At 40.1% G+C, this 72,089-nt stretch overlaps 2 protein-coding genes and 1 pseudogene across 2 annotated transcripts; 1 reads left to right on the top strand and 2 right to left on the bottom strand.

Moving 5' to 3' along the window:
- The first annotated feature begins 47,777 nt into the window (after positions 1–47,777).
- LOC108037699 lies at positions 47,778–49,200 on the top strand (annotated as a pseudogene).
- A 2,444-nt stretch (positions 49,201–51,644) lies between these two features.
- On the bottom strand, positions 51,645–53,973 carry LOC108037700 (palmitoyltransferase ZDHHC20-B-like). The gene has a single exon (XM_017114327.2). The coding sequence runs from the start codon at positions 53,589–53,591 to the stop codon at positions 52,233–52,235; it is 1,359 nt and encodes a 452-aa protein (XP_016969816.2). The 5' UTR covers positions 53,592–53,973; the 3' UTR covers positions 51,645–52,232.
- A 6,835-nt stretch (positions 53,974–60,808) lies between these two features.
- Positions 60,809–61,593, bottom strand: LOC123037276. The gene is made up of 2 exons (XM_044457340.1): positions 61,205–61,593; positions 60,809–61,143 (listed from the first exon to the last, which is right to left on the bottom strand). The coding sequence occupies exons 1-2, from the start codon at positions 61,263–61,265 to the stop codon at positions 60,809–60,811; spliced, it is 396 nt and encodes a 131-aa protein (XP_044313275.1). The 5' UTR covers positions 61,266–61,593.
- Between the last annotated feature and the right edge of the window lie 10,496 nt (positions 61,594–72,089).

Raw genomic sequence — 72,089 nt, 5'->3', positions numbered from 1 at the left:
CCGTCTGTCCGTCTGTCTGTCCGTCTGTCTGTCCGTCTGTCTGTCCGTCTGTCTGTCTGCCTGTCCGTATAAAAGCTAGAAGATTGGCATTTTGCACCTAGATTTTAGGAGTTCCTACACAGCGCAAGTTTGTTTCAAAATGGTGCCACGCCCCCTCTGACGCCCACAAGCCACAAGCTGTGGCCACAGTTTTAATGCTATTATGAAAATTTTAATTGATATGTATTTGTTTCGTCAATACCTATCGATTGGCGTAATAAAAGTTTGCCACGCCCACTCTAACGCCCAAAAACCCATTAAACGCTTAAGGGGGTCTTCTAGTCTAGAGGCTCGAATTTCGACCTTTTTTAACAATTAATAAAAAAAAAGCAATAGATATTTTTACCATCCGTTTTTTTATCACTTGTTTATTAAACTTAAAGGAGTACATAAAATAAATTTCAAAAAAAAAAAATTAGTTTTCATTGAGTTATTCCTTCTTGAAGAAGAGGGAAAAAAAAAGAGGACGTGCCCGCGTCGCCATGATATCTATGCTTGTAGTTATCTGAAAACTAAAACAATGATAGATTCTTAATGAGTACGAATGTCGCTATGGCATGAACCACCAAAAAAAAAAAATCTTTTTTTTTCATGAAATGGCGGCTACTCAAAGAAAATAGTCGATTTTTTTCACTAATCTTTCCACTTTGTCGAATTTTTAAAAATATTATAAATTTAAAATTTTTTTTTTTGTTGGTTCATGCGATAGCGATATATTTAAAGAATATTCATGCCAAATTTCAAGTAAATCGACTGATTAGAACTTGAGTTAGAGTGGCGACCGCATCAAAAAAAGTAGTTTCGAGAAAAACGCGTTTAAAGTTCCAGTCGTTCCCTCAACCGGTCTAGTTGCCACGTCACTAAAACGGCTTTAGCTATGAAAATAATTTGAGTTTTGAAAAATCCTTTTAGGAAGATATTTTTGAATATCCAAACTATCGAATTATGAAAAAAAAATTTTTTCGATTTTCTCAAATTTCTAGACTAGAAGACCCCCTTAAGCCTGGCTAGCGCAATACAATAGCGCCATCTAACGGATGACTTTGGAACAGCTGGCCAAGGTGCTCAACAGAGTCAACGTTAATTCTTGATAAGGATTTATATTAAAGGAAATTGCGATGGTTTTCATTTGTCAATAGCGAACTATATCCCAAGAACTATGCAAATCAAATCAAGTTAGCCAAATTGGAGGTCTGAGTCAAACAATGGCGTATGTGTGTATGTACGAGGCACGTCCAGAAAGTAAGTGTACTCAATTTATGCAGGGCTCAAAAAAAATTTATTAAAACAAAAACATACTTTGTTACACTTGTACATATGTAAGTTATTTTTCGACATAGTCACCATCCCTCTCGATGCAAGTGGTGAGCCGCGGGATCAATTTTTTGATGCCTGCCTCGAAGAAGTCTCCCGCCAGCTCTTTCGCCCACTTCTCCACCTCCCCCTTCACCTTCTCGTCCGTTGAAAACTTCTTTCCACCCATGTGCACCTTCAGGGAAGTGAAGAGATGGAAATCTGAAGGGGTCAGGTCAGGGGAATACGGGGGGTGGTTCAAAACGTCCCATCCAAAAGAGTCCAGGAGTTGCTTCGTGGCCTTCGAGCTTTTCCCTTCGCAACAAGGTAGCGAATTACGGCGCGAATTTCGCAGGCGGGAGATACGATCGACATTTTTCGCGCGAGATGCTACTGCGTCAAGACTTTTCAACACACTAACCTCGGATTGGTCTTATTTTGAAGGGGAGGGGTTAGGCTACGCGGCAGTGTTGCCAACATGTAGAAAAAGTATTTCCTACAGCTGTGAGAGTACCAGTACACTTACTTTCTGGACGTGCCTCGTATGTAAGCATATACATATGTATGAATTTACATTGTACACAGTTACAAACTGATCAATGAAGGCTACAAGAAGGCAAATTTATATTAAGTTGTTTAGCTGAGTAACGGGTATCTAATAGTCGAGGCACTCGACTATAGCGTTCTCTCTTGTTAATATAAAATCCGTATTGGTTTGGCTGACAATATTTCTCCATTATTTAAAGACATACATATGTTGCTTTTAGCGTTTGGGTCTGTATAAATTATTTATTTTTGAGTTTATCCGGCTCGAGGTCAACAATTGAAACATATTTTAAACAAAAGTTTTTTAATTTTATTTTTTCCAATATATGTATTTCGGTTGCACTTCAGCAACCGTATTCAGGGCAACTATAATCAACATAAAAACACATAAAATAACATAAATTTAGACAATGAAAAACAAAGTTTTAAAAATTATTACACCTACAAAATTTTAAACGTCTGCACCGTCGGACGTGGAGATTAATACTAGTTGTTATTAAGTAAGTGTCTGTAAATGTGAGCGCAATTTTCAACGTCTGTTTTTTAGTTCAGTCTTATGCTTGTGTGTGTATTTGTTATATGTAACATTTCTGTGGTAAAGCGTTTTTTGCAATGTTGTTCTTGTTCCAAAATAGTCGATGCTTCAAAATTTGGCGAGTGACCGAGTTTTACAGTGGGCCATAAATGCTATTTGTTGTATATTATCTTGGTGTCTTAATTTGAAGTCTGATCTGTGTTGTGATATCCGAGTTTTTAGTTTGGATTTAGTTGTTCCTACATATATACTGTCACATTTTTCATTTGTATCTCCCTTGCATGGTATTTTATATACAACATTGTTTTTGTCAGACTATTGTTGGGCTTATATGCTATTTCAATTTTTTGTTTATTGTAAATTTCTGTCTTTTTAAGACAGATAGTCTTGATATATAAGTTACGGACATGTTTGAGTAGGTTCAATTTTGATTTTTTGTTCCATGTTTTGGTGTCTTTTAATTAATGTTCTAATTAGACGGTTTGGGAAGTCGTTGTCTTTTAAAGCGTCAAGTGTGTTTTGTATTTCTTCTTCGTTTACTATTGCGAATAAATCATCCACATACTTCATCAAAAGTCTTGGTTTATGTCCTAGTTTTTTCAATGTGTTGTCTAATAGCTCTTCCATTACTATGTCTGCAATTATTAGTGAAGCAGGGGATCCCATCGGCATTCCTTTTAGTTGTGGGTATGTATATATCGTCATTAAATGTACAATATCTGTTGTCTTGTATGCCAAATTTTACTATGTCCATATTATTTTTGTCAATTTTTCTCTAATTGTCTCTAGTGCAAGGTCAATAGGTATGCTGGGAAATAGTGAGACTACATCAAATAATATTAATTTTTCATCATCACAGATGCACAGATTCTTTCTAGCTAGAGTCTATGGTGATGTTCTTTAATATGTTTGAAATATATTTACAAAGTCCGTGTGATAGTTATCCAATAGATTAACATATGGGTCTTAATGGAATCCCTTCTTTGTGGATTTTTGGTAGTCCGTATATGCGTGGTGGTAGTGCCGTTGTCGTGAGTAACTTATTCCTTTCGCTCCGTGAAATAAGTCCTTTTGTGAATAGATTTTCCACTTATTCATTGTTTTTTGTTTGAAGTTTCGATGTTATATCCTTTCGTAAAATCCGATATGTGTTCCTGTCCTCCAAAATGTTATTCATTTTTTGATTGTAAGAATCCTTGTCCATAGCAACTGTCTTGTTTCCTTTGTCAGAAGTTAAAATTGGTATTTCGTCATTTTCCTTTAAAAATTTTCGTGTCTGCCCCACTGTGTCTAGTACTGCGCGATCTATTGCCCTTTGCCGAACCGACGTCATATGATCTTTAATAAGTAAAGCGAATTTAGTGCGTGACTATTCTCGTTGCTCTTACCTGTAAAAGTTTGCACTAATTCCTCTCTGTCCGCTCGAAAAAATTCGAAAAAAAACACTATGGAAGATTTGGCCAATACACTTTTTATTTCATCGGATCCATTTATTACCATGCTATCAAAAGGCTCAGTTTCCCTTTCCAAAGGCAATGAAATAGTAGACAATGATGTTATCAGTCTTATTTAAAAAAAAGATGTATAGGAATAGATAAGTCATCTAATGATTCCTCATCAGATACCGATTATATATGATGGACGTTGATGCACTTCGAGCAGTACAAACAATTGGCCCAACGACACCAAGCACGTGCTTGTTACGCGCGGGACCCTATTCTCAAATTGGGCAAAAAATGCGAGTTCGCAAGGAAGATACATAAGACAAATAGAGACAAGAAGGAAATGAAAATAAAAGACACAACTAAGAGTGAAGCAAATGAGCTAAAATATTAGTTTTTAATACCGGGATAGAAGTTGAAATGCAAATTAAATGATAAAGGTTTTTATAGTTATTACATAGAACGCGAAAAGGGTCGTGCAGACAAAAATTTGATGTACATCGTAGCAAATTTAGATGATAATAATTTCTAACAGGAACATTGAAAGTTAGGCGGTTCACAAGTTCTGCAGAATCAATATCACCTCTTACAAGATTTTGCATAAGAATAGTACCAAGCATTGTTCTACGATTTTCAAGTGTAGGTAAATTAAGCAACAGTAATCTACTCTGGCTACCTTCCGCCTTACATTTTGATCCCAGTTCAAACTACGAAGGGAAAATAGAAGAAATTTGTTTGGTACCGACTCAATACGGTCAATGTGCACTTGATATTGTGGACTCCAAGCCGACGAGCAATATTCCAAAATATGACGGACAAGGGAGGTAAATAATAATTTGGTCGTATAAGGGTCATCAAATTCTTTTGACCAACGCTTTATAAACCCAAGAACACTCATGGCTTAGTTAACAGTGGACATTATGTGGCAGTCAAATTTAAGTTTAGGGTCCAGAAGAACACCTAAATCGTTAACTGAATATATACGGTCGAGTGGCGTATTTTTAAGAAAGTAACTTATAAACGTAGGAGTACCCACACCATCCATGAAAACAATCAATATCTGACTATAAGTTAAATCCCGACGCAATATCATTATATGATAAACACAGAATGTGTTATGATAGTCAATATCTGACTATAAGTTAAATCCCGACGCAATATCATTATATGATAAACACGAGAATGTGTTATGATAGGGGGAGATAGAGGGAAGATCGTTAACAAACAAAGTAAACAGCAAAAGGCCCAGATGACTTCCCTGACGCGCTCCAGATGTCACGTTGATCAATTTTGAAACAGCATTTTTTAATATAACCCTCTGAGTCCTACCATCCAAGTAACTTGAAATCCAAGTAAATAAATTAACAGGAAACCCAAGCTGATCTAATTTGAAAAAAAGAAGAGAGTAATTGACGGAGTCAAAGGCCTTACTAAAATCTGTTTATATAAAGTCAGTCTGCATTTTTTTCTGAAATCCATTTATTACAATAGATGACAATTCAAGAAGGTTGGTGGTGGTCGATCTTCGCCTAACAAAACCATGCTGACACGGTGATATAAGCGAGGAACATAAATGTTGCAAATGAGAAGTGATAATACGTTCAAATGCTTTAGGAATTGCCGACAATTTAGAAATACACCCTTTTTATTAAGTGGAATAATAAAAGAGAATAAATTTTCGTTGTTGTTGCTAAATCTATTAAGAGAGAATTTTCAGTAATTACAGGGGTAAAAATACAATTTGCCCTATTTAAGAGATTAGGGTAGTTAGAATTTGTCCAAGCTATCGAACTATAAGTAGTTTGGAAAAACTTAGCAAATAAATCAGCAATTTCAGAATCCGTCGATGCCTCCGTTTAGGTTAGACGTACTGTAACGAACTGATTTTTATGGTCTGCTCGCTACGAGTATCGTGCGGCTAGCTCAGAAGATGTGTGTTGTTCGTCCCAACAAATTTATATAAACGTGACCGCCCGATTGCCTAGTGAGAACGCACAGAATGTTTGGATGTGTTCGCTATTATCTTTATTCGCCGACTTGGCCCTCGGCCCGGGACTAATGGTGACAAGCTGGTATCTCAACGCCTTCTCCGATGAGTTGTGGCTCTCCGCTGCCTCGTTTCGTGCTGGTCCGGAACGTCTCCGTTGTTTTTGGCCTCGGGGCTGTGAGGGTCTAGGGATGCGTTACCGTTCCCAGACTAGGGTAATCAGGCACTGGGCTCTCAAAGCATACGCCTTTCGCAGCCACAGCCTCCTGTTTTTGGATCTGTCCCGGCCGGACACACCAGAGGCCTACACAGTTTCTACCTGACGGTTCAGGCATACGACGGAAGGCCGCCAATGCAGTTCCTGTGGCAGGTCGCTTGGTTCAAGACGAACGCTTCCGCCCTCGCCTCTTTGCCGTAGACTTGATATGTTTGAGTATGGCTCGGTTGCTGCTGGGCCTGCGATGACTGCTCGTCGCTTCTTGTGTCCTCGATGTCCTTGCTCTGCTCACGGCCCGATATCCTGGCTCTGTTGTCCGCGTGCTCTTGTGAGACTAGGTGAAGCGGATCTTTGGCTCTCGGGATTTGGTCAGCTGGCTATCTAGGACTCTGGCGGTGAACTACTGTGCTCTCGAGGCATACGCCTCTCGAGACACCCGTGGTACAGTCGCGCGTCCTTCTTGGCTAGTCGCACCAGAACCTGCACAATTTTCGCCTGACGGTTCAGGCGTACGCCGGAATTTGACAAGGCAATTGCTTTCGCACGGCAGCAGATTCTAGATATCTTTCCTTCCGAGCCCACGGTTCTTTGTCGAAGGACTCTTTTTATACAATTCTGCCGGACTCGCCGAGCAATACGCCAAGCTCAAGCGACGAGAATTGGAACAAAGCGCCTGACCTTAGCCGCGTGATGCCTTAAGCTACCTGTTTCTTGGACTTCTAAGAATTTCGATTTGTCCGTAGTGGTTTCACAATTAGTTAATCCACCTATCTCTCAGAATGTAGCATCACCACCACAAGGGACTACTGAGTCCGGACAACCGGCTCAAGTTGGATTTGCAGAAACAATGTCTGCTCCACCAAAATCCCTTTCAGTGGTTCCACTAAAGAAACAAATTTTCGTTTCTCGGCTTTCCCCTGATCAAACATCTTCTGATGTATTGTCTTATATACAAGACAAAACTAAAGCCGATTGTAATAGTGTAAAGGTGCTATAGACATTTTATCTTTCAAGATAACTGTCCCTAACGAGCTTTTTGAAGCCATATGCTCGGGCGACTTTGGCCGGATAATATGGTTGTAAAAGAGTTCGAGGCTAAGATAAAGAAGTAGGGGCCCGTGCGAGTAAAACTTCCTAGTCGTGGCCAAACCAGTGTACCAATTTCATAAAACTAACTTCTAACCTCCTTCTTTCCTATCAGAATGCAAGAGGTTTGCGTAGCAAGCTCACAAAATTGTATTCCGATATCCTTTTCTTTGCATCTCATATTATTATGTTTACAGAAACCTGGTTAAAGCCGGAGATCTTTAGCTCTGAAGTTTTTTCAGGTAAGTACGCAATATACAGGTATGACCGTCCCTCAAGACATTCAGACATTCGTGGACACCGTTCTGGACTTCGCCCAATTCGTGCTGGTGTCCCGCAGGGAAGCGTCCTTGGTCCGGTCCTGTATAAAATTTACACTTCGGATCTTCCAAACCCAGTTGCACGTGGTACACTCCTGGCAACATATGCAGATGACACTGCATTTCTTGCAGCTGGTAGCACCACTACGTCTGCGTCCCGACGTGTCCAGACATTCTTAGACGAATTTGAGTGCTGGGCCTCTCGATGGAACATTGCGCTTAATGTTGACAGAACGTAACATGCCACATTTGCTCTCCGCCCTGGCCGTTCGCGTAGCCTTTACATTGATGGGAATAGGCTCAAGCACGAAGATAAGGTGACGTACCTCGCAGTTATTTTAGACCGTCGCCTTTGTTGGAAGGGACAAATTGATCGAGTTTGTGGATCAGCAAGAACAAAACTTGACAAAATGGACTGGCTCCTTTGTCCAGGCAGCGGCCTATCCCTTGAAGCTAAGGTGCGGCTTTTTAAGGTCATTATGCTTCCAACTTTAAACTGGGGCTGCGCCTGTGATTCGTCACTAAAAAGGGTGCAAACATGCATTACAAAGGCTCTCAGGAGGATGCTGGGGGTGAAGTGGCACCATTATGTAGAAAACCGAGTTATGTTCCAGGACACGGGAGTGCCGACGGTAACAGAGACGATTTGCAAATCCTCAAGTCGATACCGGGAACGTTTGCTCACACATGCAAACTGTCTGGCAAGACATCTTGCAACACCACTGGGTCGACGGCGTCTCCGCAGACGACACCCGGCAGACTTATGGATTCTCGGCCGTGACAGACACGGTCGTCTTCTGTAATAACACATCTTGATTAACTTTTGACCGGCTATGACCACACCTGATTTGCTCAAGAATGAAGCACCCGTTACCCGCTTTTTTGGGATCTTTAGAAATAATTCGTCAATACACGAAAACAAGGTCCATCCTTGAGTGGCGTGTTCAATAAACTATAAAGGCAAAGAAGAGTATGTGTCTTAAGAAAGCCGAACCAAGCCCTGAAGAAAGACGCTGAAAATGCACAACTACGGTACATCGAAAAACTTTTACCAACCAGTACAAAACATTCTTACACAAATCTAAGCTTTCCAATCGAAACAATCACTGGTAGCTGGGCCCGCAGCGACGAAGATAGAGCCGAAACTTTCGATTCACATCATCGAAGCGCCTTCAAGCCGAACCCTGCCACTTGTCCATTTCTCTTACCACAAATCGAATCTGAAGCTATATCCTTACCAACATCGTTTCAGCCAAAGGAGATCGCGGAAGTCATCGGGGAACTGAAACCGAAAAAGGGTCCGGGCGGTAACCTAATATCCCCAAACATGATAATTGAACGTCCAAACACTGCTATTGAGGTAATTTGTAAACTCTTCAATGGGATCATACGTCTCGGCTTCTACCCGAGAATATGGAAAAATCTACTAGACCACACAATTCCGTCATCCTAAAGACCATTAAGTTTATTTTCGTGTCTGTCTAAATTGTTCGAAAAATTCCTTCTAACACGCATAATACCTTATTTGGGAGCACACAATGTTAACCCGATACATCAATTTGGCTTCCGTCAAAGCCATGGAACAATCGAACAAGTTAACAGAATAACATCAGAAACACGCACCGACTTCGAGCACCGGGAATATTCCAGCACAATAGCTCGAGGTGTCAGAATAACCCGGATAAAAAACACAATGCTTACAAATAAAACTTAATTTTTTTCCTTACGTAGTTTGCTATTATTTGCACAAAAGCTTTAGACAGGCAATGCTAGATTGCTATTGGTCTCTATTTTTTACAAAGTTTTTTCTTGGGAAAAATTTGGTTGAGTATTAAGGCGGAAAGGAAAATAAGAGTTACCATTAGTAGAGCTTGTGACAAACCCATTTTTATACCCGTTACTCATAGAGTAAAGGGGTATATTGTATTCGTGCAAAAGTATGTAACAGGTAGAAGGAAGCGTTTCCGACCCTATAAAGTATATATATTCTTGTTTAGGATCACTAGCCGAGTCGATCTAGCCATGTCCGTCTGTCCGTCCGTATGAACGCTGAGATCTCGGAAACTATAAAAGCTAGAAGATTGGCATTGCAGATTCTAGGAGTTCCTACGCAGCGCAAGTTTGTTTCAAAAAGGTGTCACGCTCCCTTTAACGCCCACAATCGCTTAAATACGATTTTAAAAATTTAAATATTTCGGAAAAGTAAAAATGCAGTTTTATTGTGTTTATCAATACCTATCGAAATGTAGAAGAAATTTTTCAAATCGGAACATTCGTTAAAAAGTTATGCGTGATCAAAGTTTCTATTTTCATCTCCCTCGCACTCCCTTTACCTGAGTAACGGGTATCTGATAGTCGGGGCACCCAACTATAGCGTTCACTCTTGTTACGAATAAAATTTAGTTATTTGTGAGGAATTTCGTAATTTTTCTTCCATATAATTTGTTCAGTAGCTTTTTTACTTTTTGTAGGCCAAGCTTCTCATATTTATGACAAATTTAATGCTGTAATTTCACCATGGCTGTTGACCTGGTATAATTTATTTGAAAGGGGACTTTTTTAATTGAACGTTTGGACAACACTGTCAAACGACGTTAAAAGACAATTGGTACATTGGTTTGGCCTCGACTAGGAAGTTTGACTCCCACGGGCCCCTTCTTCTTTTTTTAGCCTCGAACTCTTTTACAACCATATTATCCGGCCAAAAGTCGCCCGTGCATATGGCCTCAAAGAGCTCGTTAGGGACAGTTAGCATAAGAAAACTTAAACTTTTTAACCTTTACACTAATACAGTCGGCTTTAGTTTTGTCTTGTATATAAGACAATACAGAAGATGTTTGATCAGGGGAAAGCCGAGTAACGAAAATTTGTTTCTTTAGTGGAACCACCGAAAGGGATTTTGGTGGAGCAGACATTGTTTCTGCAAAACCAACTTGATCCGGTTGTCCGGACTCTGTAGTCCCTTGTGGTGGTGATGCTACATTCTGTCGGAATTCTTTGAAGTCCCTGGTTGCATGCATTCTGTTACGGATTGTTCGGATACCGAATCTTTTTTAGCTGCTGATCTTAGCAACATTTGAGGGTTTGCTGCAGTCAGCTGCTGATCCGCCGGAATGCTCTGTTGATCTTTTGATTTCGGTTGCGGGGTGTTCTCCTTTTGCTGCTTACCACCAGCGGCCTTCTAATAGCTTATGACTATTAAACTGCGAATCCAGGTAGCGGCCAATCCTTCCAACTTTAAACTGGAGAATCACTTGCTGGATGTGATTCGTCACTAAAAAGGGTGGTAACGTGCATTACAAAGGCTCTCAGGAGGATGCTTGGGATGAAGTGGCACCATTATGTGGAAAACCGAATTATGTTCCAGGACACGGGAGTGCCGACGTTAACGGAGACATCTTGCAACACCACTGGTTCGACGGCGTCTGCGCAGGCGACACCCGGCAGACTTATGGATTCTCGGCCGTGACAGACATGGTCGTCTTCTGTAATAACACATTTTGATTAACTTTTGACCGGATATGACCACACCTGATTTGCTCAAGAATGGAGCACCCGTTACCCGCTTTTTTTTGGGATCTTTAGAAATAATTCGTCAATACACGAAAACAAGGTCCATCCTTGTGTGCCGTATTCAACAAACTAAAAAAAAGCAAAAAACCCTCATCCCCGACGGGCCCAACCTCACTCGGAAGCGGCGTCCGCCCTGCTGCACCAAGACGCACTGTTTCCCGTCTCTCTGTCGTGCGGCTGAAATCGATGGCGCCGTCTGGATTCCTTTCTGCCAGTCTTGTCGATGGACCTCTGCCCATCGCCGCTCGTCTGGCCCGGAGGCCTGGCGGTTTCCACCGGCGCGGACTCCTGTCTGGCGACCCTGGGCCTCCCTTTTGGTACGGGGATCCTCCTCCTGCACCGGCCTGTCGTCCACAGTCGATGGGGTCTTGGCCGTGGTCGGGGGTGGCGGAGGTGTCCCGTGGGTGTGCCTCCCATGTAGGCGGGGGTTTCGGGTGTTATACCCTGGGGTCGGCACTTCTCCCTGGGCCTTGCCCGGTGTTCCGGATCGTCCTTCAGGCCAGGACCACGTCACGGCGTGCTACCTCCAAAGGACCCCTTGCACCGTGAAGGAGTGCAGGGCATGGCTCACGTGGGCCATGGGTATCTCCGTCCCGAAATACCGCCCTTGGTGCGTGTCCTCCTGCCGCTCCTGCTGGCCTCTTCTTTCTTATCCTGGGTGCTTCCGGGTGCTGGACTCACCCGCATGTCCTCCTCCTCCTCCCAGTGTTGAGGAACGTGGCGGGGCGTGGGCGGCCGGACTGGTGTCCACTTGGGTGGCATGGACACCTCCTCCTCCTCTCCCTCGGGTACGTAGCGCGGAGTGGGAGGGACCCCGAGCATTCTCGGCGGGGCCGGCGCGACCTCGTCCATCAGGACGGGTTCTGCCCACAGACCCTTCTCCTCCTGCTGTTCGGCACGGAGGACAGCATCCCAATGTGCCTCGGCGTACTTCCGGCGCTGCCTTGCTGCCTCTTGCCTTTCCTCCTCCGCATGCTGGCGGGCCTCCTGCATGGCCGAGTGGATGATCTCCACGTCTGCTCGGGTGAGCTCTCGCTCCCCGTACAGTCCAACGGTGTTGGGGTCCCCGGGCAGGATGCTGCCCATCATGGGGTCCACGGCCCTCCGGAGCCGACACTGCCTCCGCTCCACTGCCGGGTCGTCCACCATCGCCACGTCGCTATCTGTGCTGACCGTGCGCCTGTCCTCCGACCATCCTTGCCCCGGTTTGGGCCCTGCCGCGGTTTGGGCAGCCATCCTCCTCCTTGCCTCGGACCTGGTCAAGCGTGTGCTCATTGTGGTTACTGATTTTCGAATGATCATCCCTTGCTATGACCATCCCGATGACACCTCGGTTTTCCCCGTCTCCCTTTCCACGATCCCGCTATTTCCCTCGGGCTTTCCACCTTGTTCCTCCCTTGAGCTCCATGTCGTTACATTTGTCGGCAGTTGCTAAGCTTACTTTGGGTCCTACGGTAAAGCTCCGCTGTGCCGTCTCTCCCCTTTCTTCGTGTATAGGCGGATGACTTGGGCGTATGCCCGACGCTGAATCCGTCTGCCTCGTTGTATGGGTTTTCTTTTTTTTTTGTATACACCTTATCTACGCGGCGTTTTAATGGATGAGTTGGGCTTATGCCCGGCGCCGAATCTGTCTGCCTCGTAGTCGGGGTCCCTATGCTTCCTTTTTCATTTATGTCCTTGTGCCTTATTCTTGTGATTGTCCTTTCTGCGTGACGTATGAGTGACTTTTGCTTCGGCCTGACGCCTAGTCCCTTTGGCTCGCAGTCCGGATCAATGTGAAATCCTTGTCCCAGTCCTCCGATGTGTCCGCCGTCTACTCGTTTGCCGTTATTGTTTGTTCCGCTCTTTCTCGAATGTGTGCGCCGTATTTTGCAGATCAATGGAGAGACGAAATCCACAACCTGGTAAGGGCCATCGTACCTCGGGGCTAGTTTGGATAGGTGGTGTTCTTTGGCCCACACTATGCCGCCCACCGCTGGTGTCTACAGCCTCCTTCTCAGATTGTAGTGTCTGGCTTGGTCCTGGGATGCCTTTTCCATGTTCCGACGTACGATTTCGAAGATTTCTTTTAACTTAGCTGCCTTCTCGTCTGGAGTCTCTGTGTTTCTTCCCGAGCCTAACGTTTCCCTGTCGAATAATGCGTTTGGCAGACCGGGTTCCCGGCCTTGTGTGAGAAATGCTGGGGAGTACCCAGTTGACTCAAATATGCTTGAGTTCACTGCTAGCATAATCTCTGGCCAGTTCTCGTCCCAAGTTCTTTGGTCCTTTCCTGCGAAATGAACGGTTAGCCCGTTCTGTTGGGGTTTCCTGTGGTGTGTAGAATGCCGTGAATTGCTGTTTTATTCCCATTTTTTTTTTTTTTTTTTTTAATATATGCTTTATTTATTGAATCTTCTCTATATGAGACTAACAATAAGTATATCAAATCTTAAGAATATAACTTAACTTACAGTCACGTAGACTGAATTTAGACTAACGGGCCCTAATATTTATTGCTGGGCTGGTAGATCGTTACGATGCAGACGAGTTCTGTTCGAAACCCGTCTTAGGTTCCTTGCGAGATTATTTGGGTGCAGTGTAAGCTTGTTATGGTAGGCCGCTTTCTGCTTCGCTATTTCATCTTTGACCGGTGGTATGCCCAGATCCCTGTGGATGTTTTCGTTCCGAACATACCATGGTGCCCCAGTGATTGTTCGCAATTTTTTTTTGATTATGAGCGCTGTATGATGTCAACGTTGCTGTTGCTCGCGTTCCCCCAGAGCTGGGAGCCGTAGGTCCAAATGGGCTTAAGGGTGGAGTTGTAGAGAAGAACTTTAAAGTCCAGACACAGGGGTGATCGAGAATTTATAATCCAGCTGCTAGCTTTAAGTCTGAGATGTACTTTCTTGCATTCAATGTGCCTCCGCCAGGTTAGGCGTCTGTCGAGGTGGACGCCGAGATATGTATCATCGCTGGCTTGGGGAATCTGCGTACTATTCAAAGTTAGCGGGGGGCACGATTGTCTGTTAAGGGTAAACGTTATATGTTTACACTTTTGTTCATTAATTTAGATTCGCCAGTCTGATAGCCACTTTTCAACTACTACCAAATGATCATCCAGTTGAGCTGTTGCTCTAGTTGGGCATCTCGAGCGGCTCAAGATTGCGGTGTCGTCAGCAAATGTGGACGTAGTCAGCCTCTCGTTCGTAGGGATGTCTGCTGTGTATAGGACAAACAGGGTAGGGCCCAGGGCGCTACCTTGTGGGACTCCGGCTTCAATGCTATACTCGTTGGATGTCGTTGTATTGCATCTAACCTCAAAGACTCTGTGGTAGAGGTACGACTTAAGGAACTTATGAGTGTTTTCTGGCAGTAATGTTATGATTTTATGCATAAGGCCTTCAAGCCACACTCGGTCGAATGCCTGAGAGACGTCGAGGAATATCGCACTACAATATTCCCGATGTTCGAAGGCTGTACGAATTTCTGAAGTTATCCGGTTGACTTGCTCGATGGTTCCGTGGCTTTCACGAAACCCGAATTGATGTGCCGGGATAAAGTTTTGTTCTCTTAAATATGGTGTAATGCGCGTGAGCAGGCATTTTTCCGATAATTTGGACAGGCACGATAGTAAGCTTATTGGCCTGTACGATGAGGGAATTGTGTGGTCTTTCCCAGGCTTCGGTATCATTATATCATTATATTTTAGTAGCCAAGTTTTGTGATCCCGTTAAATAGCTTGCATATAACATCCACTGCGCAGTTTGGAAGTTCAATTATCATTTTTGGGGTTATTAGGTCGCCCCCTGGAGCCTTTTTGGGTTTTATTTGCTTCCTAATGACGTTAGCAATTTCAGGTGCTTGAAACAAAATCGGGTTAATTGCAATTTCAGAGCTAAGCGGCGGTAGTTGAAGAGAGTTTGTGGAGGCGTTCGGCTGAAATACATTTCGTAGGTGAAAAGCAAAGGTTTCGGCTCTGTCTTCGTCACTGCGGGCCCAAGTACCCGAGGAGTTTCTAATCGGAGTGACTTATTCTATCGGAGAGCTTAAATTTGGGTGAGCTCTCCACAAAGGATGCTTTGTACTGGTCGGCGACAGTTCCTCGATGTACCGGCGCATTATAGAGTTGCTTCGAATGGAGCGATCTGCAGGATTGCCAAACGCGTCGTAGACGTCGTTTTTCCCGAACCAGTTGTTCGATTTGCAGATTAGTTTTGTATTGGTTGCTACGCACGATTGTCTCTTCTGGTGTTGAGATTTTGGCTGCTGCCACGAGTACTGACTCCAGGGCATCAGCACAGAAGTCGATGTCGTTCTCTATGTTTAACTGTGGTGTTAGTTCAATGTGGGAACTTACGTACTTTTTGTACTTTAGCCAGTTAGTTCTAGTCGAGGTCAGCCTGAAGGGGTGCTCGATTACTTTCGGGCTTTGAGGAGAGTTATTAAAACAGGCGAGTGGTCCGATGATAAGTCCGATAGCGATTTGGGGCTTACTAAATTTCTTGGGATGTTCTTGGTCACAGCGAAGTCAATTAAGTCCGAGAGTTTTCTGGGGTCAGCTGGCCAATATGTGGGGCTGCCAGGGGAGACATAGTCGAGTTTGTTGCTCAAATTTATGATTGCTTTATACAGTTGTCTTTCTTTGGGCGTCACGAGTCTTGATCCCCAGTGCGTGTGCTTGGCGTTGTAGTCTCCTGCTATAAAGCGATCTCCGAGTAAATTGTAAAAGTCCAAGAATTGCTCTTCAGTTATTGTAAAACGCGGTGGGCAATAGACAGCGGCTATAGTGATACTGCCGTTGCCTGCTTGTAGTTTTATAGATGTAGCCTGCAAATAATTTGTTGCAAACCTCTGGTGAAAGTGGTGCTTCCCTGATTAGGATTCCAGTTCCTCCGTGAGCCTTACCGTCCGGATGATCTGTGCAGTATGAGGTATAGCCTCTTATTTGGAAGTTGTATTTACTTGTGAGATGCGTTTCTGCCAGCTGCATTACATCTATTTGCTTTTCATTGAGGAATTGAGTTATTTCAAGTTTGTGCCGTGAAACGCCATTGGCATTCCACATGGATATTCGAAGACAAGACATCGATTATTTAAATTGTTGGGATGTGAGCAAATTTATTAAATTGTTTTGATTTTGCATAAGGTTTGCCATCATACCATGTTGTAAAGTCAGCAACATGGTTTCCATGCTGTTTGGTTTTTGTCCTATTGCTTGCTGAGGTGTTATTATATTTTGCTCAGAGCATTGAGCTTGTGGGAACCCCGTTTGATTGGCAAGTCCTGATTTTAGGGCACTGCCGTATGAAACTCCCCCATTTGTGTTGAGGAGCCCAAATGAAGATCTGGCTGCTTTCGCAAAGAAAACATTAGGTGTGGTTTGGGATTGCACGTACGCATTTCGTGCATTCTGGGAGCGTGCTTGTTTTGCTTGTTGAAACTGACTTTTCAGCTCTTTATAGACCGGGCAGCCTCTGTAGTTTGCGGTATAATTATCTCCACAGTTAGCGCATTTCTTTGTCTTTGGGTCTTCTTTGCTTGCAGGGCATGGTTCGGATTTGTGGAAGCCACCACAAGCTACGCAGACTGAACGAAGCCGCAGTTGTTTCTGGTGTGTCCATACTCTTGGCAGTTTTGCATTGCAGGGGGCCATTCCGCTAATGCGGTTCTTCAACAGTAATCCTTATGTGCAACAGGAATTGCAGTTTATAGATCGGTTGCACTTCATTTTTCTTCAAGGCTCTGCTTTCTGGCTCCAGTTCGACCTTAAAGAGTGGTTGCGGCTTTTTATTTTTGTTGATAATATTAATAATTTTTTTGGAGAAGAATCCTTTTTCTTTCAGTGCTTCTTTTACCTCATTGGTGGATACGTCGGGCTCTATGCCCTTTAGCACTACTTGCAAGCCCTTGCTACTCTTGAGCTGGTACGTATAGTAGGGTTTCTTAGCCTCGTCTAGGTAATTAGTTACAGCTCTGAATTGATCTTCAGTTTTAGCTTGAAGCTTTGTTTCATGAATATTTCCTTTAACAAGAGGAGTAACATAAAAGTTGTCATTCCCGACCAGCGCAACACTTTTCTTTACTAGGGCATTTGAGTTCTGTTCCCTTATGTAAATTGGTGGGGGCTTTGGTTCCTTTTTAACAGCCTGTCCAGATTCGGATTGATTATTATCAATTTCCGACAATAGGGCGAATCTGTTGTTACTAGATGCCCCTGGTTGTTCGCTGCCTTTATTAGGGCAATTTCCAACCATTTTATTTTGCGGGCTTAGCTTCCGTTTGATTTGGATGTAACGGTCCATGCCAGTCTGTATAGCCGGAACCACTTGTTGTTGTTTGATAATGCCGACATTGGCACTCGTACTTACAATTGGCTTTGTAGTTTTATTCGGCGCTGCAGAAGTTGCAAACGCATTGGAAATCGCGTTGTTGTTAATGGCGACCGTTGATGTTGTTGTTGCAGTGGCTGCGGTTGCAGAAATTAACGAGGTCGCAGTGCTTGTGGCTGGTGAGCTGTGAGTCGAAGCTGGGGTGGGGTTCTACACTGCAAGCTCCATGAGGTGGGAGTTGGTGTGAGTAGGGCGGGAGAACAAGACCGTGCTCTTGCACTGTCAATGGTCAGTAGGGCTGAGTTGCTCTTGCCATTTGGCTGAGAAATCTTGTAAAGGATCGACTGGTGAACTGTACTCCGTTGTCGGTTATCACTATCTTCGGAGCCCCTAACCTTGATATTATGCGTTCTCTAATCGGTTTCTGTAGGGTCTCCGCTGTTGCTGTTCGGAGTGGCACAATTTCCGTCCATCTGGAAAACCGATCGATTAACACAAGTATCATCTGATTTCCGTGCTTCGATCTCGGTAATGGCCCGACGAAATCCGCACATATCGTTGCCCATGGTTCCTCTGGGGCCTGAGTAAGCATTTTTCCTGCAGCCTGAAGCTGATTGGGCTTGTTTTTTAGGCACACTTAACACTTCCGTAAATGGGTCCTGGCGTCTCTGTGCATTCCTGGCCAGTAGTATCGTGCTGCCAGACGTGCTACTGTTTTTCTACTCCCAACATGCCCAGCGGATGGGGAGTCATGGTTTTCTTGAAGTACGGTTTGTCTTAGACCTTGTGGAACGCACAGTTTCCAAGCCACGACATCTTCATTGCCCTTCATTATAGAGTGACTCGCCTTCCATTACATAGTCTGGATATTTTTGTGGTTGGACTTTTATTTTCTCACACATTCCCCTGATCCATCTGCAGCCATTGGTTGATTCTGTCTGTCTTGTGTCTTTCATGCCTCTAAGAGTGTCTGGTAATGGTTGTCGTGATAGGGCGTCTGCCACCACATTTAGCTGTCCCTTCCTGTATGCTATTTCGAAGTCGTACTGCTGCAACTCCAGGGCCCATCTTGCTACCCTTCCAAAAGGGCTTTCTATGCTGTTTAACCATTTTAAAACCATGTGGTCTGTTATCACTTCTAAGTAAGGTCTCAGCTTTCTGATTGCCCACACGATTGCCAAGCATTCTTTTTCTGTTGTAGAGTAATTTTTCCCCGCGCCGTTTAGGGTCCGGCTTGAGTATGATATTACGTTTTCACCGTCCTCTGTTTCTTGTGTCGGGATCGCACCCAATCCATAATCACTGGCGTTTGTCTCCAAGACGAATCTTCTCTCGAAATCCGGGCATTCGATTAGATTAAGCTGCCAGTTGGGTAGCAGTGTGCTAATCCTAAGAATAAAATTTCCACATTTATAAAAGTAAAAGAAATCCGGGCATGTCAGCACAGGATCGGCCACTAATCGTGCCTTTACTTCTTCGATAGCCTGATGGTGTGCCGGCGTCCATATCCACTTTGTGTCCTTGCGTAGAAGATGACTGGTTTCACTATACGCGCAAAATCTGGCACAAATAGTCGGTACCATAAAGCTACGTCTAGGTATTGTCGTAGTTCGCGTACCGTCGATGGTGGCTCAAGTTCGGCTATGGCCGCTACCTATCACTTCGCTAGTAACGCGGTGTCCGAGGTAAAGCAGCTCTTGCTTAAAGAATTTGCATTTATCGGCGTTTATTCTTAAGTTGGCTTCATTGAGGCGTCAAACACATCCTTTAGGTTCTCCACAATAATGTCATCTTGGTATGCAAACGCGTATAGTGTCATCTCCGGGCCGATTACCTGATCGAGAGCCCTTTGGAACGTGGCCGATGCTGAGTGTATTCCGAAAGGCATTACTTTCCATTGGAACAAATCTTTGCCGGGTACTGTAAACGCCGTAAATTGCCTACTATTTATCTCCAAAGGGATTTGCCAATATCCGTCTTTCAAGTCTAGACTGCTTATTTATTTTGCCTCTCTGTGTTGGTCCAGGATAAAAATGATCCGCGGCATCGGGTAGGCATCTTTTATGAACTTCGCGTTTATCTGTCTGAAATTAACGCATAGGCTCCACTTGCCCGTCTTCTTTTTCACCATTACGAGCTGTATGGACTTCTTAAATGTTCTATTAAGCCTATTTGTAAGAGCTCGTCCACTTTTGCGTTGATCTCTTCTTGGACTCTTGGGTTCTTAGGATAATATCTCTGTTTGATTGGCTTGTCGTCTTTCATTGTGATTTGGTGCTCGGCCACTGTAGATGTTCCTGACATGGTGCTGAAATCTGCTAGCTGTTTGTCGAGGAATTTTTTTAATGTCCTCTTCATCACTTAAGTGTGAATCTACAGCCACCGACAGCCTTGTTTCTAGACATCCATTGTGCCGTTTTCTTGCAGGTTTTCGCAATTCATGCCCGGCACATTTTATTTCCGCCCCGACTCCCGTGAGGAAATTCCATTCCAGCACTAGTTCATCCACTACTCCTGGAAGTATTAGAAGATTCATCTTCAATTGTTTGTTTCCAAACTCCACCGTGATCTCGAGCTGTGAGCTTATTCTGCTGAATCTGCCGACTGCCAACCTAACTTGCCGTCTTGTCCTTGTGATTCTTCCTTTGTCAGCCAGTGTATCCTCAAGCTCCTCGTTAATGAAGCTTGACGTGGCTCCCGTGTCAATTGTGGCCTTGTATGCGACACCTCCGATTTCAACGGACGCGGACAACTGCTGCTCTTCCTCGATCAGCGTGCCAGTTAGTTTGGAGAGGAGGCACTTTGCGACCTTTGTGCGCCTCTCTGCGACTGGGATCGCTGCCCATTTCCCGCTTTGTGGCAGCACTCTACGCTCCTGACGCCAACTTTGCCGCACACCCAGCAGAACAGTAATCTTTGGTTTCTGCATCCTCGTGCCCAGTGTTCGTGCCCTCCACAACGGCGACATGCCTCCTGTGGGTTCATTATCTGGATCTGTGCATTGGTGGCTCTTGGCATTGGGTTGCGTGTCATCTGAGTGGTGTTTGGTGGCCTCCATAAGGTGTTCATTGACTGTCTTTGTTGTGTTACATATGACGGTGGTTGGTTTACCGTGCTGTCTTCACATCTCCTGCATGAAGTTTGTGGTGGTGCTGCCGTTTTGTCTCGTGAAAACTTGTGCTCGTGAACGAACTCTTCTCGCTCTTTGTCCAGTTCTTCGTACTCGTCAACCAGGATCATTAATGTGTCCAGATCATCCACCTTGTTTGTTCTCAATGAAATTCTCAGGTCTGGTGTGCAGTTGTCCTTTAGAGAGCTGCACGGCCGCACTCAAATTTTAGTACTCTCTCAGTACTCTTGAGTTGTGTACTCTAATTTGAGCACAACGCATTCAGCTGATCGAGTTCGCATGACACTGTATTCTCATTTGAGCGCAATTTTGAGTATTCATATGAATTGGCATTGAATGAATGTGTGTGCAAAACGGAATGAATGAATGAATGAAGCATAGAATTGACTGAATACTCAGAATAGAATTTGTGCGCCGCTTATTGCGCAGTGCGTTTTACTTTTCTGCAAGCGTTCGCCAAGATGAGTTCGGAAGATTTTGGCGGAAATAATGTAAGTATTTATGTGTTCGGGTACTAACAATTATTTAGTTTTAAGCTACCACCACAATAGATCAAATAGACAAGGAAATAAACGGTTATTGTAACACAAGTGTAATTTTTTCAGATATTTTTGATTGCCTTAGTTGGTGGACCGACCATACAAAAATGTTCCCCCTTTTATTTAAGACTAGTTGTAAGATTTTTTGTATACCAGCAACTAGCGTGGCTTCTGAGAGAGCGTTTTCTGATGCCAGAAACTTAATTACTGAAAAACGCTGCTGTGTATCAAAAAATCCAGAAAGCATAAATAAAATTATGTTTCTACATTCTAATATAAATAATATTTAATAAGGAAAAATTAATAATTTGTTTTTAAGCGAAATATACATACATGAAATGAAAATAAACATTGTATTATTGTCTCTTATTTAATTCACGTAAAAGGAAACAATGCCTAATTCATCGCACTCACTATTTTTACCCGGTTCTTTAGGCATTCAATTCGCTCTCTCTATGTGTGAGTTCGATGAGTTGAGTACAGCGGCGGCGCACACATTCATTCACATTCATTGCAATTCGCAGCCGAATTCATTCAACTCATTGGCAGATGAATGTGTCATAAGCCGTTTTGAATGCGGCCGTGCAGCTCTTTATTGTCCTTGATTATCTTTTTTACGTTAGCTGCCAACTTCGAGAAGAACCCTCTCGACAGAAAGTATGTTTGGAAACTTTCGCTGAACTCTCACCATGTTCTTCAGTGTTTATCGTTGAAATATTGCCTTGCAATAGCTCTGGCATTGCACGTGGGATCATATTTAGGTTCAGACCGTACCTGTTTGTGGACCACTCTACCTGTTCTAGGAATTCCAGTGGCTTCTCTGTGCCATCGAATTTGAACGACCATTCTCTCACTTGCTTTGCGATTTTGGCGTAATCTGGTGTGCTAGGTCTTTGCTGCCCTGATTTTCTCTCTTGCCTTGTGTTTCGTCTCCAGCAATCTTCCTGCATGCTGTCCACTCCAAGACTTGCTATGAGCTCCTCGGCGTCAGGACTCAGCAATTTGACGGTAGGGCCTGGCTTATTGTCGTACTTCTCTTCCAGCTCAGCCCAGATCTCTGCTACTCCTGGGTCATTCTGTTTCCTTGTGAGGTACTCTGGACCAGGGACCTGCTCAATTTTTTTTTTGGTATTCTAGATCTTCGCTTTTATTTGTGCGGAGTTATTTAACTCCTCACAGTACCGATGAAGGCAATGCCAATGACTTATGCTTGGCATTAACAAATTTGTAAAACTGTTTCGGATCATTTGAAAATTCAAATTTACATCGATTTAGATACATAGAATAGCAATGACTGTGGAGAACATTAAAATCCGAAATCTGATGGCCCACCCGATTTTTTATACTTTTTGAAGCGCATTGGTAAACCAAGGAGGCCTGATTTTTTTTTTCATTTTTTTTTTCGCGCGGAGTCTCACGGCCCACTTACCCGCCCAACCGACCGAGGGGCGCAGCCGTGTATCGTACGGCACGATTCGCGAGAAGATAGACGCGAGATAAGAAAATATAGGTAAAAGTCCGGGGAAAAAAGTAATAGTAAGATAAATTTTGTGCCAATGAAGCTAGTATTAATTGTTTTAAGAGCGGCAGAGAGTCAAGATTTGAAATTATAGGAAACAAGAAAGGAAAGCTAACTTCGGGCGGAGCCGAAGTTGAAATACCCTTGCAGAATATTCTGCAAATTATATTCTCCAAAATCATTCATATAATGCCTTCTTAATTCTCATAAAAAATCCCAACTTCCTAACTTTAAAAACACCAAAGTTATGGCATTTCCAATCGTTCAGTTATATGGCAGCTATAGAATATAGTCGGCCGATCCTTATGAAATTTGATATGTCGGATTGATTAGGCAAAAATAAAACCCATAGAAAATCCCAACTTCCTAACTTAACAAACACCAAAGTTATGGCATTTCCGATCAATCAGTTATATGGCAGCTATAAGATATAGTCGGCCGATCCTTATGAAATTTGGTAGGTCGGATTAATTGGCCAAATGTAAAACCCATAGAAAATCCCAACTTCCTAACTTTACAAACACCAAAGTTATGGCATTTCCGATCAATCAGTTATATGGCAGCTATAAGATATAGTCGGCCGATCCTTATGAAATTTGGTACGTCGGATTGATTGGCCAAATATAAAACCCATAGAAAGTCCCAACTTCCTAACTTAACAAACAGCAGAGTTATGGCATTTCCGATCAATCAGTTATATGGCAGCTATAGGATATAGTCGGCCGATCCCGGCCGTTCCGACTTATATACTGCGTGCAAAGGAAAGAAGGGTGTGTTCAAAGTTTCAACTCGATATCTTTAAAACTGAGAGACTAGTTCGCGTAGAAACAGACAGACGGACAGACAGACGGACAGACGGACATGGCTATATCAACTCAGGAGGTGATCCTGATCAAGAATATATATACTTTATAGGGTCGGAGATGTCTCCTTCACTGCGTTGCACACTTCTGACCAAAATTATAATACCCTCTGCAAGGGTATAAAAATCTATTATAGTCAGAACACAATACTCTGAAAGGCTCAAGCAAGGCATAGTTAGATCTACAATGATTTAATATTAGGTGAATATAATTTCTAGTTAATCTACTTGGCACAGAAAAGTTTAGCCGACTTACCAAGTCGGGGGAGTCAATATCACCATGTATAAGGTTATAAATGAAGATTGTACCAAAGCATCGTTCTACGGTTGGCTAGGGAGGGTAAATTTATCAACAGAAGTCTACTAAAATAAGAAGGTAAGTTAAGATTTGCATCCCAGTTTAGGCACCGTAAAGCAAAAAAAAAATTTTTTTTGTACTGATTCAATACGACCAATATGTATTCCGTATTGCGGACTCCAGACGGGAGACCCATACTCCAGAATCGGACGGACTAGCCAAATAATTAAAGTTTTAGTCAAATAAGGAACATCGAATTCTTTTGACCACCTTTTAAAAAATCCAAGCACTCCTCTGGCTTTTTAACCATGGACGAAATGTGGTTTGAAAATTTTAGTTTACGGTCCAAGAGAACGCCAAGATCGTTTACAAGAGTTATTCTATCCAAAGAGCTGCCACTTAATGTGTAAGTGGCGTATATCGGATTGACCCGATAAAAAGTCATCAGCATGCACTTGGATGCGTTTAAATTTAGTAAATTATCTCGGCACCAGTTTTGAAAATTATCTAGATCGGATTGCAAGTCTAAATGGCAGGAAATGTCCTTATACTGCAGGCACAACTTAACATCATCTGCGTACATAAGTACGCGAGAATGACTTATAATTGAGGGAAGATCGTTAATAAATAATGAAAAAAGTAACGGACCCAGATGGCTCCCTTGTGGGTTAGGTTTGAAGGTTGGATGATATCGGTCTTCAGGTACAACAAGAGCGTCAATTCTACATACCGTGACCTCAGACGGGTCTGAAACAAACACAAGATCTAATTGTCTATTTAATGAAATTCGTATAAAGCTTACTTGCTGTAACGATAATTCTAAAAGGCCATCTACAAAATCATGGGCGGATAAAGGTATTGCGACAAGTGAGTAAGTGGGAGGAGACCAAGAAATATCAGGTAGATTAAAGTCATCCAAAACAATCAAAAGGTCTCTGTTAGAAAGAAGGGATAGTACGGATTATATTGCGGACAGATGGTGCTCATAAATTACTAGATTAGAGCCAGGTGGAATATAAGAACATGTAACAAAAATAGATAAAGATTGCGAGGAAACTTTCACACTTACAAATTTAATTTCGTTTGGGGTATGAGTGAGAATTCTTTCAGATGTTAGGCTAGAGGTAACGGCAATCGGCACGCCGCCCCTTCCTACGTGAGGGGCGATCGGTCCTATAAGTATTAAAGTTATTTGACAGAACTTCAGTGGCAGATATCTCTGGTTTCAGCCAATTTTCTGTAAAAGCCAAAATATCTTCAGTGAATGCAGAGGAGTCAGCATAAAGCTTCTGTAGCTTCATATTTAGTCCCCTAACATTTTGAGACGCCAAAAATAAACTTTTTAGTTTTTTGGCACAGTAGTTCTCGGTTTATTGGGAACAAATTCTTTAATTACTAAATCATCTTTAAACCAAAAGCTTTCAGAAAGTAATACATTAAACACATCAGGCGGAGAAAATATTTTAAAAGACGATAACCTACGAGCGTATGAAAATCGAAATTGTTCAACTGCAATATCCACGGATTTTTCACGTATAAATTCCAAAACATCCTCAGATGTGGTATCTGGGGTGAATCTAGAAACAAATAATTGGTTCCTTTGTGGAACAACTGAAAGTTTCTTACACTCCCCAGCGTTTTTTTGCGTTTAGGCGACTCGGTTAATAATTTTGTATTATTTAACTGGGCACAGACGGAATTGAACTCCGCATTGAGATGTTTAAAAGCTCCTGAGATATTCAATAGCCTGTCTCGAGTCTGCTTCATAAAGCCGCTCATCTCAACTACCATTTCCTTGCAGGACATGACCACATGAGACCAGAATTAAGATCAATGAAATCTTTAACTCTGCCAGTAAATCCTGCACATTTAACGTGTATTGCAGAGCCAGCAAAAAAGAAAAGGGTCTTTAGCTGAAGACGCAAGAGTAAAATTTTTCTTAGAACAGACAAGAGCCATTGTAAGTTTAAAGCAAATAAAAAGTAAATTTGGCATTGGGATCAAATCCAAAAACCACAAGGGCACAAAACACGAAAATAAATTAGAGCGCGAGATCACGAATTAAATCGAATGAAGAGAGCACGAGAGAATAAATCTTCTATCGACTGAGCGTGGCTTGTGCGACATTAACAACTTTAAGCACAAACAAATGCAATGTAAAGCAAGCAAGAGAGAGAGAGAGTTAGAGAAATAGCACCGAAAAAGTCAGCAGGTTCATAGAGAGTAAATTACAGTTATAAAATAGAGCGGGAGAGATTGAGAGGGAGTAAATGAGTTCTAGCAAGTTTGTTTTTAACAGAGCTACGAGATTAAACAAATCTAATATAAATGTTAATATAACTATAAACACATACCCGTTTACAGGGAGATCTATTTAAAATTACTAACTTTTTACTTTGTAAATAAATAAACACAAAACCCTCGCACCAAATCACTGAAAAAAGACAAAAACTCAGAGCACAAAAGTAAACACAACTGTTCACAAGCGACGCTAAATCGATTTCTGCGAGCAGTTAAATATTAAAAACAAAAAAATAAAAATAAAAAAAAAAAATTCCAGCAAAAATGTTTTGTGTATTAATTTTGATTTATGGTTCTCTACCAAAAAAAAATTATCCGTAAAAAACTATCATCATTATTGCAAAAGATATTAATAAGTCGCCTTTAAATCAGCTGTTTCTCCCACTCAAAACACGCCCTGCATTTGCGTGGAACCAAACATTAGCTTTACCTTTAATCTGGCTAACCATCAACATTTTGACGTAGTGTCCGGTTATACCAAAAATGCTTGCGATGTTGTACATCTGAGTGATCCATTTGCGGGCACACGATTCACCAGCAAAGTCACTCAATACTTGCATTGCCATTCCCAACGAAATATCAACACTCTGATTAAAAGTGCTCTCCATCTTTTCTTAGCGACGTTGGCCTTTTTCTCCACACGCACGCTGCTTATTGCATCGTTAAATCTCTCTCCAGCTTGGTTTTGCATGTTGTCTTCTGTATACTTTTGATTTCTGCCTCCGCTTTCCTTCTGTTCGCCGCCTTTTTCGTTCTCATCACCAACTTCGCCAATGCTGCCCATAGCTTCTTCGTTCTCTTCAGCCACTTCGCTATCGTTTTCTCCATCTTCGCCGTTACTTTCATCTCCTTCTTCATCGTAATCCTCGATGACACCATCTTTGTCGTTACCCTTGTCGCCGTCCTCTTCTTGGAAACTTTCGATGCCGCAATCTTCTTGGAAATTTCCGATGCCGCCGTCTTCTCCGTTACTTTTGTTTTCTCTTTTTGTATAACCATTTCGTCAATTTTATTGCGTATTTCGGTCGGTAATTTATTTAGACGTAAAATTAATTCTCGTTTTGTACCAGTCGTTGATAAATTCAACCACTTTTTTAATTGTTCAATCGATGCTTTATTTAAATCCATTTTGGTTGGTTGGGTTTTAACTTTCTTAGTTTTTTCAAAATTTATTTGGCTTGTGATCGGCTCACTTCTGATTTTGTAGGGGTATGATATAGATATCCCCAAAGATATAATTTAACACTGTTAAATTTATGATTTAATAGTTTATAGCACAATCACTGCTGGCTATCAACTGATCTCTAGAAAAAACTAATTGTATTTGATATTAAAATACATTTTTTAATTTTGTCTCTAATCCTTAAGACTGAGGTAATCCTCATTTAAAATCCCGGTAGGCTTGTACAAACTTTCTGTTGACATATGTATGTACACAAAAAATAAATTATAACGATGACTGCAGAAACACAAGCTGGAAGTTTTTTTTTGGTTGCAGAGTTCAATAATATTAGGTTGTCAAATAACTCCCTTCCGCTTATTTGCTCCTTATTCAATGCTTTATAAAAATTGATACAGTGAACGGATTTAGCTAAAATATTTTTTTGTATCCAGCCTTCTGCAGATGGTTTAAAACGGTTTGGTGACTAGCTCCTATCTCCTCGGCGATGTCACGAGATGTCACATGCCGGTCTAGCTCGATGTTTTCCATGATTTGATCGGTATTCGTCGTTACAGGTCTTCCGCCGGCTAGCCTAACCATGGGTCGTTTTCACCGGCTCTGAATCGTCGAAACCATTCCTCCGCGGTTCGAAGTGTTAGAGTACCATCCTCTAAAACACCATTAATCTCACGGAATGTTTCTTTATCGGATTTAGCTTTTACGAAGAAAAACTTTAAAACAGCTCGGATGTCGGCGTTAGCGAACTCCATGTTTACACATGTATAACTTTTCAACGCAATTACCAAACTGCGGAAGGGAGATATTTTAAAACCTGATATTTTAGGATCGTATTCCGGTAGTTGACCAACTAATTGTTCTAAAATTAATTTAATCAATTTAATGCATATTAAGACCACAGTGTTCCAATTGACACAGTTTGTTCGAAATTCAACAGTAAGTTTTGCATATCATTTTATAAGCGTTCATGAATCATCAAAAAACGTGCTGACTATGTTTACAAAATTAAAACGAAAAAAAAACTCAAGACACTTTTTTCATGCCACATAGCACCCTTTAAAATGTATGCAACAAGTTTGCATTTTATGGTTCTTCCCAAGTAACAAAAAAAATAAAAACCGATCATTTCCCTAACCCTCAGGATCCACGATAGGATCTCACTTCCTTTGCGTTATAAAAAATAATACTTGACTTAAGGGGGGTTGGTTAATTGTAAAATCGGTAATTTTACGGATCGTCTCAATTCAATTTCTGTTTTCCCATGTGATAATGCAACATTTGAACAATATGTGTGAAAATTTGCATCCAAAAATATTGAAAAGTAAAAGAGATCATGAAGGCAATCTCCCGCTCGAAAAAAGGTGGTTTACGGTGTATGTCGTAACTGGTCACCGAATCATCTGAATTAAAAAAATCCAATTGCATTATTTAAAAGACAAATTTTCACAGTTAAAAACCTTAAAGGGTTATCATAAGAATTATTGGTTGGAATACTAATAACAATAAATGAGAAAGCTTTTTTTCAATTTCGTTTCAATGGTTATCATAAGAATTATGGGTTGGAATATAATAGAAATAAATGAGCAAGTCCCTTTTTATTATATCCAATACTAGCAACAGGATCCATCTCCAAATTCTTAAAAATTATGGTAATTTAAAGTACATCAAGGCAACCGCTTAAATAACGAAAGCAACAAAAAGTTACTTTTACAGGAGAGACATATTTTCATTTACTGAGGAGAAAATTAAAAAAGACATTGTTTAACCTATAAAGTATAAATATTCTTAATCAGCACCACTACCAGTTGATCTACCCATGTCCACGAGCCCGCCTGTTCTTCGCAAACTGCCATAAACTGAAGTCTTTTTTTTGCCACTAGACTGGTAGTTTTTGATATAGTGATTTTTATACAATTCAATTTTAATTTTGCTGAAGTGAAGGAAGCATCACAATTTTTATAAAAGATATAATTTAGTAATAATTTTTAATTTTTTTATTTTTTAAGTTTTTAAGGTCGTAATCTGAAGATTTATAACTGAACGAAAATGTCATAACTTTGGTGTTTTTAAAGTTAGGGAGTTGGGATTTTCTCTGGGTTTTATTTTTCATTTTGATGAGTTTATCGATGTGTGTAAGTTAAAATAAAGTGAATTGATTAAATGAAATGATTTGTCAATTGATTAAATGAGGTGTTAGATGTTATGATACATGAAATGAGCAGTAACGATGTGTGTGGGTTAAATATTTTTTATTTGATTTTGTTAATTGTTGTGGAATGTGTTAAATTAAATATTAATATTAGCAGCATGAATAAAATTGGTAATCGACGTCCAATTTTCAATTGGTTCATTTCCAAGTAAACGATAGATATCGCTATTTTTAAGTAGTGTTGGATAATGTTGTCTTGTTTGTGTGTATTTTGAGCAATTTAGCAAAATATGTGAAATGTCTTCGTTAATGTTGCAGGAATCACAGACAGCGTTATTGTATACTTTCATTTTGGAAAGCGTGTATCTATCAAAAGCGTGCCCGCCTAAGACTCTGTTCAGCATCTTAATTTCTATTCGATTGAAGAGGATTTCCTTATTATTAAACCAAGGCTTGGAAGTCGTATACGGTGTGAGGATAGAAAAACCCTTGTTAAACTCTAATGAAAACAAGCTATATTCTCGTCCCCAGTCTTGTTTTATTTGTGCGAACATATGGTTGATAGCGTCGTTGAGAGTCCATCTGATAGATATGAAAGGTCCGTTAAATCTCTCATTTTTTGCTGCTGTATCTGCTAGATCGTTTTCCCAAATATTATATTAGTATGGCTTGGAATGTGATGAAACTCTATGGAAAGCAGAGCTGGATTGTTTTCTTTTATTTTAAGAATACATTGCGAAATGCAGTTTTTAGAATTTGGGTTTTTTATTGTTTGTATAGCACCAAGACTATCTGTTAAAATGGCAATTCTGGCGAAATTCTGTGATATACCAAAGTCAATGGCTTTTTCTAGGGCTCAACAGTCAGCGAGGACAGTTTTTTGTCAGTGTAAAAACTGTTTATTGAATTGGAATTCAAGTGCACAAAAGCACTTCCTGTAAAATGCACTTATGATTCTACATACATGATTACCACTATCTACGTTTTTTAGAATAATATTATTGCACAATATACTTAAAGGTCTTCGACTTGATAAGTCAGCTAAACTTTTCTGTGCCAAGAAGATTAACTAGAAATTATATTCCCCTAATTTTAAATCATTGTAGATCTAACTATGCCTTGCATGAGCCTTTCAGAGTATTATGTTCTGACTATAATAGACTTTTTCCTGTAATCCTAAATCTTGACTCTGTGCCGCTCCTAAAACGATTAATACTTGCTTCATTGGCACAAGATTGATCTAACTATTACTTTTTTCCCCGGACCTTTACCTTTATTTTCTTATCTCGCGTCTATCATCTCGCGAAACGTGCCGTACGATACACGGCTGCGCCCCTCGGTCGCTTGGACGGGTAAGTGGGCCGTGGGAATCCGAGCGAAAAACAAAAAATTAAAATTAATAGTGGGGATTTATTTTGATTAAAAGTAAGATTGTTTATATTCCCCATTTCCAAAAACCTGTTAACTTTTTGCTCTAATTTCTCTTTAGCCAACGAGAAGTCTTTGTCATAGCAGACTAAAAAAAATCGTCAGCGTACTGGAAAAGAATACTATCCTGGTCATTTAAGCTGTGAAGTTCAGTTGTATACAGATTAAAAAGGATTGGACTTGGACAGCTACTCTGACTAACTCCTTTGTCTACCATTACATCTGCTTTACCCATAGTAAGAACTCTTTTACTGAGGAAATTTATAATAAAATATATATGAGTGTGGTCAAAACCCAGACTCACTAGTTTTCTACCCAAAATGGGAATGTTAACAGCGTCAAAAGCTTTACTTAAGTCTAAAACAGCTGCGGTGACGAGGAAACTACTAGCTTTTAATTGGCTATATTATTAATCACGTCGTTGATGCATTGGGAAGTTGAATGATTTTTTCTAAACGCATAGGATCTTGTTGGCAGGATTTCATTTTTATTGATGTGCTCTTTCATACGCAATTTAATCAAACCTTCTAAGCATTTAAAAACCACACTTAGAAGGCAGATGGGTCTGTTGTTAGTAATAATTGAGAAGTCGAGATTTTTTTTAGGAACAGGTATAACCTTTATTTGCCGCCACATATCTGGAATATTACCATTGTCTAAAGTTACGTTTAGCAGGGATACCAGTTTTTCTACTTGTTCTAAGGGTAGAGCTAAGAGCATCTTGTATGAGATATTGTCAAGACCCTTAGCTGAGTCTGGGTTACGAGAGTTAAGAAAGTCAAGAAGTTCACGTGCTGAGAAGTTTGAGTTACTATATCTATAAAGCAGGTCGTCAGAGAAAGAAATCTCAAAACACATCGGAGTGTTGGGTGTTGTGTCTATTTGATTAAGAAAATCTCTATGTTCTGATTCAGAAATGGCACTATTGGACGGTTTAATTTGTTTCTTAAGTTTTGTTTCACATGTCCTTCAGTGATGAGGGGTTGGAAATATCCTCTGCAAGCTTGTTAAACTTTTCTTTTATCATTTTATAAAAGTAGATGTTAAGTTTTTTATTACTGTTAATATAGGCAATAGCATCAGGCTGCACGCATTTCTTATTGTTTTTCACAGACCTTGTCCCAGTTCTTTTTTGGAACATATCAATTATTTGTATCTATTTTAATCGAGTTATTAGAGTGTATGGCTTGGGATGAGATGTAAATACTGTCTAAAGTTGAAATTTGAATTTAGGAAAAGTATTGAATTATTCCTTCATGGTTAAATTTATTAATATTAGTTGAGCCATTGTTAATACAAAAGAATGCTGATTGTAAGAGGGAATTTTCTAAGATGCTGGATTTGGCATTAAAGTCACCACCTATGATTGAAAGGCCACTTGATTGAGCCGCAATTGTGAAAAGGTCATTACAACCTTGTTCGAAAATATTGATATGAGGGTTGGGTAATATTGTTTCTTAGGTTTGTTGTACGGATGCCAATGGCTTCTAAACTAATATTACAGTTAATTTGTTTAAAACGTAAATGTTTTTTTAGACAGATTCTAACGCCTCTATAACCATCGTTGCGTGGCTTACATACAAAATTATAATTTGCCACACATGGAATTATTAGAAACCCATATTTATGATTGTTATATTAACTAAGAATATGTTATTAACTAAGAATAATTCTAATAATTGTTTATTATTGTTAGCAGTTAAGCTCCCAATATTATACTGAAGGATTTTTAAAGACATTAAATTATTATAGTTTTAACTTTTATCAGTTTTCAAAACAGATATCAACTGTCAATGACAACCGACGTGTTTTTATATCGCTCCGCCGCGAAACTAAAAATACACCACAAATAGCCGAATTCTATTTCGCGAAAAGACGCTCAGAGTGTACGTATGAATACTTGTGCTCATGTGCTTTGGAAATTATTAATTACTAAGTGTTCTAATTACTAAGATAAGTGATAACACAGTTTGTTACTAATAAAGGCAACGTGTAAGAGCGTAAGCTTTTTAACGAAAAGCCATAATGAGCAAGACTCGGCAGCAGCAACAAGACGAACGTCAGCACTCGTCAATCAGAAATTTTTGTTTTTTTTTTTTTTCGCTCGGAGTTTCACGGCTTAGTTACACGCCCAACCGACCGAGGGGCGCAGCCGTGTATCGTACGGGACGATTCGCGAGATGATAGACGCGAGATAGGCAAATAAAGGTAAAGGTCCGGGGAAAAAACTAATAGTTCGATCAATCTTGTGCCAATAAAGCAAGTATTAATCGTTTTAGGAGCGGCAGAGAGTCAAGTTTTGATTTTACAGGAAAAAGTCTATTATAGTCAGAACATAATACTCTGAAAGGCTCATGCAAGGCATAGTTAGATCTACAATGATTTAAAATTAGGGGAATATAATTTCTATAATCTACTTGGCACAGAAAAGTTTAGCCGACTTAACAAGTCGGGGCAGTCAATATCAAAGAAAAGGCTATCGGAATACAATTTAGAGAGTTTGCTACGCAAACCTCTTGCATTCTGATAGGAAAGAAGGAGGTTAGAAGTTAGTTTTTTGAAATTGGTACACTGGTTTGGCCTCGACTAGGAAGTTTTACTCCCACGGGCCCCTTCTTCTTTATCTTAGCCTCGAACTCTTTTACAACCATATTATCCGGCCAAAAGTCGTTCGAGCATATGGCTTCAAAAAGCTCGTTAGGGACAGTTATCTTGAAAGATGAAATGTCCCTAGCATAAGAAAACTTAAACTTTTCCACCATTACACTATTACAATCGGCTTTAGTTATACCCGTTACTCGTAGAGCAAAAAGATGTATTGTATTCGTGCAAAAGTAAGTAACAGGTAGAAGGAAGCGTTTCCGACCCTATAAAGAATATACATTCTTGATCAGGATCACTAGCCGAGTCGATCTAGCCATGTCCGTCTGTCTGTTTGTCTGTCCGTATGAACGCTGAGATCTCGGGCGTGGCATTTTGCATGTAGATTTTAGGAGTTCCTACGCAGCGCAAGTTTGTTTCAAAATGGTGCCACGCCCCCTCTGACGCCCACAAGCCACAAGCTGTGGCCACAGTTTTGATGATATTATGAAAATTTTAACTGATAGGTATTTGTTTCGTCAATAAATATCGGTTGGCCAAATAAAAGTTTGCCACGCCCACTCTAACGCCCAAAAACTCATTAAACGCTTAAGCCTGGCTAGCGCCTACATTTCCGCCTTTCATGGCGCCAGCTAACGGATGACTTTGGAACAGCTGGCCAAAGTGCTCAACAGAGTCAACGTTAATTCTCGATAAGGATTTCTATTAAAGGAAATTGCGATGGTTATACCCGTTACTCGTAGAGTAAAAGGGTATATTGTATTCGTGCAAAAGTATGTAACAGGTAGAAGGAAGCGTTTCCGACCCTATATGTATATATATTCTTGTTCAGGATCACTAGCCGAGTCGATCTAGCCATGTCCGTTTGTCCGTCTGTCTGTCCGTATGAACGCTGAGATCTCATAAACTATAAAAGCTAGAAGGCATTTTGCATGTAGATTTTAGGAGTTCCTACGCAGCGCAAGTTTGTTTCAAAATGGTGCCACGCCTCCTCTGACGCCCACAAGCCACAAGCTGTGGTCACAGTTTTTATGCTATTATGAAAATTTTAATTGATATGTATTTGTTTCGTCAATACCTATCGATTCATGGGCCGTGGTACCAATGTCTTGGGGTATATTGCGCAATACAATAGCGCCATCTCAACATTTGATGGTTTGCTGCAATCAGCTGCTGATCCGCCGGAATGCTCTGTTGTTCTTTTGATTTCGGTTGCGGGGTGTTCCTTTTGCTCCTTACCACCACCGGCCTTTTTGCGCTTAGGGGACTTTTCTAATAGCTTACGACTATTAAACTGCGAGTCCAGCGCAGAGAGGAGATATTCAGCTCGGCGAAAACTATCTCCGAACTCCTAAAAAACAGCTAATCAGCCCCATCAGGCCGCCTTTAGTTTGGCGCATGAACGATTTCATCTCGTTCGCAACCTCGACACAAGCGTCACAACAAAACTGCAAATTGGGCCCCTTTGAAAGGTCATCACTTGACCGGCCAGTAAAACCGTCGCACTTGGTGTGCACCATATTTTCACACAGCCAGCAAGTCATATTAGACTGGTCAGCCCTGATTACGAGGCTGCATTTTTTGCAGAAGCAGACTAAATTTTTATTATTCATTTTATTTATTGGGACCACTGTACCAAGAAAGCGAATTGAAATTTATAAGCGAGCAGTTATAAGTACCGCAAGAGCGCAGAAACTGCACGCTTAGAACTTTCAAAGCAAAGAGAGCAAAGTACACTCCCGAAGCGAACGGAGTTTAAATTTATGTTTAAATAACCGGAAGAGAATTAAAATTGTTTTGATAAAACCCACCGATGGGAATAAATGAAAACAAAATACAAAATTCGAAGCGCAGAAAAAAAACACGACCGTTCACTTTGAAAGTCAAAGACGAGGAAATAACGCTTACTTCTCCATAAGAGCGGAAGAGTTAACAGAACCGGCAACAACAGCAACACTGCACGCGAATACGGAGAGAGCAACTGCAGTTTAGTTATAAAAGGTATTGAAGCAACAGTCCCTATCTATGAGATTATAGCTGGACTTAAAGAAAAGCGCTTTAACGTCAAACAGGCTTGGAATATATTAAATAAAAACAAAGTTCCACAGCCAATGTTCAAGATAGAGTTGGAGCCGGAAAGTATGCACTTGAAAAACAATGAAGTTCATCCAATCTATAAGCTTCAATATCTATTGCACCGTAGGATCACTGTTGAGGAACCCCATAAGCGGAATGGGCCTGTGCAATGCATGAATTGTCAGGAATACGGCCACACGAAAACTTACTGCCCCATAAACAAGGAGAGCCGCTCTGCCAAATAATGAAGTAATTGTGGGGGAAACCACACTGCAAATTACATAGGTTGTCCTATCTACAAAAGAGTTGAAAAGTCGACTGGGCCAACATATAATTGCAGCTCGAAATCCTGTAACCCGAAACAATTATCCATATATACCATCGACCACGACCCCGGGAGTTTCTTTTGCACAGGCGTTAAGTTATAACAACAGGACGTATGCCTTAGCCGCTAAGCTGACAGGTCATCAAACCACTGCTGATACAGTGCGGGAACCAATATTGAACCAGAATCCAGAAACTACTGGCCAACATACAACTGCAAACAATTGTCTAACGGCATAGAAGCAATGCTGGTAACTATAACCAACACAATGGTAGCAAACACAATCACAGCAAACGCTGCAGGAACTTATGCGCTCTCAAAATCTCCTTTTGGAGCTATTAATCAAACGGAAACCTGCTTAGATGGTTTCCTTAAAAACTCATGGCGGTACTGGCATACTGATCAAGAAACGGATCAGGCACTATGATCACCATCATTTGCAACAGCCTACATACAAGCTACATCAATACACATCGATACCAGAAACGGTCTCTTAATCTTATATACTGCCCTCCACGCTTTTCCATTTCCGAAGATGTTTTGAACAGTTCTTTGACCTATTAGGTGATCGTTTTTTAACGGTTGGTGATTACAATGCAAAACACACCCACTGGGGTTCTCGACTCACCAACACCAAAGGAAGACATCTGTACAACGCTATAATAACACCAAGAAACAAGCTTGGTCTTATCTCTCCTGGTAAGCCTACATATTGGCCAACAGATCCTAATAAGAAGGCTGACTTGATTGATTTTGCCGTCACAAGATGAGTGGCTAGAGATCATGTCCACGGGGAACACTTAGCAGAGTTGTCATCGGATCACTCGCCAATTTTACTTCATCTCTACGATCATCCTCAACTTTCAGAACGCATATATGTTCTAACCTCCCGTAAAACAGATTGGCTTAAATACAGAAACTACGTAAGCACCCATATTGATGGCTTCCCAAACATGTACCAAAAAGAAGAGATTGACAGCTCAGTTGAAAAACTAGTGTCTGTTATGTCTCTAGCTGCACAACACTCCACCCCGATTATACCGGCTTGTAATCCTGATAGCAAGTTTCGGGCTTCTGGGCATATTAACGAACTGCTACGCAATAAGCGAAGGCTTCAATCTCAATTATCCTATTTGCAGCATCTCTCCCCAAACAGCAAACGATATCCACTGTGGAAAGCTAAATCAGGTATATGTCCACCAATCGAAAGTGAGTCGCCATTACACACAAACAGGAGAATGAGGTCACAGCAATGAAGAGAGGGCAAATGTTTTCAAACCACTCCCACCAACAAATAGCTATGTGCTCCCAACAAACATCTTTCCAGGGGCTATCCTGCCTAACATATTCAAATCAAAAGAAGTGATAAAAATGATAAGGGCTCAAGAAAAAAAAAACGCGCGAGGACACGATTTAATCTCCCCTAAAATGATTATAGAATTGCCGACCTGTGCCACCTCAACATTTGCTGATGATAATGTCATTCTAAGTCGATCTAAGTGCCCCATAAGAGCAACGCAACAGTTATCAGCTCATATCGGGCTTCTAGAGAAATGGCTAGCAGATTGGCACATAAAGGTTAACGAGCAAAACAGTATACACCTCATCTTTACCCTAAACAGACAAACTTGCGCCCCACTATCTCTGAACAACATTCATATTCCACAAACAACTGAAGTAACATATCTTGGAGTCCACCTTGATAGACGCCTTACTTGGCGAAAGCACATCGAATCTAAAAGAACACAACTTAAATTAAGAGCCAGAAGCCTATATTGGTTAATAAATGCCATATCTCCGTTAAAATTGGAGTACAAGGAGTTTCAAGCCAAGTTGTCAAGCCAATTTGGAAATGTGGCTCCGAGCTATGGGGAAACGCATGCGTTAGCAACCTAGAAGTAATACAGCAAGCTCAATCAAAGATACTGAGAACTATAACTGGTGTACCGTGGTACATATGGAATGAAAACATTCACATTCGACCCCAGCATTGCCTGCAATTTCAAATGTTTAACGGCTAACGGTAATCGTTTATTATATTATTGTCTGCTCATTCTTCGACATAACGGTGCTCGTATGTGTGTACTCATAATGTGATCAAAAAACGAATTTGCACATCAATTGACGAATTTTTTTTCAACAATGAAATTCTGAAGAATATTTAAAGTGACTGATTTAATCATAAAATATATATAAGAAGGCTAAAAGTATATGTTCGCGCCGCTTATTTAAATTAATTCTGTTAAATTTATTGAATTTAGTATATTTGTATATTCCTTGAATTGAAATGTTAGCATGAGAATACGCTATCGATATTACGAACTTGTTAAGGTTAAAACTATCGCTGTTATGAAAACACTATCGACAAACGCCAAGTCGGCTTTGTCATCACTACTGTTCGAGTAAAGACTTTAAGCTGAGCGACTGTGCACTTTTTCTGCTGGAGAAAACCAAAATTTGGATTCTTAAAATTAACGCTAGCTGGAAGGACTTTGGACTCGATCATTTTGGCGCCCTAACAGGGACTTATTGGAGCTCAATTTAATTAAAAACAACTACAAGCCGGCGACTGCGTCATAACTGAGACGGCGACTGTGGCAGCATCGACTATATTGGAAAGTGAGTCCTAACTGTGTTGATGAATTTAATATTTCTTGCGGGCATGTTTTTTGATTTGATGTGTGAATAATTACCCTGCTTAAACAATTACATAAACGTGGTAAATCAGTCCTTAATGTGTGTGGTTAGAATTGATCGCTACCAGTTTTTCTAGACAGCGATCACATGTAGTTCTGCCCGTTAGTATAGGACACCATTACAATTACTCCCACATACGCAAAGTGGGACCGCAAATCCACACATACATATACGCATAGCGGAGTAGATTATATATTTTCACGTACACGTGCTTGACGTTGGCTTTTGAGAAACTTTTGAGTAACTTTTGAGTGAAATTTTTAAGAATATTGCCAAGCTAACCATCAAAGGGAATTTTGAGGAAGTTTCTAATGAGGATAAATTGAATTAATTTAAGCCTGAAAAAAAAAAAACATTGTGAATTCGTTCCTTAAAATATGGCTCCTAAACAACCAAAGGAGAATGAAACTCTTACAGCTAGAACTGTGAACAAGTGAACTCCTTTATACACAATAAAGATTACATTACAGCAAACAATGCCACCATGACGCCTGCAGAACTAGAAGCAGGAAACAGACGATGCATGCGAAGTTGATTATCGATGTAGAGGAACTTTATTGTGAAATTAAGCAGTTTAAAGAATTTTAGCTGTGCTGATGTCTTGAATAGTACACAGGTAGCGCGACCGCCGCGATCCGTCTTTAATCCATATCAGGGGCTAACTAAATTCGTGCTCTTCCCCTGCTGCAAGATCGCTATAAAAACAAGGCAATCATTGTTCAGTCCCATGTTCTAGAGCTTTTTAACTTAAAGCGTGTCAAGCATACCAACTCAGAAGCTTTAAGAATTTTAGTATACAGTGTAAATTCGCATTTAGTTTCCTTACGGTCGCTATCTAAAGAGCAAGAGATTTTAGACGCGGTTATATTTCATTTGATTTGCAGCAAGCTAGACGAGGAAACTGTAGATAAGTGGGAAAGTGAATGGGATTGTACTGAACTCCCTTCCTGGCCAACGCTTTCAAAGTTTTTAATATCTAGAGGTATGAATTTGGCAAATCGGGAGGCTCGGCAGACAAACAGCTCCAAACCCAATACTAAAAGTGATTCCAAGAAGTCAAGCTTAACTACAGCGGTATACAGCAATGGAAAAGCCAGCTGTTTTATTTGCGGAGGTGGACATTCCATTAAATCCTGTCCAAAATTTAAAGAGCTCTCCCCGATTCAACGGTATCAGGAGGTCAAGAAGCGATCTCTCCGAGGCCATTGGGAGAAGTTTTTATATGGATGATATGCTGTGCGGGGCGGATACTCCATCCGAGTTGTCCAAATTAAAACAATAAATTTCTAATCTCCTAAATATCGGTAGATTCGTCCTACATAAATGGCGTAGCAGTTATCCGACTGAGCACAGTGAAGCAGCTCCAGAAGAACCCCTTGTGCTTAAGACTGAAGACTGAAGACTTGGCATTTATTGGTTAAGCCAGGGCGACCAGTTTCAATTCTCTTTTGAGGTGAAGAGTAATCCCAGAATTACCAAAAGAATAGTGCTGTCGGAATTATCGCAAGTGTTTGATCCTATGGGTTTCTTAAGCCCAATTAAAATGTTGGAAAAAATCTTTGTACAAGAGCTGTGGCTGCTAAAGCTTGATTGGGACGAAGAATTGCCACCTACTTATGCCAGTCAGTGGCAAAAATATCAAAAGGAGCTGAAGTAAATCGACCTGTAGTCCCACTCCAGGCTGATCTGAACACTCTAGAGCTTTATGGGTTCTCCGATGCCTCAAGCCGCGCTTATGGCGGAGTCATCTATGCTCGCGTCCAGGACCATGAAGGATCAGTCTACGTACATTTAGTAACTTTAAAATCCAAGGTGGCGCCAGTAAGGGTGACATCTCTGCCCCGACTAGAACTGCAAGAGGCATTGCTCATAACATCATTAATAGCCAAGGTTAGATCAAGTATTCACTTAAAGGAACAATAAAACAACAGCCGGAGAGTGCAGACGTGTTTTGCGCGAGCTCCGGAAAAAAACCGCTCAAAAGTGAAAAAACAATAACTAAAAATACTGGAGTGGTGTAATAAAGGCAATCTTATTGCTAAAAACAGTAAATAATATTTAGTGCTATGTATAAAACTAGTGCAAAATGTATAAAAACTAAGAAGTGCCACGAGTGATAGCTCAATGAGCGGCGATTCAAAAAATGAGCGACCAGAGAAACAGTTATATCATTTATTTCTCAACCCGTGATACAGAAGTAGAAAGAACTTATTTAAGAGCAACTCAGCCCTACTGACCATTGACAGTGCAAGAGCACGGTCTTGTTCTCCCGCCCTACTCACACCAACTCCCACCTCATGGAGCTTGCAGTGTAGAACCCCAACCCCAGCTTCGACTCACAGCTCACCAGCCACAAGCACTGCGACCTCGTTAATTTCTGCAACCGCAGCCACTGCAACAACAACATCAACGGTCGCCATTAACAACAACGCGATTTCCAATGCGTTTGCAACTTCTGCAGCGCCGAATAAAACTACCAAGCCAATTGTAAGTACGAGTGCCAATATCGGCAATATCAAACAACAACAAGACTGGCATGGACCGTTACATCCAAATCAAACGGAAGCAAAGCCCGCAAAATAAAATAATTGGAAATAAACCAAAACAAAATTGCCCTAATAAAAGCAGCGAACAACCAGGGGCATCTAGTAACAACAGATTCGGCCTATTGTCGGAAATTGATAATAATCAATCCGAATCTGGACAGGCTGTTCAAAAGGAACCAAAGCCCCCACCAATTTACATAAGGGAACAGAACTCAAATGTCCTAGTAAAGAAAATTGTTGCGCTGGTCGGGAATGACAACTTTTATATTACTCCTCTTGTTAAAGGGAATATTCATGAAACAAAGCTTCAAGCTAAAACTGAATATCAATTCAGAGCTGTAACTAATTACCTAGACGAGGCTAGGAAACCCTACTACACGTACCAGCTCAAGAGTAGCAAGGGCTTGCAAGTAGTGCTAAAGGGCATAGAGCCTGACGTATCCACCAATGAGATAAAAGAGGCACTGAAAGAAAAAGGATTCTTTTCCAAAAATATTATTAATATTGTCAACAAAATTAAAAAGCCGCAACCACTCTTTAAGGTCGAACTGGATCTACAACCCCGATCGAACCCGATCTACAAACTGCAATTCCTGTTGCATAGCAGGATTACTGTTGAAGAACCGCATAAGCGGAATGGCCCGCTGCAATGCACAAACTGCCAAGAGTATTGACACACCAGAAACAACTGCGGGGTTCGTGCAGTCTGCGTAGCTTGTGGTGGCTTCCACAAATCCGGACCTTGCCCTGCAAGCAAAGAAGACCCACAGACAAAGAAATGCGTTAACTGTGGAGATAACCATACCGCAAACTACAGAGGCTGCCTGGTCTATAAAGAGCTGAAGAGTCAGTTTCAACAAGTAAAACAAGCACGCTCTCAGAATGCACGAAATGCGTACGTGCAATCCCAAACCACACCTAATGTTTTCTTTGCGAAAGCAGCCAGATCTTCATTTGGGCCCCTCAACACAAATGGGGAAGTTTCATACGCCAGTGCCCTAAAATCAGGACTTGCCAATTAGACAGGGTTCCCACAAGCTCAATGCTCTGAGCAAAATATAATAACACCTCAGCAAGCAATAGGACAAATACCAAACAGCATGGAAACCATATTGCTGACTTTACAACAGGGTATGATGGAATTTATGTCCTTCATAAAAACAACAATGACAAACCTTATGCAAAATCAAAACATTTTAATAAATTTGCTCACATCCCAACAATCTAAATAATCGATGTCTTGTCTTCGAATATCCATGTGGAATGCCAATGGCGTTTCACTGCACAAACTTGAAATAACTCAATTCCTCAATTAAAACCAAATAGATGTAATGCTGCTGGCAGAAACGCATCTGACAAGTAAATACAACTTCCAAATAAGAGGCTATACTTCATACTGCACAGATCATCCGGACGGTAAGGCTCACGGAGGAACTGGAATCCTAATCAGGGAACAGAGCAACAGCTCAACTGGCTGATCATTTGTTGGTAGTTGAAAAGTGGCTATCAGACTGACGAATCAAAATTAATGAACAATAGTGTAAACATATAACGTTTACCCTTAACAGACAATCGTGCCCCCCGCTAACTTTGAATAGTACGCAGATTCCCCAAGCCAGCGATGATAGATACAACTCCACCCTTAAGCCCATTTGGACCTACGGCTCCCAGCTCTGGGGGAACGCGAGCAACAGCAACGTTGACATCATACAGCGCTCACAATCAAAAATCCTGCGAACAATCACTGGGGCACCATGGTATGTTCGGAACGAAAACATCCACAGGGATCTGGGCATACCACCGGTCAAAGATGAAATAGCAAAGCAGAAAGCGGCCTACCATAACAAGCTTACACTGCCCCCAAATAATCTCGCAAGGTACCTAAGACGGGTTTCAAACAGAGCTCGTCTGCATCGTAACGATCTACCAGCACAGCAATAAATATTAGGGCCCCTTGGTCTAAATTCAGTCTACATGACTGTAAGTTAAGTTATATTCTTAAGATTTGATATACTTATTGTTAGTCTCATATAGAGAAGATTCAATAAATAAAGCATATATTTAAAAAAAAACAAGAGAGAACGCTATAGTCGGGTGCCCCGACTATCAGATACCCGTTACTCAGGTAAAGGGAGTGCGAGGGAGATGGAGATAAAAACTTTGATCACGCATAACTTTTTATCGAATGGTCCGATTTGAAAAATTTCTTCTACATTTCGATAGGTATTGATAAACACAATAAAACTGCATTTTTACTTTTCCGAAATATTTAAATTTTTAAAATCGTATATAACCGATTGTGGGCGTTAAAGGGGGCGTGGCACCTTTTTGAAACAAACTTGCGCTGCGTAGGAACTCCTAAAATCTACATGCAAAATGCCAATCTTCTAGCTTTTATAGTTTCCGAGATCTCAGCGTTCATACGGACAGACAGACGGACAGACGGAGAGACGGACAGACGGACAGACAGACGGACAGACGGACATGGCTAGATCGACTCGGCTAGTGATCCTGATCAAGAATATATATACTTTATAGGGTCGGAAACGCTTCCTTCTAGCTGTTACATACTTTTGCACGAATACAATATACCCTTTTACTCTACGAGTAACGGGTATAAAAAAAACTTAAAGGTTACAAGACTGAGGTATTTCACTGACTCGACCATTGTGCTTAACTGGCTCGCTTTGCATGCAAGCCGCTAGACATCATTTGTCGCGAATAGAGTAGCGCTTATACAGGAGCTTTCAGGGATTCAGGATTGGTGCAAAATAGAGTCCAAAAGCAATCCAGCTGATATTGTTTCCAGAGGTATGTACTCCGTAGACCTAAACAAGTCAAGTTTGTGGTGGCACGGTCCAGCGTTTCTCAAGCAGCCAATAGATAGCTGGCCGGAAGTACGATGGTTACAAAAGCACGAGTCAATGCCTGAGTATAAACAAGGTGGATTCTCGTTATCAACAAGTTGCGATAAGGACGAAGATTTATTTAGTAAATGCAAATTTGTAAAAGATTTTTTGAAGCTTCAGCGAGTTTTTGGATATATATATCGAACAAATAATCAAGAAAGGACCGGATTACCTAAGTTAACGGCAGGTGAAATGGCTGGAGGCCTTCGTTATATAATTTTTGTCATACAAACAGAGAAGTTAAAAGAGGAATTCAGTAGGCTATTGAGTAGTAAGACGTTAAAAAGCAAAGATACAAGGCTTAAATCCTTTCATCGATGTACAAGAAGGGTTACAAGTTATTCGTGTAGGAGGGCGATTACTAAAGGCTGATTTACCACGAGAAACAATACATCCAATTTTGTTACCACATAATCATTTGGGAGTTGAAGCTCTGGTTGAATACACACATCGAATGAATTTACATGCCGGATGCTTAATCCTTATGCGCTTTTTTGCGGCAAAAGAATTATCAATTGCAGAAAGGTAGCTCGCAAGGCTGTTAGAAGATGGTTCGTCTGCTTTTGGCAGCGCTCTGTCCAAGGACAACATCTAATGGTTGCGCTTCCAAAAAGCAGAGTGCGAAGGAGTATTCATCCGTTTGAGCGCTCTGGATTAGACTTCGCAGGACCAATACAAATGCACTTCAATATCCGAGGAAAACGTCCCGTCAAGGTCTATCACTGTGTATTTGTTTGCTTCTTAACGAAGGCATGTCATATAGAGATTGTATATGACCTAAGTTCGAACGCGTTTATCGCTGGCCTCAGTACGGATCTAATTTGTGACACCGCTACAAATTTTGTAGGCGCCTCACGTGAGATGGTCAAAACATTTGATCTTGCCAGCCAGAGCTTCATCGGAGACACCTTCAGTCAGCGCGGAGTAAAATTTCACTTCATACCACCACGTTCGCCTCATTTTTGAGGATTGTGGGAGAGCGCTGTGAAGGTAGCGAAACAACTGCTGGTCAAAAGCGCAAATAGCACTGCACTCAACTTTGAAGATCTCTCGACAGTTGTAGCACAGGTGGAAGCAGTCATGACTTCAAGGCCAATGTATCCCTTGTCATCAGATCCTAATGACCTGGAAGTATTGACACCTGGTCATTTCTTGGTGGGACGACCCTTAATGGTCAACTGGAACCTTTCGACGAGGATTTGATCAAATTGTCCATGACCAGTCACTGGAATCGCATACTAGCAGTTCCCAACATGTACTGGAAGCGATGGAAGACGAAGTATTTACCAACAACGTTCAACTCGGCACCTTGACGCTTATTGCCGAGGACAATTCGCCACCAGGACAATGGTTACTTGGCCGAGTGGCTGAGCTACACAGACAGACAGGATATCTGGAGCGAAACGTTCATAAAATCTGCCCATTACCGCTGGATGAATGACTTTGGAAGGATCTTCCAAGGCGGGGAATATGTTCGCGCCATTTATTTAAATTAATTCTGTTAAATTTATTGAATTTAGTATATTTGTATATTCCTTGAATTGAAATGTTAGCATGAGAATACGCTATCGATATTACGAACATGTTAAGGTTAAAACTATCGTTGTTATGAAAACACTATCGACAAACGCCAAGTCGGCTTTGTCATCACTACTGTTCGAGTAAAGACTTTAGGCTGAGCGACTGTGTATTTTTTCTGCTGGAGAAAACCAAAATTTGGATCCTTAAAATTAACGTTAGCTGGAAGGACTTTGGGCTCGATCAGTATACATGAAATATTGTTAGTCAATGAATAAGCAAAACTTTGCTAAGATTTAATGTAATTAATTTTCAATAATAACGAGGTGACATATTTTTAAAGTTGTAAAGTTGCTTGTTTGACACTTTGGTCCATTGCAATAAACAATATATATACACCATAGTTTGAGACCGAAAGAGAAAGGTTTATCAAATGATGACATTGAGAGGATTATCAACTTCGATTAGGATGCCTCCACTGACGAAGAAAGTGGTGATGAAATGAAAGATATCTCTGCAGTGCTGGAGAAGAATTTAAAAGATATCGTGGACAAAGGAGAATCAATAAAGATTGAATATACTAACAACTTTATCAAAGAACAATGTAACCAGGAACCTAGTGCTGTGGCTAAGAGTTGCTTTGAAAAAGTTGATCCCAAGACATTAAAATGGAGAACAAGGCCATTTGAAGCTCCAAAAAGTATTTGGGAAGCAGACGATAAACTCCAAGTCGGTAGCGTGATGACACCTGTAGAATATTTATGCACCTTTTTGGATATCAAAGTAATTGACTTGATATCAAATCAAACGAATTTGTATGGGTTGCATACAATGCACCGGAGATCTTATCAAGCGGTATATTGGAATTTATTATACTTGGAAGTAATAAAAGTTCCGCAACTGAAAATGGCTTGGTCAAAAGAGATAAAGCTTACTGCTATATCAGATTCAATGCCACGAAGAAGGTTTGAAAAAATCAAACAATGTTTACATTTCAACGATAACACTAAACAATCCAAAAAAGGAGATACGCCCTTTACTAGACATTCTCAAAGAAAGTTTCGGTAAACTACCCCAAGAAGAGCATCAAAGCGTTGATGAGCAAATCATTGCGTACAAAGGTATTTAAATTTAAATTTTATTAGAAAATATATCTTCAATTTAAATTTTAAATTCCAGGTCAATCGTCATATAAGCAATACAATCCAGCTAAGCCTCCCAAGAAAGAGAGAGAGAGATCTCCCCACCCAGCAACAATATCTAGGACCGTTCTCCTAAAAAAAAAAAACTTAATTTTAACTAATTAAATTTATGTATTAGGCTAAGATTTGAATACTTGTCGTTAGTGTCGAAGAGAAAAGATTCGATAAATAAATTTAGCGTGACCAAAAAAAAAATACAACAAAAAAAAAGTATAAGATTTAAATAGATAGACACAAAAAACACAAACGAATAAAAAAACAAGAAAGGAAGCAAACTCCAGCAAACCGAAATTTTTATACCCTTGCAGTTTTTACAAATCGACTACATTTCGGTTTCTACGCCTATGTTACTAACAAGAAAGAAAAGCTAACTTTGGGCGGACCCGAAGTTGATATACCCTTGCAGAATATTCTGTAAATTATATTCTCCAAAACTATTCATATGATGCATTTTTGATACTCATAAAAAATCGCAACTTCCTAACTTTAAAAACACCAAAGTTATGGCATTTCCAATCGTTCAGTTATATGGATATAGTCGGCCGATCCTTATGAAATTTGGTAGGTCCAATTGTTTGGCCAAAAATAAAACCCATAGAAAATTCCTAATTTAACAAACACCAAAGTTATGGCATTTCCGATCGTTCAGTTATATGGCAGCTATAGGATCTAGTCGACCGATCCTTATGAAATTTGGTAGGTCGGATAAAACCCATAGAAAATCCCAACTTCCCAACTTTATAAACATCAAAGTTATGGCATTTCCGATCAATCACTTGTATGGCAGCTATAGGATATAGTCGTCTGATCCCGGCCGTTCCGACTTATATACTGCGTGAAAAGGAAAGAAGGGTGTGTGCAAAGTTTCAACTCGATATCTTTAAAACTGAGAGACTAGTTCGCGTAGAAACAGACAGACGGACAGGGGGACAGACGGACATGCTTATATCAACTCAGGAGGCGATCCTGGTCAAGAATATATACCTTTTATAGGGTCGGAGATGTCTCCTTCACTGCGTTGCACACTTTTGACCAAAATTATAATACCCTCTGCAAGGGTATAATAAATAAATAAATAAGAAAGACAATAATAAATAAATAAATAAAATAAAATAAAACAGATAATAACAAAAAATAAAAAAAATAAATAATATTCGCCCTCCTCGTCCAGAAGTAGCCATGGACACGGCCACAACTGCACAACGGCAGCCATCGCCTGTCCCTATAGCTTGCGCGGAGCAGCGGGTGGAGCCGCCGGCATGACAGAAGCGAAAGCCACTGCAGCCGGGTACGAAGATGTGCCAATTGCCTACAACGAAAAGGTCATCGCCTTCCTCCGCCAGCCGAACATCCTGGAGATCGTGCTATAGCGTCAGGGGCAGCACACAATGTCCCGACCGCTTCGTGAAAAAATCAATATCCTGCGGGTGGAGGGTGTTCCCGCTCTCGAGAAATTGGGCCATGACCTACAACTGACCATTTTGCTGAGCCTGTTTGAGCAGGAGATCATGAGCTATGTTCCTATTGAAGAGCACAGTCCGCAGGGATCGCCGGTCCTGAGTTCCCTGATGCCACAGCGGGCGCCGCCTCCGTTCCGCAGGGATTTCGAGGCCAAGCTGCGCAGCTTCTACCGCAAACTGGAGTCCAAGGGCTATGGCCAAGGGCCTCACAAGCTTAAACTGCACATCCGTCGCAGCCATTTGCTGGAGGACGCCTTCCGTCGCATCATGTCCGCCAACAAGAAGGACCTGCAGCGCGGCCGCCTCGCCGTACTCTGGGACACGGAGGAGGTGTCGCCGCTGTCGGCGTTCGTGGACAACTGCCACGACTGGTTCCGCTTCAGTGGCCGTGTTCTGGGACTGGCCCTGGTACACTAGTACCTGCTGGACGCCTTCTTCACGCGTCCCTTCTACAAGGCGCTGCTGCGCCTGCCTGTGGCTCTGAGCGACTTGGAGTCGCTGGACAATGACTTCCATCAGTCGCTTGGATACGCGACAACGACATCGGCACCGGCGTGGATCTCGGCCTGACCTTTTGCGTCACAGAGGAGCTGCTGGGTCGTGTGGTGGAGCGGGAACTGAAGCCGGGCGGCAAGAATATAATCGTCAATGAGAAGAACAAGAAAGAGTACCTGGAGCGCATGATCAAGTGGCGACTGGAGAGCGGCGTCCAGGAGCAGACGGAGTCGCTGTTGCGCGGCTTCTACGAGGTGGTGGACTCGCGCCTGGTCTCTGTCTTTGATGCCCGGAATTAGACACCAACGATTGGCGCCTCAATACCGAGTATCGTTCCGGCTACCATGATAACCACTAGGTGATCGTGTGGTTCTGTCAGGTCATCGAGCGCTTCAGCAACGAGCAGCGTCTGCGCCTGCTCCAGTTCGTGACTGGCACCTCGAGCATCCCCTACGAGGGCTTCTCGGCGCTGCGCGGCTCGACGGGCCCGCGGCGCTTCTGCATCGAGAAGTGGGGCAAGCCCAATGCCCTGCCCCGTGCCCACACCTGCTTCAACCGACTAGACCTGCCGCCCTAGCCCACGCCCGAGCAGCTCTACGAGAAGCTGCTGCTGACGTGATATTGCACCTCAGCCTCAGAAATCCCAGGGATTTGGAAGTTGGTGTCTCTGAAAGTGGACAATGCAGTTGAGGAAAAAATCTTTAACTAATTTTAAAATTCCATTTCATTCAAACCCTATTCAATTTAATATTCTACGACTTTTGGTCTAATTGGTTTCCTATGGAAATCCTTAAAACAAATAGTTAAATTCGTAATATTTTGTGAGAAGTTTCTAAGTCTTCTGAGATTTCTGCAACACCCAGCCTAGTCGTAGACAGACTCGCTACTTTAGGCATGGCATCCCACTAGTTCGTAGACAATTTGCCTTTGCCTTCGTTTGCCGTTCACTGAATGGAAGTTACCCTAAGAGCAAAACGGCTTGTCAGCGCCGCCAGTCATTAGTCCTAAGATCTACACGCCCCCGGATAACATCTAAGCCTAAGCCTATATATATATACCTAAAAAAAAAAAAAAAATTATATATAGAAGGTGTTTTTTTTTTAATTGAACAACTTGATTAATTTTAAATAAATCAATTTTTGAATTGGTAATCGTTATTCTGTTTCTAAAAAAATTTCTTGAGAAGCTCATTGAATTAAACTATTTTCCGCAGCTACAAGACCTGGATTGTCTGAAGTAGGTTGATTAGAGATTGGGCAGCTAGGAGAATTATAATGGACGAGAGAAAACTTTTCGTTTGAAGTGTACTCGTTTTCTTTAAAAGCGGCTTTCCAGCTGACCTTGGTGTCGCGCGAGTTTTTTCTTCGTTTTTCTTGATAAAAGAGTTCTTAACAACTTTGTTAAAAGGGTTATGTGCAAAAATATGTTGGGTTGCTAGTTTGGTATTATTTTGCACGGGAATGGCCTTTTAATACGCTCTCTTGCGAGCAGGGCACCCAAGAGAGGTGACTATGTGATTTTGTTTGCAGTTAGCACATACTAGTTGGTTGCATTGTTGCTCTCTTGGATGTGAAAGACTGCATTTGCTGCATTATTGTTCAGTTTGCTTACAGTGCTGAGCAAAATGGTTAAGTCTGAAGCAGCGGAAACATTGGCTAAAAGGAATATAGGGACTAAAATTAATTTTAGTGTACAAAAAACAATTTCGTTATGGATTTGAGTACCCTTAAAAAGAATCTTAACTCTAGAAGTTTTTACAAAAATATCTTTATTTTCTCGGTCTCTAGTTTTCACACGAATAATTTCATGGATTGGTACTAAAGAGGAAATGTACTCTTTAAGGGGGTAAATACCTTTTTCATTTTCAAAAAATCGAAATTTTTTTTTTTGCTTTATCTTAAGGAAAAACTTTTTGAGAACATTTCCCCAAATTTTCATAGAGATTTGAGCAGTAGAAACAAAGTTACAGCAATCCTAGCCGCGCGCCTCGTCCTCGCCCAAACCCAAACTTTAAAACTTTAAATGACTTTTCGCTGATATGGATTGGCAAAAAACTACTGAACCGCTTTTCTTTAAATTTGTTTTAAAATGTTCGTAATAAATTTTATTAGTGCACGAACGATCGTTTTTTCATGTAAAAATTTGTATTTCGCCGAAACAAAAACGTAATTTTTTGCATGAAACGTTCCCGTATGCACAAAAAAAAACTACTTTAAACTAATGAAATATTTATACCCGTTACTCGTAGAGTAAAAGGGTATATTGTATTCGTGCAAAAGTATGTAACAGGTAGAAGGAAGCGTTTCCGACCCTATAAAGTATATATATTCTTGTTCAGGATCACTAGCCGAGTCGATCTAGCCATGTCCGTCTGTCCGTCTGTCTGTCCGTCTGTCTGTCTGTCCGTCCGTATGAACGCTGAGATCGAAATCTAGAAGATTGGCATTTTGCAAGCAGATTCTAGGAGTTCCTACGCAGCGCAAGTTTGTTTCAAAATGGTGCCACGCCCCCTTTAACGCCCACAATCGCTTATATACGATTTTAAAAATTTAAATATTTCGGAAAAGTAAAAATGCAGTTTTAGTGTGTTTATCAATACCTATCGAAATGGTGAAGAAATTTTTCAAATCGGACCTTTCGTTAAAAAGTTATGCGTGATCAAAGTTTCTATCTCCATCTCCCTCGCACTCCCTTTACCTGAGTAACGGGTATCTGATAGTCGGGGCATTCGACTATAGCGTTCTCTCTTGTTTTATTTTGTCGGCTTCAGTTGACTCGTTCGTCCTGGGGAATTATCACCGCAAAGCTCTTAAAAAAAGGCGTTTAAGGGAAACACACGCCGCTGACTTGCACTCAGCTTTGCATTTATCTTTGAATTTATCGGAAATCTTTTAGGCCGGTTTTCGCCATTGGTTTTACAAATTTTGTCTATATAGGCCACAAAGGGTCCCTTGTGAGCGCTGCTGTATGAGTATCCGCCGTTATCCAAATTTCCATTTTCTCTGTTACAAATATATTTTTTTTTGCATCCATCTTAAGTTCGTCACTCGTAGACAAGTTCACTCAGTATAATTATGTATTTAGGTATAATAGGTGTACAAAAGAATAAAAAAGTATAAAAGTTAAATTGCAAACAGTAACTAACTAACTACATAAATTAAAAGCAAAGAGAAATGCCCGAATTTCGTGTGATAATAGTGTGTACTGAAATCTCATAGCTTATCATTAGGCTTAAGTCTTGAAGATCGGTTGATATCTACAAGGATGATTGGTTCCATTAATGTGTTAACAAGGTACAAATTTCTGACCGGGATAAATATCTCAGCTTCAAGGATCTCCCATATATTCGTTTCTGCTGATTTCAAATACAAAATTCGATCGATTGAAACAATTACATATTGCTTAATGTAAACTTAGTCGAATGTAGCTAAGTGATGATTGAATTTAAAATACCCGACGATGTATATCTAAGCCAAGTATAGTGGTCCCAGCCATTCAAACATTTTAATGGCCTACACTGAACATTTGATGAATTGCATAGAGGTAACTTATTGGCTTACTACAAACTGCGACGTTGACAAATCTGGCAGTTTACTCGGCTATATAGTACAAACACAATACATTCTACAGAAACAAATCAAATGGTGCAATTCAAACTGGCAGATCGCCATTCGGCGGGCGTGGGGAATCCTTGGCAGGATCCACTCCTGCTAGTGGATGATCCCCAACCATGTCGATGAATACAGCTGCCCCATTGGCTTCTCTCTCCGCCTGCTGACTAGACTTGACTACTGCTGTGCTGCTGCTTAATGACTGGCCGTTTGCCACCTGCTCCAGCCGCTCTTCCAGCTCGTCCAGGTATGGAGATGGTGGCGCCTGTTGCTGCTGCAACTGCTGGATTGGCTGAGCGCTGGTGCTTCTTACTTGATGAGGCGATTGGTTGTGATGATGGTTAGTGGTGTCGAGGGGACTAGCGCCAATCAACTTATCTGTTGGATTGCCATCTAACCTGCTGGTGGCCGTATCCCCCATGGCATCGTACCGCTGGACGGGTGAGGTGGTGGACACTCGACTCTGGTCGCTGGAGGTCGGATAGCTGTAGCCATCACCGCGACTGGAGAAGACGGGCAGGAACCAGTACTGCCAGTCGTCACCGAATACCTCGCAGAAATTGGCGTATCGGCCCAAGTTATAGCCATTCTTATCTGGGCCGCCAACGCGGAAGATGGGAGCCCGAAACGACTCCAGAGTCGTGCGATTCACCAGCACCAGGTAGATGTGGTAGCCAAACAAACTCACCAAACTAATGGCAAACATTAAGGCAATGAAGAACAGGAACAAGATGTGGAATCGTCCCATTCCGGTGGCATTTAGCTGTCCCTGTGCCGAGTAACCATTATTATCGTACTTCCAGAAATCGACAAAATCGTGCAGCGCTGTGAAGGCCACGTACAGGCAGTAGACGAGCGCATAGCCCAGGAACAAGACAAAGTACTTGTAGTTGTAGAAGTTGACGCAGTTGTTCACCCAGGGGCAGTGGTGGTCCATCTTCAGCACGCAGCAGCTGCACACGCTGCAGTGGTGCGCCCGGTCTGGCTTGATGATCTTGCACTTCTCGCAGAACCGCACAGATCCGTTCATTGTGCGATTTGTGACTGGCAGATCGCGCGCAAAGTTGTTAAGTATGCGTTTCTGGGTGTCTGGGCTGTCGGCCCGGAAAAGTCGAGTCACTTCCTCGTCCGGTATCCGCCACTGATCAGGCATTCGGCCCACGGACGTCATAATGGTACGCCAGTAGGACCACATAAACAGGGTGAGGAAAAGGTGGTAGAACAACAGCATGAATATCATACCGATGCGGTTCTGCGAGTTGCGGATGCACAGCTCCACCACGTAGGCATAGTAGGACCAGGCTATCACCGCAGTGATGAATAGCACCGGGATCCACTTGAAGACCGCCATACAAAATCCACAAGGTGTCTTCCGCCGTCGATGGTCGTCGTTTCCCATGTTATTAATGTGGGCCACCACTTCGGTGAGGGCGCGCGTGTCTCTTGGCGTTGGGGTGAAGTCCACCTGAAGCTGAAGCGGAATCGGGGCGCCAGATGGGACTGCTATTGTGACTGCTCCTCCGGCGGGCGGGGATCTCTGCGATCTACGCTCCTCCGTCCAATCCAATTTCTTTATCTGATAGTGATTCACTCGCTTGCACGCTATTGTCGAACACCTTCGGCGCTATCTGCTGCTTGCTTCCCCTTTTGGGCGGGCAGGTGCAGGTTTTCACCTTAACGCTGCGACATTTTTGTTATTATTCCCAATTTTTTTTGCTTTTCCAGGTGCAATTAACAAAATTTGGCTGTCAAATTATGGGAAACTCGAACTGGTTTAGGGATGGGCGATTTGTGTAATACCGTTATAATTTTACCACTTACTTGACTGCTTGTGCTGTTGTCATTGGATTGTCATTGACCTCTCTCATCTCCACTTCTTCACATTCCGAAACAACTGAATTGTTGTCCAAAGGTTTTTTTCTTTTTATTTAAGGGCGATAATTTCGGCCTTTTAAAGTTGGACGACTCAGAGATAGGGCTTTTACCCTTGGCCTCGGAGGAGGCCATTTTCTTTGGGGTAATTTTACCCGTATTTGATTTTTATTTCGTCCCACTAACAAGATATTCATATTCATAATTAATAATATAAAAAATATATTTTGTTATATTTTTGTTTTGAAAAAAACAGAAAATTTTTAAATTTTAATTTTTGTCACACACTGCTCAAACACCTCCGTTGCATGCGCTTACACAATGCAAAGTGCGCTTTCAACATTCATAACAAAATTTAATATACAGTATAAGCCGATTAAAAAAGAATTTTTTTTTAAATAATCTTTAAAACGGTTATTAATCTAAGCAAAATGGTATGAAAAAAGAGAAAAAAAAACTATGTTTTAAAAATTTCAATCGTTCTATGGCAGTTATTGGACCAACTCGTTCATTTCTCACAAAGATTTAAAGTCTACCTACTTTTAAAATAAAATAAGTAGCTAAAAACTTTTTTAAGACTTCTTATCTCGTTTTTTAACCCTTGACACTCTTTAATGTTATACATACAAGGAACAGCCTTAACACAACAAAAGTTTTTTAAACTTATTTTAATGTTACATTTACCCCATACAACTTCTTAAGCAAAAAGTGCAAAATTGGGTACGTCAGGCGGGTTAATTTTGTTTAAGAAAAAGGAAATCTTTAATATCCATACGGCCATAAAGAAATATTTTGTTATCCATAAACATATGTATATACATATATGTACAGTGGCAAACTTAATTATTGCCACAGCAAGCATGTTGCACTTAAAGGCTATTTTCCTTTATCTAATATGCTGATATTTTAAAGAAGAACAAGAGAGAACGCTATAGTCGGGTGCCCCGACTATCAGATACCCGTTATTCAGCTAAAGGGAGTGCGAGGGAGATGGAGATAGAAACTTTGATCACGCATAACTTTTTAACGAATGGTCCGATTTGAAAATTGTTTTCTACATTTCGATAGGTATTGATAAACACAATAAAACTGCATTTTTACTTTTCCGAAATATTTAAATTTTTAAAATCGTATATGAGCGATTGTGGGCGTTAAAGGGGGCGTGGCACCATTTTGAAACAAACTTGCGCTGCGTAGGAACTTCTAAAATCTACATGCAAAATGCCAATATTCTAGCTTTTATAGTTTCCGAGATCTCAGCGTTCATACGGACAGACAGACAGACAGACGGACAGACGGACAGACGGACATGGCTAGATCGACTCGGCTAGTGATCCTGATCAAGAATATATATACTTTATAGGGTCGGAAACGCTTCCTTCTAGCTGTTACATACTTTTGCACGAATACAATATACCCTTTTACTCTACGAGTAACGGGTATAAAAATATTTTTAGATATAATCATTAATTTACTGTTAAATACAAGTGACTTCATTAATTTATCTTTTATAAATAATGTAATAAAAATAAAAAACCAAAAAAAGGAAAAAAATTTCCTTGAACTAAGTTATTGGCACATTTGGGTTTTAATGAATTATTTTGTTAAAACTTCTATACTTTTAATGGTATAATGATTAATTTTATAGCTAAAATTATTTTACTGCCTTAAAATAAAGGAAAAGTGGTTTGACTTTACAATGTAAAAGTTCAATCAACCGCATGTGTCCAAAAATTAAAATTTAATTAGCAGGATCAAGGCAAATCGAATGTCAAGATTAAGGAACGGATGCCCAGAAGCCATTTTTCGGATCCCTTAGCAGCATTGTAAAGAACCCACGTCGTTGCAAAATGCAAGGCACACTGGCCGATTCATGGTTTTAACAAAATAGTTCATTAAAACCCAAGTGTGCCAATAATTTAGTTCAGGGAAATTTGGTCCATTTTTTTTGTTTTTATTTTTATTAAATTATTTATAAAACATAAATTAAAGAAGTCTCTTGTATTGAACAGTAAATTAATGATATCTGAAAATATTTTTCTTCATTAAAATATCAGTATATTAGATAAAGAAAAATAGCCTTTAAGTTCAACATGCTTGCTGTGCCAATAATTAAGTTCGTCACTGTATATGCACAAATGCATATCGACACATTCATACATATGTAGTCTTTGCGCCATCTACATTGCACGGAAAACTCTTATATTGCCGGGACCCCAAAACAATAAATAAATATTGCCCAAACCGGGGCAGGAAGGGTAGCAAGAAGAAAGCGGAAATATAATGCGGGCACGGCGATCATTGACTCGCGGACACTTTTAAAATTTTTTCGAAAACTCCACGGTTGTTGCCAAAAAAGGCGGTAACGTAGAAACGAAAGTTTTGGTGTCAACGGCATTTGCGACGATGCTGATACAGACTCGCCAAAACGCCACTTACGGAGCGAAGTCAACTGCCAGGCGCCTTGGGTCTTCGATCACGGCTGCGGTCTTGGCTAAGATGTAAACGTATCCACTGCGCACGACAGACTGGCCCACCTGAAACATACTGACACGAGTCTGTACGCAAATCACAGTGTTGCCGCAACATGTTTCTTTTGGAAAAGCCCCTGGGAAGTGAAAAACGGGAAAGAGCTAAAACCACAGCCGGGAATGAGAGAATGCCCGATCGAAGGGCAAAAAATACACTTTTTAAAATGTTCTCCTCCGCTCCGCTTTAACAAAGAAAATAACCTTGTTGTCCACAAAGACATTTTATTTTTGGTCGCAAAATGTTGTTATCAGAAATTTCTATTCAAAATAAATACGGGCTATCAGCCGAATTGCAGTGCCAACACCACAACTGAGAAAAGCAGCATCCGCGGCCCCAGTAATCATCAGCTTATAATAACTTCCCGCAAAATAAATGTTTCATGTCCTAAAATTTGATATTTGTTCTATTCCTCTGATCGACTAACATAAGTGAGTGAACAGATATGTAAAAGACTTCGGCAATGTGTACACATTTTTTTTTAAATATTTTGTCAATCACCATAATTATAATAATATTATTAAACAAGAGAGAACGCTATAGTCGGGTGCCCCGACTATCAGATACCCGTTACTCAGGTAAAGGGAGTGCGAGGGAGATGGAGATAGAAATTTTGATCACGCATAACTTTTTAACGAATGGTCCGATTTGAAAAATTTCTTCTACATTTCGATAGGTATTGATAAACACAATAAAACTGCATTTTTACTTTTCCGAAATATTTAAATTTTTAAAATCGTGTATAAGCGATTTACTCTACGAGTAACGGGTATAATCATTAATTGTACATTTTTCTCCTTCGGGAATATACAATTACAAACTCATTCGGTTTGGGGTTTAAATATTGACGCTAAATATAATAATAATAAATAGGAAAAATATGTAAAAACCATAAATAATATTTTGGTTTGTTATTTTTTATGTTTTAAAGGTTATAAGTATTACAATCTATTAATTTGCATATTATCATTATTTAAACAAGAAAGGAAGCATATAACCTTGCAGTTATTAAAAAACGACTACGTTTCGATTTGTATGCCTATTATATATACAAAAAACAATGAAGCTATGTCGATTTTGCCCTGCATTTCGCCATCGTTTCTATGGCACCTATATTGATATTGTGGTCCGATTAAGAGAAAACTAATAGCGTAATTCTGATATTGTAAATATTTACTATATCTCAAAGAAATATTTTGATAAATTCCATAGTATCAAAAAAAAATTTAAAACAACAAAGTTATACTTTTAAAATTTTTTTTCGATTTTTCCTATGGGAACTATATAATATAGTCGCCCGATCCGGCTCGTTACGACTTATATACTACCTGCAATAGAAAGACAACTTTTGGGAAAGTTTCAAGCAGATGGCTTTAAAACTGAGGGACTAGTTTGCGTAGAAACGGACGGATGGACAGACGGACATGGCTAGATCGACTCTCCTGGTGATGCTGATCAAGAATATATATACTTTGCAGGGTCGAACATGTCTCCTTCACTGCGTTGCAAACTTTTGTCTGAAATTATAATACCCTCTGCAAGGGTATAAAAACGACTGTGGCTCCTGATTTACTTATTTTCGTGTATGCTTGCTGCTCTCGCTCTCATACAAATACAAGGCATATAACCTGGCCATTTACGATATTCAAGAAAATATTTTGAGTCTTTTTTGCTCGTACCTGCTCTTGACTCGAATTTCATTCAAAATTTTTGTTGTTCCCTCTTAACCTTTTTTAATACTTTTTAATGTTTTTTTACACAATTCATTTGTTTTATTTTTTTTTACTTTGCAGAAACATATATTTTAAAAATTCGCTCATCACACTTTTCTCAGACGATTCCACCGAAAAAGCGCTTTGTTCAAAACATTACATTCGCCTTTTTGACCTTATCCGATTTCTCTTACCAACTTTAAGTCCAAGATGGCCTCCTTTAAGCCTCCCTTAAGATCCGACTAGGGTCCGAAAGACTATACTAGAGCACCCGGCGAACTTTGTCTCGCCCCTATTTCACGACTTCATATAATCCCAGAGTAATAATAAAACACTGGTAATTCAAATTTCATAAAAATTTATTTGACTCGAAATCTCCACTGATCGATGTGATAAACAATATTTTTATACCCGTTACTCGTAGAGTAAAAGGGTATATTGTATTCGTGCAAAAGTATGTAACAGGTAGAAGGAAGCGTTTCCGACCCTATAAAGTATATATATTATTGATCAGGGTCACTAGCCGAGTCGATATAGCCATGTCCGTCTGTCCGTCTGTCCGTCTGTCCGTCTGTCTGTCCGTCCGTATGAACGCTGAGATCTCGGAAACTATAAAAGCTAGAAGATTGGCATTTTGCATGCAGATTCTAGGAGTTCCTACGCAGCGCAAGTTTGTTTAAAAAAGGTGCCACGCCCCCTTTAACGCCCACAATCGCTAATATACGATTTTAAAAATTTAAATATTTCGGAAAAGTAAAAATGCAGTTTTATTGTGTTTATCAATACCTATCGAAATGTAGAAGAAATTTTTCAAATCGGACCATTCGTTAAAAAGTTATGCGTGATCAAAGTTTCTATCTCCATCTCCCTCGCACTCCCTCTACCTGAGTAACGGGTATCTGATAGTCGGGGCACCCGACTATAGCGTTCTCTCATGTTTCTTTTGTTATCCGGTGCAAATATAAATAATGATGACGGCTTTCCCACACGCGAACAGGCTATGTATAACTGCCCATGTGAAAAACATTGATATTCCAGATTAATCCCGCAGACATCCAACAATTGGCCTTGCGATTTATTGATTGTCATCGCAAATGCCAATCGAACTGGGAACTGAATCCTCTTGAATTGGAATGGAAGATCTGTTGGAATAATCGGAATTCGGGGGATAAGAACTTCCTCCTTTAAATTTGCCCTTAAGGGGTTATATACCTTTTTGAGCGAAAAAATTGAGGGAACTTTGAATTTTTTTCAGGTGTGTAGCAATTATTTTATGACACTGAAGTTATTATTTATTGATAGTACATGTTTTTATCGAAACAACAAGCGTTTGTTTTTGAAAAAAATATAAATAATTTACGAAGTTATGGCAATTTTCTCGGAACCCTTTTTTTGTATAGCGGCTTGCGGTGACCACGATGGAAGTCCAGCAGGTCAACTGAAATCAAAAAACCAAAAAATTTGTATTAGTATAGTATTATTTCCAGTTCGTGAATGATTATTTTCAAGATTATTTGGTATTTTCTGCATGCAGTAACAATTTTTCCAAAAAGTTGATTTTTCGAGTTCTAAAAATGTTATTAAAAAATTCTGATCTGCAAAATCAAAATTGGCACATAAAAACCGAATCGTTCACGAACTCGGCACAATCATTACGAATAATTAAAAAAAAAATTGAAGTAGATCGATCAAATGGTTCTTGTGCAATCGCGGTCACAGCAAAGGCACTTTTGGAAAAACACGACTTTGAGATAATCGCATTCAAAGTTTTACGTTGAGTATATGCAACAATTGAAGTCGAGCAGAGAAACGCTGATTTCCTATCGAACTATTATTCGAATCTCTATGAAAATTTGGGAAAATGTTCTCTAGGGGATATACTTTAGGATTCAGCAAAAAAAAATTTTTGTTTTTAAAAAAAAAAAGGTATATAACCCCTTAATAATCGCCGCAGGAATCACGTTGTTCATCAGATTTTTAACGGACAACCGCGTACCGTTGCATAATCTCGGATGATTTAGATTCCGCAGCATTATATAAATTGATCCCACTTTCAGTTGCAAATTATGCGGCGGAGTTCCTGGCACACCTGTGAGTTCCAAAATTCCTTCGGATAGTTGGTCGCTTCATCCTCGTCGGTCACGCAGTCAACGGATCTGTATGAATGCAGTTCTCCAGCGATTTGACTTTGAATAACGAAATTCAAACTATCTACGTCCTTATTCTTCGTTGTTCTCCGTTCTGCTCTTTGCGCTGCGTTCGCGTCCGTAAAGTAGACACGCTGGCCGTTCTCCAAGTGAACAGATAAGTGCACGACAGTCGGGTGACGTTAATGAATCGGGAATGAAAATAACCGCCAATTGGCCTCGTTACCTCATCGTTTGCATTCGGATCAATGGATATACATCCTGTCCACTGGGAAATGGTTTTGTGCAGTTTCCGTTATCCATGCATACTGATTCTGGGTTGTGGACTCCGCAAGGGCCATGGATCATGCTTGTTGTCACAATGGAATGCAGCCCGGGATCAGTTTGTTTATCTGGTATTTCGGCTGAAATAATCGAACATAAGTAGCTGGGAGAATGGCCAAACAACCGATTTTGGCCGCGTGTCCTTCAGTAGCGATGGCGTCACGCAAGAGGATGTACTCGTCTGAGCGCAACTTCGACTGATTGAAACGAATGAAATTGAGACGCTCCGTTTCTACTTTGACGTACATGTCGACACAGTACTGTTGAAACAAACGGCGGTATCTCAACAGATGATTGTCAACATCTAGTCGAATCATCAATCGATACGCATAAATATTCATAGAGCTGACCTTATTCGTTTCATCTCCTAAAATTTAAATTAAAACTTAGTTGTAGAATCAAAAAGAAGTGATGACTTGTAAACAAACCTGTCGTTGGATTGACCATCTTTATGTTAAAGTGATACCCATCTTCTCCACGACAGAACATCAACGGGTTTTGAAGTGCATCATATGACCGATGAGTCTCATAAACTCCCTGCAATTGGCCATCATCCCGTCGCTTGAGAACAATATCGCGTGATTCCACATTCTCGCCAACAATCACCACTGCGACTTCATTAATAGTGGGAGCATTAAATTATCTTGCATGGCTTCCAGTGGGCCTTTTGTCAGCGCTGATAATGATTTTGTGGTCGTCAGAATGCATTGTATCCAATGCGGTTTTGAACAATCTGACCAATTCATTACGCTCATGTAAAAGATATTGCAATTGTTGTATAATTTCACGTTTAGTTGCAGTGAAAATTGCACAACGCTGATTTAGTTCATCTTCCGAATTACCAATGATCTGAAGGAATTTATGATCTGTGTTTGGTGGTGGTAACAAAGCGCCCGCTCGATAGTGAATTTGCCCTTGAATCTGAATGTTGGGATGTAATTTTGAAAAAAATGAGAGTTGTTCATTTTGATAATAAAGGGACGCCATTACCTTATAACTCGGATTGTAGCCTGGTTGATAAACAACCTCGGCTCCAAATGACGTAATTTTAAAGCATCCGTTATATTTTTGTGCAAGCTTTAGGAAACTGTTTGATTGGGATGAATTTCCATATAGTAGCGAATACAATGGCTCTGGTGGATGAGCTAAAACGGGCAATTTAATTTTCCCACCTGCACAGCATAAGCCGGGGGTTTCCAATCGAAACTTCAGTGCATTGCAATGCTGACATACGATAAAAAAATGAACCAATAACAACGCAGCTATGATCTTTGTAGGGTGTTTCGGAATTGTATGCGAATGCAGCGCGATTCAAGTTTTCATTTGCGGCTGGTCTTCTATTCAGATTTTGTCGGGCTTGAGGTGGTCTGTGCAATTCGGGCACGTGCCGATGCATTTATTTCAGCACGAACGTCTTGCGTTCGATTATTGCGGACATTCTGAGAATGTATCGCATTGCGTGAACGACGTCCAAGTCTTGATCTAAAAGCATGCATTATTTCCAATTAAAACTTTGGCAATGTTTCGTTGACTCGATTTTTTACAGTTTTATGTACAACAATGAAGGCATTATTTCCAAAGACTGCTGTTTTAACAGTTTTATGTACAACAATGAATACATCTCTTGAGCCGATAGCGACTTTTCCGGCAGGTTTTCCCAAAATTTTCTTATGTATTAACCTTCTTCTGGTAATTACAAACAACTGAAAAAAATTTGAGCCAAATCGCCCCAACCGTTCTCTTGTTTTGCGATGGCGTACATTTTTTGCACCATTTTTATACCCTTGCAGAGGGTATTATAATTTTGGTCAAAAGTGTGCAACGCAGTGAAGGAGACATCTCCGACCCTATAAAGTATATATATTCTTGATCAGGATCACCTCCTGAGTTGATATAGCCATGACCGTCTGTCTGTCCGTCTGTCCGTCTGTCTGTTTCTGCGCAAACTAGTCTCTCAGTTTTAAAGATATCGAACTGAAACTTTGCACACACCCTTCTTTCCTTTCCACGCAGTATATATGTCGGAATGGGATCGGCCGACTATATCCTATAGCTGCCATATAACTGATTTATCGGAAATGCCATAACTTTGGTGTTTGTTAAGTTAGGAAGTTGGAATTTTCTATGGGTTTTATTTTTGGCCAATCAATCCGACCTATTAAATTTCATAAGGATCGGCCCACTATATCCTATAGCTGCCATATAACTGAACGATTGAAAATGCCATAACTTTGGTGTTTTTAAAGTTAGGAAGTTGGGATTTTTTTTGAGTATTAAGAATGCATCATATGAATAATTTTGGAGAATATAATGTACATAATATTCTGCAAGGGTATATCAACTTCGGCTCCGCCCAAAGTTAGCTTTCCTTTCTTGTTATATATAATATATAGATTAAAAAGGAAAAAGGAAAAATTTCCAAAGCAGTTTTTTAACTGTTACTACTTATAACTTTTGGACAACTGCCAAATCTCTGAAATGTTATTTATGTAAGTTTAAATAAAGAAAATAAGCTTTTTACTGTAGATTTGAAACTTTGAAGTAGAAATTGTGGACTATAAAAAAACAAAAAAACTGCTAAGGATCAGTTCTTCAAATACCTCTGTACTGCATTTAAAAGCTAGGATGACAACTATGTACCGGCTTCGGACTCAAAGAGTTCGGTGGATCTCTACCTACGAGGGGCATTTTCCAAAGAAATTGACCTTTTTCGTCTGCTACGAATTTCCATTAGGAATAGCTAGCCAAGAATTCAAGACAATCTTTGGCTTACCTCACCAGGCTCGATCCCTCTAATCTCTTTTGTCAAGATGTCTTACAAAATGTATTTATTTGCTTGGACATTATTTTTAAAGTTATTCAGTCAAATAGTTAAAAAAAAATAGTTTTAAGCTCTAATCGGTTGAGCGCTATAGGACTATGGTCCTATCAGTGTCGTTTTTAAACTTTATCTACGTGCGCACATAAAAATACAATTGCGTAAGTTTTGAGTCAGATAGCTTTAAAACTGAGAGACTAGTTTGCGTAGAAACGGACGGACTCTCCTGGTGATGCTGATCAAGAATACTTATACTTTATAGGGTCGAAAATGTCTCCTTCACTGCGTTGAAAAATATGACTTTTGTGTTGAGTTTATTTATTTTCTTTTATTTTTATACCCGTTACTCGTAGAGTAAAAGGGTATATTGTATTCGTGCAAAAGTATGTAACAGCTAGAAGGAAGCGTTTCCGACCCTATAAAGTATATATATTCTTGATCAGGGTCACTAGCCGAGTCGATATAGCCATGTCCGTCTGTCCGTCTGTCCGTCTGTCCGTCCGTATGAACGCTGAGATCTCGGAAACTATAAAAGCTAGAAGATTGGCATTTTGCAAGCAGATTCTAGGAGTTCCTACGCAGCGCAAGTTTGTTTCAAAATGGTGCCACGCCCCCTTTAACGCCCACAATCGCTAATATACGATTTTAAAAATTTAAATATTTCGGAAAAGTAAAAATGCAGTTTTATTGTGTTTATCAATACCTATCGAAATGTAGAAGAAATTTTTCAAATCGGACCATTCGTTAAAAAGTTATGCGTGATCAAAGTTTCTATCTCCATCTCCCTCGCACTCCCTTTACCTGAGTAACGGGTATCTGATAGTCGGGGCACCCGACTATAGCGTTCTCTCTTGTTTTTGGTTTTTGTTTTGCAGTTTGATATTTGTACCGACTAATTTGAAAATATTTGTCATTTGAAAAACTAACGTGGCAATAAGAAAGCTAAAACGGCACATGGTAAAGGAGAAAGAATTTTGAAAAAGTTTAAGTACTAACATATTTACTTTTATATTTATTTTATAACAAAATAAATCGAAAGAAATTTAAACAAGAAAGGAAAGCTAACTTCGGGCGGGGCCGAAGTTGATATACCCTTGCAGAATATTCTGTAAATTATGTTCTCCAAAATCGGATCGGTTGCCCAAAAATAAAACTCATAAAAAATCCCAACCTCCTAGCTTTAAAAACACCAAAGTTATGGCATTTCCGATCGTTCAGTTATATGGCAGCTATAGGATATAGTCGGCCGATACTTATGAAATTTGGTAGGTCGGATTGATTTGACAAAAATAAAACCCATAGAAAATCCGAACTTCTTAACTTTAAAAACACCAAAGTTATGGCATTTCGGATCGTTCAGATATATGGCAGCTATATGATATAGTCGCCCAATCCGGCTCGTTCCGACTTATATACTACCTGCAATAGAAAGACAACTTTTGGGAAAGTTTCAAGCAGATAGCTTTAAAACTATGCAAACTAGTCCCTCAGGAAATACTTTAACGATGGCAAGCCAACTTTTAAGTTTACCGATACTCGGTCCGTTTAAACACGCAATTTTTAGGTAAATTAGTCCGTTATTTAATAATACTATTTGCCAACCGTTCATTGTTTAACTATTTTGGAACTTTGATGGAAAATAAAATAATAATAAAATAAAATAAAAAAAATAAAATAATAATAAAATCCACAATATGTTCTTTGAGTATTCTTCTTTATATTTGGATAGTTCAAGCTGCGTTAGTTTGCAATTTTAACTTTTTGAGGCAACATTTTTAAAAAGAAATTTTATGTTTTGACTGACAATTATTTTGATCTAAATGTTCAAATAACGTTTTTAATACCTGCAAGCCCAGACCAAACTTTGCCCAATAATCAGGCCAACGTACGCAGATTGCGTAAAATACATCATTATCAGCCGGGGCATGAATTTAAGCCCCAATATCAGAAAACGTGCACGTGTCGATCTGAAACACCATTTTGTTTCCATAACAGGAACATCAAATCGTTAAAAGATTAGAAATGATCTTGAATGTTTAAAGCTGCAAAGAAGAGTTAAGTCAAAAAAATATGGCTTTAAAAATTTGATCACTTTTTGTGTTTAAATAGTTTTTAACATTAAAACCAAAACATTAAAAATACAAATTGTTAACCATAAATTATTTGATTATCCCTTTTGGTTCAAAAGTGATGATTTTTGCAAAGAAAAAAGTTTGCGTTGTATGTCTTTGGACGCATATTAGTCTTCTAATGCACGCAAGAAGTTAGCCATTTGAGCCCATTATTTCACATGCTTAAAACGACATAGAATGACAGCTTATGAACTATCTAGTCTAACTTCTTACTAGATTATACTTAAAACTATTGTATCGTTTTTTATATTTAAAAATAATAGTTAAAATCTGTACTTTGAAACGTGGAAATATTCTTGCAGGAGTCCCAAAGGACTTGGACCGAAATAGAAGCGTCCGATTGTCAGGCACCTTTTAGCTTGAATAGGTTCTTTTTTCCTCTTCAACACAACCAGAATAAATAATATTTGTGCCTAAGTAGTCAAAATTAGTTTTATCTTTCGTCTGAAACTCTGTTTTTACAGTTAAACAGATCTTTTGTACATTTTATAAATTTTTAGGGATAATAGCAAAAAAACAGTATTAAGTAGGTATTATTATATAACATACTAAAAAATGATATATTAAAGGCGACTAAGTAAGGTGCTTAAACTTTACCCCCGAACTGCGGGACACCAAACCAGAGCAAGCTTTTCTTCGATCAGTTGCAACAATTCTAAACGAAGGTTTCCCTCAAAATTTAAAATTTACCCTCGATTTTATGCATTAGATCGGGGGTTGATTTTTCGCCTTAGCGCCTAAAAGGAGATATATTATTTTATTTTTATTGTTTTGGACCCTAAATTTTATTAATTTTCAATATCAGTAAAAAGTATAATTCGATTTTTTTTTACAGTTTTTAGACCTGTTTTTCTTATATTATTTTATACTAATTCGCAATCAAACGATTGCAGTTTGAAACGAACGCATTTTTATGCACTTACGAAATGTATAAAAGGTACTATTCTTTTTTTTTAACTTTCCTAAACATAATTAGAGTGTCCTGTCTTCAAGATAAGAAGGGGTCAGATCTTTCGCTCTGAGTATGTTATTTGTACATATATGTATTAAAAAATAATTCAGCTGCATTATTAAAATGAAAAAATGTATTAGGCAGTTACAAATTTGTTCAATCTAAGATTTTTCTTAATTTGGTAAATGGCTCCTATAATTCTGTATGTTAGCTAGCTTGTACGTATTCAAATGCTGGTTTACAGAAATTGGCACCAATCCAGAAAAATGACAGAGGGCGATCAATGCTGGGAAGCCAGCTAACGACATTTATTGTACATCGTCTGAGTTCTACCACTAACCATACAACATATAGACTGGTCATTTCATACAACGAAAATGGTCACAAAAGTTTCAAAGCGGGAGGACCCACAGCTGGTAGCGGCAGGCCCCGGGTTGTGCCTTCGGGTTTGTTTCGATCTCATTCTTATTCTCATTTTGACGCTCGCGCGCTCATTACTCGAGTTCGGTCGTTCAGTCGCAGAAACATAAAAGATAGAGTAAGAAACTATATAGAGGTTTCATTTGCTCTGCCCGGGCCTTTGACAAAGCTCTGCTGAGAGCTATGTTCGAAGCAAACTTCTTCTAACTTCTGTTTCTCACCATCCCTAACATGTGCGAAGCACAAGCAATAGTATGGGGAGTTTTCGCACCAATCCTTAGGAAAAAGAGCGACCAGTGCAGCAATAGGTATTCACCATGGGACTCGATTCCAGTTCGATCGAACAAATGAAAAACACTCTTTTTTTCCGTTTTTCCCCTACGTGGCATTACTAGCAAAGTCACTCGAGAGCGCGGGCAGAGCAAATGAAACCTCTATATACATAGTGTCTTACTCTATGCATAGACTCTATGCAATCCGACCTACCAAATGTCATAAGGATCGGCCGACTATATCCTATAACCGCCATATAACTGATTGATCGAAAATGCCATAACTTTGGTGTTTTTAAAGTTAGGAAGTTGGCATTTTTATGAGTGTTAAGAATGCATCATATGAATAATTTTGGAGAATATAATATACAGAATATTCTGCAAGGGTATTTCAACTTCGGCTCCGCCCGAAGTTAGCTTTTCTTTCTTGTTTATGTATACCTTGCTCAGGGTAGAAGTTGTTGCCATTCAGACAACTACATACTATAACCGCTATTTAAAAACAAGAAAGGAAAGTTAGCTTCGGGCGGAGCCGAAGTTGATATACCCTTGCAGAATCCGAACTTCCTAACTTTAAAAACACCAAAGTTATGGCATTTCCAATAGTTCAGTTATATGACAGCTATAGGATATAGTCGGCCGATCCTTATGAAATTTGGTAGGTCGGATTGATTAACCAAATATAAAACCCATAGAAAATCCCAGCTTCCTAATTTTACAAACATCAAAGTTATGGCATGTCCGATCAATCAGTTATATGGCAACTATAGGATATAGTCGGCCGATCCCGGCCGTTCCGACATATATACTGCGTGCAAAGGAAAGAAGGGTGTGTGCAAAGTTTCAATTTGATATCTTTAAAACTGAGAGACAAGTTGGCGTAGAAACAGACAGACAGACGGACAGACGGACATGGCTATATCAACTCAGGAGGTGATCCTGATCAAGAATATATATACTTTATAGGGTCGGAGATGTCTCCTTCACTGCGTTGCACACTTTTGACCAAAATTATAAAACCCTCTGCAAGGGTATAACAAGAAAGAAAAGCTAACTTCGAGCGGAGCCGAAGTTGATATACCCATGCAGAATATTCTGTAATTTATATTCTCCAAAACTATTCATATGATGCATTCTTAACACTCATAAAAAACCCAACTTCCTAACTTTAAAAACACCAAAGTTATGGCATTTCCAATCGTTCAGTTATATGGCAGATGTAGGATATAGTCGGCCGATCCTTATGAAATTTGGTGGGTCGAATTGATTGGCCAAAAATAAAACCGATAGAGAATCCCAATTTCCTAACTTTACAAACACACTGCAAGGGTAAAAAAATGAAAATGATTACGTATAGCTAATCTTTTTTATACCCTTGCAGAGGGTATTATAATTTTGGTCAGAAGTTTGTAACGCAGTAAAGGAGACGTTTCCGACCCCTTAAAGTATATATATTCTTGATCAGGATCAATAGGGGAGTCGATGTAGCCATGCCCGTCTGTCCGTCTGTCCGTCTCTTTTAATACCGTTTGCGAGCTCAGTTTAAAAGCTAGCGATCTGAAACTTTCACAATCATCCTATAACATGTGTACGCAGAACAAGTTTGAAAATCGCCCCGATTGGATGTCTATATCCTATAACTCCCATGGGAACAATCGGATGAACCTTGCAAGAATGTAAGATATTTCGCGCAGTGTAAAAGCTATTGACAAAAATCTTTCCAAATCTTATTTTTATACCCTTGCAGAGGGTATTATAATTTTGGTCAAAAGTGAGCAACGCAGTGAAGGAAACATCTCCGACATTATGAAGTATATATTCTTGATCAGGATCACCTCCTGAGTTGATATAAGCATGTCGGTCTGTCCGTCTGTCTGTTTCTACGCCAACTTGTCTCTCAGTTTTAAAGATATCGAATTCAAACTTTGTACACACCTTCTTTCCTTTGCACGCAGTATATATGTCGAAACGGCCGGGATCGTCCGACTATATCCTATAGCTGCCATATAACTGATTGATCGGACATGCCATAACTTTGATGTTTGTAAAATTGGGAAGCTGGGATTTTCTATGGGTTTTATATTTGGTTAATTAATCCGACCTACCAAATTTCATAAGGCTGACTATATCCTATAGCTGCCATATAACTGAACTATTGGAAATGCCATAACTTTGGTGTTTTTAAAGTTAGGAAGTTCGGATTTTTTATGAGTATTAAGAATGCATCATATGAATAATTTTGGAGAATATAATATACACAATATTCTGCAAGGGTATATCATCTTGGGCTCCGCCCGAAGTTAGCTTTCCTTTCTTGTTTTATGCATACCTTGATCAGAGTAAAAGCGCGTGGCGATCGGACGTCTATATCCTATAGCTGCCATAGGAACAATAGGGTGGAATCGGTTAAAATTTAATGATTTTTAGGATATTTCGCGCAGTATATAAGCTACTGACATGAATCTTTCCAAATCGTTTTTTTTATGCCAACCTTGATCAGGTTAAAAGCGCGTGCCGATATATCTTATATATCTTATAGCTTCCGTAGGAAAAATTGTTAAAGGCTGCGAAAATATCCCTTTTTTTCTATTTTGATATGACACTATTTGCAGTATAAAAGCAATTGACATGAATCTCTGCAAATCTAGTTTATTTATGTATACCTTATTCTTTTCGCTACTTTTTCCATTTCGGCAAAGACTGCAATTAAAACTTCGGCTTGCCGAAGTTAGCTTCCGTCCTCGTTTGCTATAAGATGGATTGGGGCGGATCATATAGCTCTCTTAGGCGAAAAAGAGAAATACAATTATATCTTTGTTGTTTCTTAACATATACCCAAAGAGTCTAGATATAGCGATTATAAATAGGAAACTAACATGTAAGGATTTGCATGTTCTGTGGATAAAGAAAATCGTTGTTGTTAAACTTGTACAAAAATTCTCCAAAATGTATTTTTTTTACGATTATAGACATACAGTTTATATTTTAGTAAAATCAGACGACTATATCAAATAACTTTTAAAGAAAAGATCCGAAGGTAATGCGAAAATCGATATACCTTGGTAATCTTATACGGATTCAGTTATGAATTTCATGGATGATCTCAGGAGATATCCCTTCCAAAAGGGAAGTGATCTCAGAAATTGTCTCCCCTCTGGTTTTATTGAACGATACTGTTCTTTTGCGTTTCATAAGAGACCAGAAGTTTTTAATTATATTTAAATCTAGACTTTGAGGTGGTTAGGCCAAAGTGGTAGCACCAACATCCTTAAAAAATGTTGTAATCATCTTGCCTTTGTGGCTTTGGGCGTAATCCTGTTGTAGGATAAAGGATTGTCCAATAAGCTCGTCTCAAGAGGTAATAGCATTATCATTAAGAACCGACAAATATTTGCCTTGGTTTATCGTGCCAGTTACAGGAACGAAGTCACCCAGTCCATTACACGCCACACATGCCCAGAACATTACTTACTTTTTGGCAAACTGGCTGCCGTTTTTGCCTTTGTACCATTGAAAATCTTACAAAAAATGTATTTTTTGATGAATTATACTCAAAGGAGGTTTCATCTGCCTATGATTTTCTTACATATGGTACGTCCTTGGATTTATAAGCCGTAAAATCACATTCTTTTAATCGTCGACGGACTGTGCGCTCACTAATTGGGGTCTTGGCTCTCAAATTAAATTGATCTGCAGCAGATTAAGGCTTCAGAAAACCATTTTGTAATAATTCCCGTACAAGGACTCGGCCTTAACTGAGCTCTGTTTTGCGCACCTGATCTTTTTTAATTACGCATGTCATTATGCTTTTTAATCATTTTAATTTGGTAGTGCACAGTTTGACGCGAGTAAAGTATTTAAATTTTATTTTTTGCATTTTTTTTCTGAATGCACAACATCTTGAGAATATTGTGTTAACATTTGGATTGATTCAAGTAAAATTTCCGAACTTATGGGCAGTTGAACATAGGTAAGTAAGCGCGTTTTATATTATATTTTTGGGTGTCCCAAACTTTAAAACGCTCTCCTGAAAAGTTACCATTTTCAAAGTCGGTGTACACGACCCTGCAAAATCTATAGAACGGATCGTTTTGAGATTTTGCGCAGTGTTTCTCTACTAAATTTCTCAAGTAACGTTGTCGAGTTTTCTGCTATACCCCCCTTAAGAACGTAGCTTGGACTAATTTCTTGGTCCAATTTATCTGAAACTCAAATGAATGACCAAAATTGTAATTTTAAGGCCCTATTTACAATTAGCTTAACATAGGTGTAAGAGATGGTTACAATTTTTCGATTTATACTTGACATATGGAAGGTGGGAGGGCTTAGATTTTTTAGAATTTATAATTTTTTTATTTGCAAGCGGGATCTGTTTTTAAAATTGTTATATTGTTTATTGGGAACTCCGAATTTAAGATTAAATTTGAACCACTAAAAATTTACACAGACTTAATCTTAAACTCATGGTTTAATTTTCCATTTGTTTATTCTTTACACAATAATCGTTTTACAACAAAAAAATTTAAAGTTATCGGTAAGAAGTCAACTTCTACATATACAGATTTATTTCGATTTTTGGCGCTCAGCAAATAATCGAACAAAACCATTGCGAATTCTTTGTAATAGACAAAAATCCTCTGTAGATATTCGCCAGTTGATTCTCAAAGAAAAAATGTAAGCCCAATTACTGAATTGGTCAGAAGAAGGAAGTCCCAACAT

This window comes from Drosophila rhopaloa, unplaced genomic scaffold (genome assembly GCF_018152115.1).
Source record: "Drosophila rhopaloa isolate 14029-0021.01 unplaced genomic scaffold, ASM1815211v1 contig_155, whole genome shotgun sequence".
In the NCBI taxonomy this organism is placed as follows: domain Eukaryota; kingdom Metazoa; phylum Arthropoda; class Insecta; order Diptera; family Drosophilidae; genus Drosophila; species Drosophila rhopaloa.
Note: the sequence above shows the minus strand (reverse complement) of the source record. Positions and strands in the feature narration are given on the sequence as shown.

What these genes read in the sequence shown, in the direction of transcription:
- LOC123037276 (XM_044457340.1), bottom strand. Translation starts at nt 61,265, where the DNA reads ATGTTCTGTCGTGGAGAAGATGGGTATCACTTTAACATAAAGATGGTC. An exon ending in GATGGTCAATCCAACGACAG is followed by an intron (nt 61,144 to 61,204) that starts GTTTGTTTACAA and finishes TTTAAATTTTAG; the next exon opens with GAGATGAAACGAATAAGGTC.
- LOC108037700 (XM_017114327.2), bottom strand. Translation starts at nt 53,591, where the DNA reads ATGGGAAACGACGACCATCGACGGCGGAAGACACCTTGTGGATTTTGT.